The sequence below is a fragment of the Aquarana catesbeiana genome, linkage group LG10, assembly GCF_042186555.1.
Source record: "Aquarana catesbeiana isolate 2022-GZ linkage group LG10, ASM4218655v1, whole genome shotgun sequence".
Lineage (NCBI taxonomy): Eukaryota > Metazoa > Chordata > Amphibia > Anura > Ranidae > Aquarana > Aquarana catesbeiana.
In genome coordinates this window covers 29742876-29814964 of record NC_133333.1, presented here as the reverse complement: position 1 = coordinate 29814964, position 72089 = coordinate 29742876, and the positions used below count along the sequence as shown (strand labels likewise).

The window sequence follows — 72089 nt, the reverse complement described above, 5'->3', positions numbered from 1 at the left end:
CTCTCAGCACACCGGAACACACACTACACAGGGCCGCCGTGCAGGCGGCCTTATATAGTGTGGGGTGTGTACTAAATGCCCTGAGCCGTAATTGGCCAAAGCCACCCTGGCTTTGGCCAATTACAGCTCTCTCTACTGACAGCGCTGTGATTGGCCAAGCATGCGGGTCATAGTGCATGCTTGGCCAATCATCAGCCAGCAATGCACTGCGATGCCGCAGTGAATTATGGGCCGTGACGCGCCACACGAATTTAGCGCGAACGGCCCATAACGTTCGCAATTCGGCGAACGATCGAACAGCCGATGTTCGAGTCGAACATGGGTTCGACTCGAACACGAAGCTCATCCCTAGTGGCCACGTGTCTTGTTGAACTCCATTCCACACAAAAGCTTTATCCCTATTGTGGGGTCACCAGTATGGCATTTATAAATTGAAATCATATCCCCTCTCAAGCGTCTCAATGCATACCACTTTTAAAGAAAGCATTTACTTTCAATATACGTTAAAATCTTAAATATGCCATCTGATATTCATAATGCTTATCTAATTTTTGTAGAGAGCAATCTCTTAATTTTCATACGTAAATGTTATATCATTCTAATCCAGCCAATGTACTACAATGTAAAAATAATCCTAGGTGTTTGTCTCCATAGGACTCTTTTTACATCTGTAGACCTATAGTAATCTACAGCTGAATATGTTAGTATCTATGACACACTCTGTCTACAGATTCCTATAGAAACAAGAAACGTTAAATATATTTCCCAATTGATGTAATTTAAAAGTCCAAAAGACTTGCAGCCTCACCATACAATATTCATTTTCGTGCAGCAAATGAAGTCTATCTGATCACTACTTACTAGATATTACTTACCCACCAAATGGAATGTTATAGAAAACATTGCTTTTGCTCAACAGGTTTCCACAAGATTCATTACAATCCCTTCTGTATTCTTCTTATGATATTATTCTCCTTACCTGAAGTTGTGTTGTTTCTGGTAGAAGTTTTCTGTGTGTTTCTCTCCAGCACAGCTCAGTAATGTGTATGCACTCCGTATATTGGGACTCATTTTGGGTCTAAGACTTGACTATGACGTTATCTGATAATAAAGTGATTGGGATTAGAGGTTTAAGTTGCTTGTCTGAAAGAAAACCAAACTTCTGTATGATAAGATAAGATTTAGATATGGCTTCTGCATAGTAAAGAATTTTTCCAGTTACTTATATGACTTTATTTTTAGTGTTGTAGAGCCCCGTGCTGTGTAAAGAAACAAAATGATGGGTAAAGGGAATTGCTCATCACCCCCCTACATGGAATATGTCTTTGGCACACATTATAGCTAAACTTTTCCTTAGTCATCAAAGAGGATAGGATGTGAAAAAAATAGTTGTTGCTGCTTACAGTGGGGTCACTAGAACACTAAATGACAGCTGAGCTTCTCATACAGATATCTTCCACTAATTGGTCTAGCTGTACTGCTTTTGTAGCAGAAAAATCTGTAGAAGCACAAAGAATTGAGAAAGTCTCAACCTGAATCTTAGGCAAACAGCTAAACACACAATTTTTAATCTGTATATAGGTATAATTTTACCAGACAAAAGATTTTTAATTCTGATCACCTTGTCTTGTGAGCTTACTTTAATGCTCCTGCAGGCGGGCTTATAGTGTTAGACTTACTGCCCTATAAAATGTTCAGATGTATTCCTGCCTTGCTGACCCTCAAAGTGTAATTAAAGGTAAATTTAAAAAAAAATAACAAACATGGCATACTTACTGTTCTGAATAGCCCCGATCCTTCTCTTCTTGAGTCCCCCCGTCGGCGCTCCTCCTTTTCTCCGAGTGTCCCCATAGCAAGCTGCATGCTCTGGGGGCACTCGTGTGTGCTCGCTCCCCAGCCCTGCTCTGTGTGTCCAGAAGACACACAGAATGGGGCACAACCCCGCACCCCTGCTCCCTCCTTACTGGCTGTGATTGACAGCAGTGGAAGCCAATGGCTCCTGCTGCTGTCTCTCAGCCAATGAGGAGGGAGAGACCCCGGAGAGCAGCTGCTCTCGTGCACATCGCTGTATTGTGATTGGGCTCAGAAGAGTATTGTGGGGAGGGGTGCGGGGAATTGCATACTGAAGGTTTTTACCTATACGCATAGAATTCATGAAGGTAAAAAAAACCTTTAGCCTTTGGAACTACTTTAAGGTTCTAAATGTTATGGTTGGTAAGGTCCTTTTAAACTGCATTGAATGGTGTTTATATAATTTCCTGGAATTCAGTTTGCATTTGTTTTTATGCAACTGATACCAAAGGTTACAGAACTTGATAATGAAATATCATATTTAAGGCCAGGGGCATGAAAACGAATTTAGGCAATTTTGAACATTTTGGGGGGAAATCTTTCCATGGTGGACTGGATTGAACCCGAATAGTCAATGTAGAGTATCTATAGTCATTATGTTTCACTTTTTGTGCTAAAATGTCAAATTGTTATTGCTGTCTGTGTCTCCTCTGGAGATATTCATCCTCTCTGTTTGTCCTGGGGATCGTTGTAACTAGGACAGAAAGTAATTAGAAATCCAAAATGGTTGTTTTTGGAACTGGGGAAATGAAAACTTCCATTGGGGACTCTTTTTATGGTGAAAACTGTCTTAGAGGGGATTTGCTCTGCCTTCCTGTTAGTGAAGGGAAATCTTCCAAACTGACACACAGTAAAAATGTAAAAAATAAAAGTCGATCCCAAAATAAATTATCAAAATTTAAACATTTGCCTATCAATACACTTTACTGTTGCCAGTGGTGTACCTCGTACATCTGGCACCCAGGGCTAATCTTTTTTTTTTTTACATCCCCCATACCTAGAAAAATGATCTAAAGAAATAAAATGCCACATTGTGGGTGTGGTCATATTGCTCTGGTAATGGGTGGGTGGGGCTTAAAAGGGCATAGTTAAATAAAAAACCCCACTCAGCATGCATATGTCACAGGTGTTTTGCCCACAAAATATGGTTTACTGATGAGGCCCTACAAGTTCAGGTTGTTCAAGATATGTCGCAGGAAGGACCAATTAAATAACTACCTATATGACTACCATTTAGTTATTTATATAAAATTAAAAAAATTAAAATTAATTTTTGAACTAATAGAGTTTAAATATATTTGTAACCCTTCGCTGCTACAATTGCCATTACAGTATATATACTACAGTCACTATAGCATGATATTAAAAAAATTACCTACCAATATTTATACCATCATTTGTAGATATACATACCGTATATACTCGAGTATAAGTCGAATTTTTCAGCACATTTTTTTGTGCTGAAAGTGCCCCCCTCGACTTATACTCGAGTCAAGCACTTTTCTGCAGCAAAAAATTTCATTTTCCGAACCGACTTTGGGGCCCCGTATCTCAGGGCCACTTGGTGCTAGAAACCCCAAATTTGGTATGCAAACCCAGTGGATCTGGTACCACAACATACCCAAAGCTGCAGTTCCTAGCTCTAAGTGGCCCCGAGATACGGGGCCCCAAAATCGGTTCGGAAAATGTCATTCTCTGCTGCAGAAAAGTGCTTGACATTTTCTGAACCGAATTTGGGTCCCCATATCTCAGGGCCACTTAGTGCTAGGAACCTCAAATTTGGTGTGCAAACCCAGTGGAACTGGTACCATAACATATCCAAAGCTGGGGTTCCTGGCACCAAGTGGCCCTGAGATACGGGGCCCCAAAACTGGTTCAGAAAATGTCATTCTCTGCTGCATAAAAGTGCTTGACATTTTCTGAACTGATTTTTGGGGCCCTGTATCTCGGGGCCACTTGGTGCTAGAAACCCCAGCTTTGGAGATTTTATGGAGCTAGTTCCACTGGGTTTGCACATCAAATTTGGGGTTCTTAGCACTAAAAGGCCCCGAGATACGGGGCCCCAAATTCGGTCAACTGTGTCTATCTGCAGCAATGTCATTTCGGGACCCTTTGGGTTCAGAGACCCCAAATTTTGGCTGCAGCTAGGGGGCATCTAGGAACCCTTAACTACCGAATTTGAAGTTCAGGGGACCTATGGCTGCAAATGGGCACAGTGAGGCATGCAAATGGGCATTGTTGACCCTCTTTTCCACTTAAAGTAGCTGTGCATTTCTCACCCTCGTCTTATACTCGGGTCAATAAGTTTTTCCCATTTTTTTGTGGTAAATTAGGGCATCGACTTATACTCGGAATGACTTATACTCGAGTATATACGGTATATATCAACTTGTATCTAATATAAAAATCACTTAATCACCTGACAGATCATTATTATATATTCTGTGTTGCTGTTACCTCTGCCAATCTTTTGCGGCTTTCCTGCCCTGACTGTGTGCATTGGCCATACTCAGGTACACCATACCAATTTATTTGTGGTAATATTCTTATGAACAAATGTATATATTAATATATTCTCGCTCCTGTTCGGAGTTACAATCCAATACCATTCTTCATTTCAGGGTTTTCCATTTTGGGCCCCAGTATATCCTTTTGGCCACTCCCTTGCCGTGGAATGTTAGAGAGGTTCTCCTTTCAGGGATAGTAGAGAAAAATGAGAAGAAGACACACTACCAATGCCACATCTGAAAATATGTAGGCAAAAAAGAGGAAACTATAAAAGTAGCCAAAAACCCGGACTTTGTAGGCATGGAAACAATGGAGAGGTGAAAAAATTAGATTCAAAATATTTATTGAAAAAAGTACAATAATAAACACTATGTTCAAAAAGAGATAAAAAACATGAAAGTTGATACAATTAGTACAGTGAGCCCTTGTGCGTCTACGTGTTTTGCCGTGTTTTGCTTCAGGACACAATCAAGTTTCAAAGGCATAACAAAAGAGAAACAGAGAACAAGTCTCACTGTCTTTGATTTGGTAGGCTTCGTATAGAAATCCCTGTGGTGCAAAATATGTAAATCGTTTTGTGTCTTTTATATCCACAAGCAGGGGCCCACATATGACTTCTACTAGAAGGAGGAGAGACCATCAGAACAATGGTGCTGAGGTATCCAGCATCACAAAAAAGCAGTAAGCCTTAGTGAGGTTGAAAATAACACAATCAAGGTCAACTGTGTCTGTGATTTCGCGCAAAATCTCTAAATGAGCTAAGTAATTAACCACTTGACGACCGCCTCACGCCGATGTACGACGGCAAGGTGGCACGGACAGGCAAAATCACGTACATGTACGTGATTTTCCTTCCGCGGGTGGGGGGTCCAATCGGACCCCCCCCGGTGCCCGAGGCGGTCGTCTTTTGTCCCACGGCGATCGGAGGTGAGGGGGAGGCCATCCGTTCGTGGCCCCCCCCTCCCGATCGCCGCCGGCCAATCGATTCATTCCTTTGCTGCTGTATGCTAAACAGCAGCAAAGGAAATGATGTCATCTCTCCTCGGCTCGGTAATTTCCGTTCCGGCCCGAGGAGAGAAGACAGGTATGTGAGTGCACAACACTACACACACACAGTAGAACATGCCAGGCACACAAAACACCCCGATCCCCCACCCGATCGCCCCCGATCCCCCCCAATCACCCCCCCCTGTCACTTTTTTTTTTCTGATTACTGCATTGGTGTCAGTTTGTGACAGTTACAGTGTTGGGACAGTTAGTATTATCCCCCTGTAGGTCTAGGATACCCCCCTAACCCCCTCTAATAAAGTTTTAACCCCTTGATCACCCCCTGTCACCAGTGTCGCTAAGCAATCATTTTTCTGATCGCTGTATTAGTGTCGCTGGTGACGCTAGTTAGGGACGTAAATATTGAGGTTCGCCGTCAGCGTTTTATAGCGACAGGGACCCCCGTATACTACCTAATAAATGTTTTAACCCCTTGATGGCCCCCTAGTTAACCCTTTCACCACTGATCACCGTATAAGTGTTACGGGTGATGCTGGTTAGTTTGTTTATTTTTTATCGTGTCAGGGCACCCGCCGTTCATTACCGAATAAAGGTTTAGCCCCCTGATCGCCCGGCGGTGATATGCGTCGCCCCAGGCAGCGTCAGATTAGTGCCAGTACCGCTAACACCCACGCACGCAGCATACGCCTCCCTTAGTGGTATAGTATCTGAACGGATCAATATCTGATCCGATCAGATCTATACTAGCGTCCCCAGCAGTTTAGGGTTCCCAAAAACGCAGTGTTAGCGGGATCAGCCCAGATACCTGCTAGCACCTGCGTTTTGCCCCTCTGCCCAGCCCACCCAAGTGCAGTATCGATCGATCACTGTCACTTACAAAACACTAAACGCATAACTGCAGCATTCGCAGAGTCAGGCCTGATCCCTGCGATCGCTAACAGTTTTTTTGGTAGTATTTTGGTGAACTGGCAAGCACCAGCCCCAGGCAGCGTCAGGTTAGCACCAGTACCGCTAACAGCCACGCACGCACCGTACACCTCCCTTAGTAGTATAGTATCTGATCGGATCAATATCTGATCCGATCAGATCTATACTAGCATCCCCAGCAGTTTAGGGTTCCCAAAAACGCAGTGTTAGCGAGATCAGCCCAGATACCTGCTAGCACCTGCATTTTGCCCCTCTGCCCGGCCCAGCCCACCCAAGTGCAGTATCGATCGATCACTGACACTTACAAAACACTAAATGCATAACTGCAGCATTTGCAGAGTCAGGCCTGATCCCTGCGATCGCTAACAGTTTTTTTGGTAGTATTTTGGTGAACCGGCAAGCACCAGCCCCAGGCAGCGTCAGGTTAGCACCAGTACCGCTAACACCCACTCACGCACCGTACACCTACCTTAGTGGTATAGTATCTGAACGGATCAATATCTGATCTGATCAGATCTATACTAGCGTCCCCAGCAGTTTAGGGTTCCCAAAAATGCAGTGTTAGCGGGATCAGCACAGATACCTGAAAGCACCTGCGTTTTGCCCCTCCGCCTGGCCCAGCACACCCAAGTGCAGTATCGATCGATCACTGTCACTTACAAAAGACTAAACACATAACTGCAGCGTTCGCAGAGTCAGGCCTGATCCCTGCGATCGCTAACAGTTTTTTTATAGCGTTTTGGTGAACTGGCAAGCACCAGTGGCCTAGTACACCCCGGTCGTAGTCAAACCAGCACTGCAGTAACACGTGGTGACGTGGCGAGTCCCATGAGTGCAGTTCAAGCTGGTGAGGTGGCAAGCACAAGTAGTGTCCCGCTGCCACCAAAAAGACAAACACAGGCCCGTCGTGCCCATAATGCCCTTCCTGCTGCATTCGCCAATCCTAACTGGGAACCCACCACTTCTGCAGCGCCCGTAGTTCCCCCATTCACATCCCCAACCAAATGCAGTCGGCTGCATGAGAGACATTTTTTTATGTCCTCCCGAGTACCCCTACCCAACAAACCCCCCCAAAAAAGATGTTGTGTCTGCAGCAAGCGTGGATATAGGTGTGACACCCGCTATTATTGTCCCCCCTGTCCTGACAATCCTGGTCTTTGCATTGGTGAATGTTTTGAACGCTACCATGCACTAGTTGAGTATTAGCGTAGCGTACAGCATTCCACAGACTAGGCACACTTTCACAGGGTCTCCCAAGATGCCATCGCATTTTGAGAGACCCGAACCTGGAACCGGTTACAGTTATAAAAGTTAGTTACAAAAAAAGTGTAAAAAAAAAAATATATATATATATATATATATAAAATTTTAAAAAATAGTTGTCGTTTTATTGTTCTCTCCCTCTCTCTATTCTCTCTATTGTTCTGCTCTTTTTTACTGTATTCTATTCTGCAATGTGTTATTGTTATTATGTTTTATCATGTTTGCTTTTCAGGTATGCAATTTTTTATACTTTACCGTTTACTGTGCTTTATTGTTAACCATTTTTTTGTCTTCAGGTACGCCATTCACAACTTTGAGTGGTTATACCAGAATGATGCCTGCAGGTTTAGGTATCATCTTGGTATCATTCTTTTCAGCCAGCGGTCGGCTATCATGTAAAAGCAATCCTAGCGGCTAATTAGCCTCTAGACTGCTTTTACAAGCCGTGGGAGGGAATGCCCCCCCCACCGTCTTCCGTGTTTTTCTCTGGCTCTCCTGTCTCAACAGGGAACCTGAAAATGCAGCCGGTGATTCAGCCAGCTGACCATAGAGCTGATCAGAGACCAGAGTGGCTCCAAAAATCTCTATGGCCTAAGAAACCAGAAGCTACGAGCATTTTATGACTTAGATTTTGCCGGATGTAAATAGCGCCATTGGGAAATTGGGGAAGCATTTTATCACACCGATCTTGGTGTGGTCAGATGCTTTGAGGGCAGAGGAGAGATCTAGGGTCTAATAGACTCCAATTTTTTCAAAAAAGAGTACCTGTCACTACCTATTGCTATCATAGGGGATATTTACATTCCCCGAGATAACAATAAAAATGATTAAAAAAAAAAAATGAAAGGAACAGTTTAAAAATAAGATAAAAAAGCAAAAAAATAATAAAGAAAAAAAAAAAAAAAAAAAAAAGCACCCCTGTCGCCCCCTGCTCTCACGCTAAGGCGAACGCAAGCGGCGGTCTGTCGTCAAACGTAAACAGCAATTGCACCATGCATGTGAGGTATCACCGCGAAGGTCAGATCGAGGGCAGTAATTTTTGCAGTAGACCTCCTCTGTAAATCTAAAGTGGTAACCTGTAAAGGCTTTTAAAGGCTTTTAAAAATGTATTTATTTTGTTGCCACTGCATGTTTGTGCGCAATTGTAAAGCATGTCATGTTTGGTCTCCATGTACTCGGCCTAAGATCATCTTTTTTATTTCATCAAACATTTGGGCAATATAGTGTGTTTTAGTGCATTAAAATTTAAAAAAGTGTGTTTTTTCCCCAAAAAATGCGTTTGAAAAATCGCTGCGCAAATACTGTGTGAAAAAAAAAAAATGAAACACCCACCATTTTAATCTGTAGGGCATTTGCTTTAAAAAAATATATAATGTTTGGGGGTTCAAAGTAATTTTCTTGCAAAAAAAAAAAAAACTTTTTCATGTAAACAATAAGTGTCAGAAAGGGCTTTGTTTTCAAGTGCTTAGAAGAGTGGGTGATGTGCGACATAAGCTTCTAAATGTTGTGCATAAAATGTCAGGACAGTTCAAACCCCCCCCAAATGACCCCATTTTGGAAAGTAGACACCCCAAGCTATTTGCTGAGAGGCATGTCGAGTCCATGGAATATTTTATATTGCGACACAAGTTGCGGGAAAGAGACAATTTTTTTTTTTTTTTGCACAAAATTGTCACTAAATGATATATTGCTCAAACATGCCATGGGAATATGTGAAATTACACCTCAAAATACATTCTGTTTGCTGAGCGGTATAGTGAGTATTTTGCAGACCTCACTTTCTGTCACAAAGTTTTGAAAATTGAAAAAAGAAAAAAAAAAAGTTTTTTCTTGTCTTTCTTCATTTTCAAAAACAAATGAGAGCTGCAAAATACTCACCATGCCTCTCAGCAAATAGCTTGGGGTGTCTACTTTCCAAAATGGGGTCATTTGGGGGGGGTTTGTGCCACCTGGGCATTCCATGGCCTCCGAAACTGTGATAGGCAGTGAAGAGTGAAATCCAAAATTTTCACCCTTAGAAATCCTGAAGGCGGTGATTGGTTTTCGGGGTCCCGTGCACGGCTAGGCTCCCAAAAAGTCCCACACATGTGGTATCCCCATACTCAGGAGAAGCAGCTAAATGTATTTTGGGGTGCAATTCCACATATGCCCATGGCCTGTGTGAGCAATATATCATTTAGTGACAACTTTGTGCAAAAAAAAAAAAATGTGTCACTTTCCCGCAACTTGTGTCAAAATATAAAATATTCCATGGACTCAATATGCCTCTCAGCAAATAGATTGGGGTGTCTAATTTCCAAAATGGGGTCATTTGGGGGGGTTTTGTGCCACCTGGGCATTCCATGGCCTCCGAAACTGTGATAGGCAGTGAAGAGTGAAATCATAAATTTACACCCTTAGAAATCCTGAAGGCGGTGATTGGTTTTCGGGGCCCCGTACGCGGCTAGGCTCCCAAAAAGTCCCACACATGTGGTATCCCCATACTCAGGAGAAGCAGCAGAATGTATTTTGGGGTGCAATTCTACATAGGCCCATGGCCTGTGTGAGCAATATATCATTTAGTGACAACTTTTTGTAAATTTTTTTTTTTTGTCATTATTCAATCACTTGGGACAAAAAAAATAAATATTCAATGGGTTCAACATGCCTCTCAGCAATTTCCTTGGGGTGACTACTTTCCAAAATGGGGTCATTTGGGGGGGGGTTTGTACTGCCCTGCCATTTTAGCACCTCAAGAAATGACATAGGCAGTCATAAACTAAAAGCTATGTAAATTACAGAAAATGTACCCTAGTTTGTAGACGCTATAACTTTTGCGCAAACCAATAAATATACGCTTATTGACATTTTTTTGACATGTGGCCGAATACATTTTGGCCTAAATGTATGACTAAAATTGAGTTTATTGGATTTTTTTTATAACAAAAAGTAGAAAATATCATTTTTTTTCAAAATTTTCGGTCTTTTTCCGTTTATAGAGCAAAAAATAAAAACCGCAGAGGTGATCAAATCCCATCAAAAGAAAGCTCTATTTGTGGGAAGAAAAGGACGCAAGTTTCGTTTGGGTACAGCATTGCATGACCGCGCAATTAGCAGTTAAAGCGACGCAGTGCCACATTGGAAAAAGACCTCTGGTCCTTAGGCAGCATAATGGTCCGGGGCTCAAGTGGTTAATAGAAAATGAGAAAATAAATACATTTGGCGATAATATACCAAAATTATAGGTCCACCATTAACAACAATGATCTTATATATAGTTGTCCATAGGTGAATGAAATGTGACTTCAGTGCTGATCAATCAAGTGAAGTAATTAACTAAGTAATATAAATATAAGTGAAATGTGACATCAAAAGTGCAAGTGCGTTGATAGGAGATCTGGTGACTTTTGTGGTGTTGGATACCCACTAGGGGCTCCCAGAACTCTCACCTTGTTGACACAATAAAAGTGCCTTTATGACTCCATTGAGAACTGTGCTCGTTCCAGTCCGATCGATGTTGTTGTTCTGATGCGTCTATGGGGAGGAGGCACTCCCTCCGGTATATGGACTCCACATATGGGGGATAATCAAAAGGAGGGCACTCCAATAGGGTAATAACGTTATAGCCAAAGACTTTTATTAAAATTGTTTGCTTACATAAAAGTAGATGAAGTAGCGTTGAAACAGCGGTCTAAACAGCGTAATTTCAATCCCCGCTACGTCACCTCCGGTCCGCGCTAGTGTGTATCTGGTTACGTCCTACGCGTTACGTCATATCACATGACTTCCTCAGGGCACCATCGTATCATTTACATAAAGTGCTCATATAAAGATTGAAGCTTACAGCCCAAAGGAGGGTCAGAGTCCCCTGCATACAGGATGTCACAGCAGATGCAGGAGGAGTACAGCCAGGGTCCACACACACAGCATGAGAGTACAGCCTATAAGTTCACTTATATTTATATTACTTAGTTAATTACTTCACGTGATTGATCAGCACTGAAGTCACGTTTCATTCACCTATGGACAACTATATATAAGATCATTGTTATTAATGGTGGATCTATAATTTTGGTATATTATCACCAAATGTATTTATTTTCTCATTTTCTATTAATTACTTAGCTCATTTAGAGGTTTTGCGCGAAATCACAGACACAGTTGACCTTGATTGTGTTATTTTCACTTCATAGGTAGTGAGTGGTGTTCACTAAGGTTTGATTTTGCAGCATTACATACATAATTGTTACACGGTTTTCACTTTAATAGCGCAGAAGTCTCTTAGGATATTTCACACTTAGTGAGGTTGAGCGCTGCTGGCAGGCATAAAGTACAGCCTTAAACAGTATGCGATGCGTAAAAGTGACAGTATACACGTATGCCCCTGGGAGACGGCCGGGTGCTGTACTCCTGAGGGCATACGTGTATACTGTCACTTTCACGCATTGCATACACCAGATTTTTCACACTCCAGTCTTAGTAAATAAACCCCAGTTAGGGGATTTTACCAAAACTGGAAAAGACAGAATCTGGAGTGGCTGTGCATGGCAAATGATCAGCATTTCTCCTCAACTTGTTCAGTTAAGCTTTGTAAATGAAAGCTAGACGCTAACGACCTGCCATGCAGAGCTGCTCCAGATTCAGATTCTTCTCCAGTCTTGAAAGATTCTAATCAAGAAGTATGGGACTTCTGAGGTGTCATTAAGCACTTGCCCTCTGGAAGGTGTACCCATAGGTGTACCCATAAGGCACACAGAATGTGGCTCAGCCTTGCCCCCCTGCACCCTCCCCACTGGCTGTGATTGACAGCAGCGGAAGCCAATGGTTCCCGCTGCTGTCTCCCAGCGAATGAGAAAGGAGAGACCCAGGAGAGCAGCTGCTCTTGTGCACATCACTGGATTGTGATTGGGCTCGAATGAATATTGAGGGGGCTGCGGCGGGATTTGCATAATGAAGGTTTTTTTACCTTCAAGCATAGAATTCAAGAAGGTAAAAAACCTTCAGCTTTTGGAACCACTTTAAGGTTCTAAATGTTATGGTTGTTAAGCTCCTTTTCAACTGCACTGAATGATGTTTACAGTATCTCACAAAAGTGAGTACACCCCTCACATTTTTGTAAAACCTCCAAGACGACCACTGCCTTGCTAAAGAAGCTGAGGGTAAAGGTGATGGACTGGCCAAACATGTCTCCAGACCTAAACCCTATTGAGCATCTGTGGGGCATCCTCAAACGGAAGGTGGAGGAGCGCAAGGTCTCTAACATCCACCAGCTCCATGATGTCATCATGGAGGAGTGGAAGAGGGCTCCAGTGGTAGCCTGTGAAGCTCTGGTGAACTCCATGCCCAAGAGGGTTAAGGCAGTGCTGGAAAATAATGGTGGCCGCACAAAATATTGACACTTTGGGCCCATTTTTGTTGCCTGCAGTTTAGACATTAATGGCTGTGTGTTGAGTTATTTTGAGGGGACAGCAAATTTACACTGTTATACAAGCTGTACACTCACTACATTACATTGTATAAAAATAAAATTAAGAGTAATATGGCGCTACCTATATAAAATAAACAAACAACAGACCATATCATTAATGTGGTGTGAAATACCACTAGGTGATAAGAGCAACTAATGAATGTGATAAAAGTGGTGATCAGTGACAAGCCTAAATCGCTAGAATTGCTATGCAGTAAAAATGCGACAAGCCTAAATCGCCTATGTAGTGAAAAGAAAAAATGTGCAACTAATAAATGTGATAACAAATAGTAACCAATACTAAACGGTGATCAGTGACAAGCCTAAATCGCTAAAATCGCTATGCAGTAAAAAGGCGACAAGCCTAAATCACCTATATAGTGAAATGTGCTACTGTGGTAATATATACCACTACTAATATCATAGAAAAAGCATGTGACAGAAGTGTAATACACTTACCATAAGTGATAATGGCAGTGATAAATACAAGTAACTATATCCAGAAAGAGTGATACTCAAAAACATATACAAATATTCAAAATAAACACAAAAAACACAAAAACAAAAAGGAATCCAGTCCCAATATATGTGAAAAATAGATGTGAGATATAAATAGATAGACCAAGTCCAAGCTGTAACATCCAAAGAGAGAATATTAGGGGAAGGAAACTACAACATGAGTGATGTCCAATTCTCAGATGAGGAGATGAAAGTTTTGGACTGAGGATTAAAATTTGCGCCAGATAAACCACTGGATAAATTTTAGGTTTTTATTGACCTGCAAAAATTTATGAGGAAGCTCAATTTGAAGAAGCACTTTGCACTTAATAAAGATACCAGAATTATGGAAGATGTAGCATATATACAGACTAATCTCAAAAACAACTAAATTTTCAACCCCAAAACCCCAGGGAATCAATGCATAGGGGCATTTAAAAAGATGGTGGAAGATGATCTGGGTAAACTGGTAAAGAAGAACACCGGAACCAAAAATATCTGGAACACCATTAAACAAATAAGGAAGAAAATGGAGTATGAATACGACCAGCAGATAAAGGAGGGGGTGTAGTCATACTTAATAAGAAGGACTACAAAGAAGAAATGGAGAAGTTATTGAAAGTGGAAAATAAATATAAGATGCTCAAAGGCCATCCTAAGAAAAAATATGAAAAGAAGCTGAAGTATTTTGTGAATAAAGGGAAGGTATTGGGCATCTTGAATGACAAAGAAGCTGAATACTTGGTATCAAATTCCATTAAGACCCCGGTGATCTATTACACACCCAAGATCCACAAAAGGTTGGAGAAACCACCCGGGAGACCTATCATTAGTGGAATCAATTCAGTCTTCTCGAAACTAGGAGAATATTTGGCCAAATTTCTCAAACCGATGGTAAAGAAGGGGAAAACATATCTAAGGGATAGTTCACAACTTATTCAAGATCTGAAAAATATCGAAGGAGTAGAGAACTACATACTAGCTACAATTGATGTGAATTCATTGTATACAAGTATAATACAACAAGATGGGCTGAAGGGAGTAGAAAAAGCATTACACGAAACAACGGGAATGAAACAACAACAGATACATCTTGGAAGGTTTGCAATTATCCATGGAATGCAATTATTTCTGCTACAATAAAAATTATTATGTACAAACCAAGGGGGTAGCCATGGGGGCACGCTACGCACCAAGCGTGGCAAAATTTTTCATGGATATGTGGGAAGAAGAATATGTGTATAACAGGCAGATACCCCAGATAAAATTGTACCAGAGATATATAGACGATTTGATCATATTATGGAATGGCACTGCTGAATCCTTTGAAGATTTTCTCTACAATCTGAATACGAATAAATATGGCATTTCGGTTTCGGGGCGGCACCGCGGTGCAGTGGGTAGCACTCTTGCCTAGCATTAAGAAGGGTTGCTGGTTCGAATCCCAACCACGACACTACCTGCCTGGAGTTTGCATGTTCTCCCTGTGTCTGCGTGGGTTTCCTCCGGGTACTCCGGTTTCCTTCCACACTCCAAAGACATGCTGGTAGGTTAATTGGATCCTGTCTAAATTGTCCCTAGTATGTATGAATGTGAGTTAGGGACCTTAGATTGTAAGCTCCTTGAGGGTAGGGACTGATGTGAATGTATAATGTATATGTAAAGCGCTGCGTAAATTGATGGCGCTATATAAGTACCTGAAATAAATAAATAAATAAAAAATACAGGCAAATGGAATTATCAAAAAATAGATTATTTAGACCTGGAGATCTTCAAAGAAGGCGATCGTTTATGCACTAGAACGTTCTTTAAAGCAACGGATTGTAACGGATATATCAATACATCAAGCTGCCACCACCCTAGGTGGAAAGGGATTATCCCTAAGGGTCAATTACTATGATTGTGCAAAAACTGTGACTCCTTGGAAGACTTCGAAGTGCAATCCAACATCGTGATGAAACGGTTTAAGGAGAAGAGCTATCTACAGGAGAATCTAGACAAAGTAAAGCTAGAAATAATGGAGATGGATAGAGACAGCCTTTTCCATAAAAAAAAAAAAAAAACAGAAAAAAGGAGAATTATAACGATCTTGCCTTCATTACAGGGTTTAACAATCAATATAAATCTTTTGAGAATATTCTGAAGAAATACTGGCCCATCCTAAAGGAGGATCGGGTACTGTCTGGAATTTTGCCTCCAAAACCAAAATTCATATATAGAAGAGCATCTACCCTTTGGAACCTACTTGTTCACAATGTGATTGACCCCCCAAACCAGTCAATATTTGTACAGAACTGAAAGGCTTCTACAAGTGCCAAAGGTGCTTACCTTGTAGAGTTAGTAAAAAACACACAAGGAAAATGGAAACATTCAAGTCTAAGACTGATCACAAAGAGTACAAGATAAAAGATCCAATTACATGCCATAGTACTCATGTCACCTATGTGATCGAATGCCCATGCCACCTTCAGTATGTGGGTAGAACCACCCACCCCCTTTATGTTCACATAAGGGAGCATATTAACAACATAAAAAATGGATTCCCGAAACACAACCTCTCCCAACACTTTGATCTGGTGCACCATGGAGACCCTTCAGGTCTCACATTTTATGGGATTGATATAGTTAAAGACCATTGGAGAGATGGCAATAAAGCAACCCTTATTTCACAAAATGAAACAAGCTGTATTTATCTTTTAGGCTCCCTTGCCCCTAGGGGCCTGAATTTAGATATAGATTTAAACAGCTTCAAAGCCAATCCCTGAAAGGTCTACTCAGAGTAGAGGCACTTATGGGTGCTCTATTAGATTTTTTTAAGTAATTGTTAGATCAAATAACATTATCTGCATGGACTGGATGGTATATATGGGAGGGTACAGCTGATTGATGCAGATTTTGATGCAGAAATTATTATTGTATTTTTGCACATACCATTTTTTTTTAATGATCTTCCTTTTTATGGAGTCTGTCTTAAACTGACCACTAGACCACAGTGTGTGGTCACACACCAGATATATTTATTTGGTGCATTTTTCTGGTATATCTTCAAATTGAGCAACTGAGTGTTTTACCAGGTAATATCAGGGTTTGTCCATTTTTTTTCTCTCTTATTTACGCTCTTTTTTCTCTTATTCATGTTCTTGTTTCCCTTCACCACCAGGGGGGTTTTAGGCTTGTCGCTGATCACTGTTTAGTAGTGGTTACTATTTGTTATCACATTTATTAGTTGCACATTTTTATCTTTTCACTACATAGGCGATTTAGGCTTGTCGCCTTTTTACTGCATAGCGATTCTAGCAGTTTAGGCTTGTCGCTGATCACCACTTTTATCACATTCATTAGTTGCACATTGTTATCTTATCACCTAGTGGTATTTCACACCACATTAATGATATGGGTCTGTTGTTTGTTAATTTTATATAGGTAGCGCCATATTACTCTTAATTGTATTTTTATTCACACTCTAGTCTCCTTTTGGGGACCTAGCAGGATAGGCTGCACACCTATTGCCCTTTTTCATCTTATTTTACATTGCATTGTAGCAAAGTGTCATTTCTTCAGTGTTGTCATATGAAAAGATATAATAAAATATTTACAAAAATGTGAGGAGTGTACTCACTTTTGTGAGATACTATACCTAAGCCCATCTTGATCCAGCAATATTGCAGGAGAGACTCAGCTGTCTGGGACTCTCCCTCCTCATTGGCTGGGACAGCAGTGAAGCGCCATTGGCTCTCGCTGCAGTCAATCAAAGTCAGTGAGCCAATGAAAAGAGAGAGAAGGCAGGGCCGGGCTGCAGCTGCAGCTCAGCTCGGGGGCCCCCATAGCAAGCTGCTTACTGTGGGGGCTCTCAACAGGAAGGAGGGTCCAGGAGTGCAGAAGAGGGACTCGGGAAAAGGAGGATTGGGGCTGCTCTGTGCAAAACAACTGCACAGAGCAGGTAAGTATGACATGTTTTACCACAAAAAAAACTAGACTTTGTACACTTTAACTTTGTGGTCTACCCTTCTGTAAGCAAGTTTATTATGTTAGTGTCAGAAATCAGCAGCAGAGATTGCCAGATCTGCTTGGCTACACTTAGAAACCGAGACCAAACCATACATACGTGAATTTATTAACCACGTCGGTAACATAGCACGTGCCCCCCGCTCGCGCTCCGAGCCAATGCGAGTGCCCGGTGGTCTCGATCACTGCCAGGCTCCTGCGATCGCTCGGGCACACGGAGAACCCGGAACTGTTTGTGTAAACACACAGTTTCCGGTTCTCTGAGCAGAGAACTGACAGATCGCTGTTCATACAGAGTATGAACAGCAATCTGTTAGTTTCCCTGCACAGTTCCCATCCCCCTTCAGTTAGAACACAAACTAGGACACACATTAACCCCTTCACTGCCCCCTAGTTTTAACCCCTTCACTGACAGTGACATTTTTACAGTAATCAGTGCATTTTTAATCGCACTGATCGCTGTATTAATACCAATGGTTCCAAAAATGTGTCAAAATTGTCCGAAGTGACCGCCATAATAATATGATAAAAATCGCTGATCGCCGTCATTACTAGTAAAAACAAAAAAATTATTAATAAAAATGCCATAAAACTATCCCCTATTTTGTAGACGCTATAACTAATAAACCAATTAATATACAGTAGGTGACCGCGATATTGTGTCAATCTCGCCGCACTTCTCGGCGAGATTTGACACCTACGAGCCCCGTCGCAGGAGCCAGCGCCGAGATGGCTCACTCATCGGGAAAGGAAAACTTTGTTTTCCTTCCGCGATGAGTGACAGGCAGTGCTGACAGCTGTCTAGTATGAATCCTGAGGCGGGAACACCGCGCCAAATTTTAAATGAAAAAACCGGCGTGGGTTCCCCCCTCGGAGGCATACCAGGCCCTTAGGTCTGGCATGGATTGCAAGGGGAACCCCCTATGCCGAAAAATCGGCGTGGGGGTCCCCCCCAAATCCATACCAGACCCTTATCCGAGCACGCAGCCCGGCCGGCCAGGAAAGGGGGTGGGGACGAGGGAGCGTGACCCCAGAGTCCCTGCGCATGCTGGGACCATGACATCGTAAGGGGGTGGGGTTACCGCCTATATAAATGGCTCCGCAGCTCGCACACAGCATTCGAGCCGGAGAGAGCGTCGTGTCAACATCGGGGAAGAAGAAAAGAAGAGAAGAAGCGGCGAGACAGCGGCGACAAGACAGCGGCAGCAGCTCGGGCCCCTCGCTGGCAATAGAGCTGGAAGAAGATAGCGGCGGGGCCCGGGAGAAGAGGCCGAACACCGGGAGAAGAGGCCGAACACCGGGAGAAGTCGGAAGGAGACCCCCCGAAGTCGGAAGAAGACCCCGGAGCTGACTAATAAATTACTCTTAAAACCTGTGTACTGTGTTTTTTTTATATTGACACTTTTCCTTAGGTGAATGGGTAGGGGTACCATGTACCCCAAACTCATTCACACAGGGTGGGGGGCCGGGATCTGGGGGCCCCCTTATTAAGGGGGGCTCCCGGATTCCGATAAGCCCCCCACCCGCAGACCCCGACAACCAACGGCCAGGGTTGTCGGGAAGAGGCCCTTGTCCTCATCAACATGGGGACAAGGTGCTTTGGGGTGGGGGGGCCGCAGGGCGCCCCCCTCCCCCAAGGCACCCACCCCCCCATGTTGAGGGCATGCGGCCTGGTACGGCTCGGGGGGGGGGCGCTCGCTCGTCCCCACCCCCTTTCCTGGCTGGCCGGGCTGCGTGCTCGGATAAGGGTCTGGTATGGATTTGGGGGGGACCCCCACGCCGATTTTTCGGCATAGGGGGTTCCCCTTACGATCCATGCCAGACCTAAGGGCCTGGTATGCCTCCGTGGGGGGAACCCACGCCGGTTTTTTCATTTAAAATTTGGCGCGGTGTTCCCGCCGCAGGATTCATACTAGACAGCTGTCAGCACTGCCTGTCACTCATCGCGGAAGGAAAACAAAGTTTTCCTTTCCCGATGAGCGAGCCAGCGCGACATTCACAGTACCCTGTCGCTGAGAACCAGCGCGATGGTATCGCGCTGGAAACACAATCTCGCGGTCAGGTACTGTACTCTTACTGCAATTTTTTATACCAAAAATATGTAGAAGAATATGTATCGGCCTAAACTGAGGAAAAAAAAATTTTTTTATATATTTTTGGGGGATATTTATTATAGGAAAAAGTAAAAAATAATGCGTTTTTTCCAAAATTTACACTCTTTTTTTGTTTATAGCGTACAAAAATAAAAACCGCAGAGGTGATCAAATACCACCAAAAGAAAGCTCTATTTGTGGGAAAAAAAGGACATCAATTTTGTTTTGGAGCCACATCGCACGACCGCGCAAATGTCAGTTAAAGCGACACAGTGCCGAATCGCAAAAAGTGCTCTGGTCTTTGGCCAGCCAAATGGTCCGGGGCTGAAGTGGTTAATAGTAAAACCAAAGACATCGAAACACCAGTAAACAGCAAACATAAAGATATAAGTGATCGATTAACTTTATGACAAAATACCTAACCACCTTTCTATAATACAATATATACAATAGATACAAGATGAGGAGTAAGGCAGCAGGATGCAGGGTACAGGATAAAGAGCAAGAACAGGGGGAGGATAAATGGCAAGCAGCATCTGACTTAGCACATCAAAGCAAAACACTGATGCAAAGTGTACTAGCAGAGGAGAGACTAAATATTGATTGCTAGAAACTGCTGGCTGCTGGGAGACACCCGCTGGTGAACACTGGAACTACAACTCTCAGCTCTGGGAAGCACAGTGCCATCAGCAGGTGACCAAGATCCTGAAAGTTAGACTGACAGACCTGTGTAATGATGTGAAGATTACCTGATTAGATAATACTGCTCTCTGAACTATTTTAAATTAATATGCAAATATCCATTACTGCATTAAATCATGTTTGCTTGCTTTCCTGGGGTTCCATATTGATTTTATCTGTCTGCAATAGAAAGTTAAAGTGGAGGTCCGCCCACCGACAGGAGAATTAAAAGCCAGCAGCTACACATACTGGAGCTGCTGACTTTTAATAATAGGACACTTACCTGTCCTGGAATCAAGCGATTTTGGCACCGCAGCTGATGTTTCCATCAGCTGTTGAGTGCTGCCACCGCCATTGCCGGTAAAAGAACCCGATAGTAAAGCATTACGGCTTCACGCCGGGTCCCTAGTGCGCATGCACAAGGCAACTGTGCGCTCTTCTACTGGCCCGGCGGTGGGGGAAGGAGGAGGAGTGAGCCGAGCTGTGGACGTAATTCGCCGTGGCCCGGTCTCCCGGAAGTGGGGACAGGGTACCTGTCAAAGAGAAGTATCCGCTTCCCCCTCCCCCCCGAAATGTGCCAAATGTGGCACTGGAGGGGGGGATGGGGACAAATGAATGGGGTGGAACTCCACTTTAAGGTTTGATGTATAAAAAAGAAACTTAGGAATCTTTGAATAATTTTCCTAAAAGATTAGTCTAAATAGTCAACCTAATGAATCTTTGTCAAATCTTTTTAATTTGACATGAAATGTTAAAGTGTTAGAACCCCTATCAACTTTTTATTCCTGTCTGTGTTTTCCTAGGGAGGGTCAACTTTTTCTGTTTGTCCCAGTGACCATTGTCCATGGGAAAGAAAGTGAGAAGAAATCCAAAATGTGGTATGGTTGTCATTGGAGCAATAGGATAGAAGACATCTTCTGGTGGGGACACCTGTTTTGATGACAACTGTCTTAGAAGGGATTTCCCCTCACTTTGGATATATTTCCCCTCACTTCCTATTAGTGATGGGAAATCTTCCAGACTGAAACACAGCAAAATAAAAAAATAAAAAAACAAATGACAGGGATTGTAACTATTTCCTACTCTGTCTAAAGCAATTAAAAATTAAAAAATAAAAAAGGTTTTTGCTGTCAAAACATTTTATTAAGGTCCTTAGAGTACTCAACCAATTTTTTTTTTATAGCTAAAGCGCATTAATTTGTAAATATTGACAACTAATTCCTTAATATGTCTTATAACAACGTCATTACTGTTGGTTTATTGCATGATTAGGTAAAAATCTGTGTTTATTTGGATCTGTCAGGTTGGTATCCTCGATGAAAGTGCTTTCAAACGCAGATTTAATGGCGCTCCAGAATTTTTGCTTGAAGTCTTGCCCAATGAAGACATAAAGAAGAGGGTTAATACAGCTGTTTGAAAACGCCAACAAAGATGACATACGTACGCCTTTAAGAATCACAAGCAAGAAATTATGATGCCATCTGTTTCTTCCGTATGAATACATGATGGAAAATACATGGTAAGGAAACCAACAAATAAAGAAGGAAATGATGACAGCAGCAATAACTTTGAAAGGTTTGGTGGATGTTGGTCTGTGGTTTCTTCGAATACGCAAAAAGATCACAATGTAACAGAAGATAATGATAGTAAAAGGTATAAGAAATAGAACAATAAATCTTGTTATGACTTGTGCGTCGTACATTGACCAATCTTCCAAACAAGATACAAATGTATCATCTATATCATATGTGTGTGTATTTATGAGATAGGATACATTGAGTAGAAGAGATACAATCCAAATAACAACAACGACTTTCACAGCCAGTCTCACGGTGCGATGGTTCCGACACCAAACCGGGAGGACTACGGAGATGCAGCGATCAATGCTGATGATGGTGAGTTGTAGAATACTGGCAGCCATATTTAGATATAGTGCAAGAGTGCTTAGCTTGCACATGAAGGCTCCAAATGGCCAGTGATCGTCAAGAGCCATGGAAGTGACAGCTAAGGGTTGGAGAAGGCTAAAGATAAAATCGGCAAAAGCTAAACTTAAGAACCAAACAGAATTGACCGTCTTCTTTATCCTGAAGGCAACAAACCAGATGACCAGACCATTTCCAGTTATTCCCAGGAAACATATTCCAGATAAAATCACCATGTGTGAAACCTTAAGTTTTGTAAGCGTAGTGTTATAGTGGTTTTCATTTGTATATGTTTCCTCAGTGGTGTCGATCTCCATACTTCCAGACATGTCAAGGGACAGATATGAAGTTTTGATGCTCTGAAAAAAAAACAGGTAAATGTAATTTACATAGTTACATAGTTAATCTGGTTGAAAAAAGTCCATCAAGTTCAACCAACACAAAAAGCAATATGTAACAAAGGTACCCTGTGACATCTAAAGTAACACCCTGATCAAGCAGACTGGGGGGCAAATTTATATTTATAATTTTATGAATAATTTTCTTTGTTTCACTACAGCAGTAAAAATATTTTGTCAAATGAAATGAAATATATGTCAAATGAAAAAGAAAGCACAGCACAAAATCAACAAAATAATAAAGGCACAATATACATCTTCATTGATTTATTATCAAATAAGATTTTGAAGCTGAATACTCTCACCATAACTCTTAGATACACTCTAAAATTCCCAATACAAGAGTGCCAAAAATCAATGGGTTGATTTACTAAAATTGGAGAGTGCAAAATATGTTGCAGTTCTGCATAAAAATCGCACCTTAGTATATCCAAAATATTCTTGATCTTTTTTTTACTAGAGTAAACGGTGAAATAATAATTATAAACACGGAATTACATATATGAATCACTTACAAAATTGTAATTTTTTAATACAAGTTAGTGAGAGTGGGAAAATAATAGTTATAGTAGAGAATTATATATTTGAAACAAATGTAAAATTGCACCTTTAATAATTCAAGATATCTATGACTTTTCTTTTTGTTGTTGTGTATGTTTACATGTCGTGTAAAATGAAAAAAAAAAATCTAAAATAAAGATTAGATTAAAAAAAAAAAAAACAATAAGCTTCCAGTTTTTTTTTTTTTAATCAAAGCTTAATTAAACAAGCTGATTAGCTACCATGCACAGCTACATCAGATTTTGCACTCTCCAGTTTTTGACAATCAACCTCTATTTGTAGAAAATACTGTATACCCAACATAATGTATCCATTGTGTAATGTCAAATCAGATAAAAACACATAATGTTAAACAGGGGGGTGTAATTACACCCAGAACCAAAAATGTTCTTACAAACTATCAGCATGATCATTGAGGAGGAAGAGGATAATTACTCAGCATAACAGGATAGTCACTCAGCATCAGCATAGGCAGTCTTTGAAGGGATCTGACATTTCAAAAAAATTTATTCGGTTACATCAGCATTAGGTGCTTGGTAGCTGGTGGTGATCCAAGACTCATTCATTTTTATGAAGGTCAGTCGATCGACCGAGTCGGTGGACAAACGCACCCTGTGATCGGTTACAAAGCCTCCAGCAGCACTGAATGTGCCTTCCGAAAGAACGCTGGATGCAGGACAGGCCAGTAGCTCAATTGCATACTGTGCAAGCTCTGGCCAGTCATCCATCCTCACGACCCAGTAACCCAGAGGATTTTCGGTGGGAAAGGTGTCCAAGTCAGATCTTACCCCTAGGTATTCCTGCACCATGTAAAACAGACGCTGGCGATGGTTGCTGGAACCGATCATACCACCGTGGGACTGCGGACTAAAAAATTGTCTGAACGCATCGGTCAGACGGCCACCTTCTCCACCGCTCCTTCTTTGACTGACCGAAGCCTCAGCAACCTCCCAGTCTCTGGGAACGCGTTGCACAGACCTTTCTGCAAGGCCTCCCGAAGATGTTTCATCCTCTGCTCCCTCTGCGATGGCAAGATAAGGTCCGCAACCTTACCCTTGTAACATGGATCAAGGAGGGTTGCCAGCCAGTATTGTTCCTTCTCCTTGATACCACGAATATGAGGATCCTTCCGCAGGCTTTGCAGGATCATGGAAGCCATGTGTCAGACTTCCACGTACCTGACCGATGAGCCCGATGTAGCAGGGGAAGGCCTCCCTTACGTATCTGGTTCCTGGCCCCTGGTAGTATGGACAGGAGGCACGGGAGCACAGAATGGTATGAGGGCCTGGCGGGTCAGCAGCAGGAGGATCCCGGCGAAGGTGGTTTTGGAGATCACCAGACAACTGAAGCACAGGCAGCAGGTGCAGAGCAGGAGTGGAGCAGGCAGGGTTGGCAACGGGCGGGCAGCGTGGTACAGAGGAGCAGGCAGATTCGTAGTCAGGACAGTCCGGGGTGAGTTGTAGGCAGAAGACAAGGATAATCAAAAGGGCAAGCCGGGTAGTCAGGAGATCAGACGTTCAAACAGGTAGCAGGTGCAAGGATACAGGGAGCTGCAGATCGGACAGCACCGAGCCAAATGTACTGACAGCCTAAATAGGCAGATTGGCAACGAATGCCATGCACGCGTGCACGGCGCGCGCGCCTGCGCGTGCCCATGCACACACGCACGCGCCCGCACACCGGCACCCGAAGCGGCGCGCACTGGCACGCGTGCGCGCCCCAACGTGCCCCAACGCACGCCGACGCACACCAGCACCGCATCTGCTCTGGGGGATTCTCTGACAGTGCCCCCCCTCAAGGGCAGCCTCCAGATGTCCAACTGAGCCAATCTGATGGCGTGGGTACTCCTGAAGGCCCTCAGAAGCTCTTCGGCATGTAGATTGCTTTCTGGCTCCCAGGAATTATCTTCCGGTCCATACCCCCTCCTCTTGATTAGGTATTGCATCTGATTGTGCCTTTTCCTGCAGTCCAGAATAGCCTCTACTTCAAACTCTTCCTCGTTATTAATAATTATGGGCTCCGGTGGATCAGTATTTCGGCCAGTAAAGGTGTTAGGTATAACAGGCTTCAACAGCGATATATGAAAGACCGGATGGATCTTCAGGGTACCAGGTAAGTTGAGTTCGTAGGTTACGTTGTTAATTTTCTTTTTAACTGAGAACTGACCCATAAATTTAGGGCCCAGCTTCCTTGAAGGGCAAGCCATTCTTAGATTGGTTGTGGACAACCAAACCTGGTTCCCGGGTTCCAGGATAAGCTCTCCCCGCTTCTTCTTGTCAAACATCTTCTTATTATGCTTTTGGGTCTTAGCCATGGTTTTCTGCAAGAGTTTGTTGTTGGTAAAGAAGAAGTCCATGGTTTCAGAGACCACAGGGATAGCACACTCGGGTAAAGACCTGGGCAGGAAGGACGGATGGAAGCCGTAATTGGCAAAGAATGGCGTTTGCTTAATGGCAGAATGTAAAGAGTTATTGTAAGAAAACTCAGCAATAGGCAGAAGAGAGACCCAGTCGTCCTGTGAGAATGTAGAAAAACAGCGGATAACTGCTCCAAAGTCTGATTCGTTCTCTCCATCTGCCCATTAGTCTGGGGATGGTAAGCAGAAGAGAGTGCCAACTCAATTTCCAGAGAACCACAGAGAGCCTTCCAAAACCTGGAGGTGAACTGAACACCACGGTCAGATATGATATTTGATGGGACTCCGTGTAGTCTAACAATTTCCTTGATGAAGACCCTTGCTGTCTCCATAGCCGAGGGTGTGCCTTTCATAGGCAGAAAATGAGCCATTTTGGATAGCCTGTCTATGACGACGAAGATGGTGGAAAAGCCTTCTGCCTGTGGAAGCTCCACGATGAAATCCATCAAAATCATTTTCCAAGGTCTTTCTGGGACGGGTAATGGTCTTAGCAATCCCCAGGCTCTTGTCCGGCTATTCTTGCTCCATGCACAGGTAGTACAGGATTCTACATAGCTTTTACAGTCATTTGCCAACTGAGGCCACCAGATTGTGCGCTGTATCAACTCTGCCGTTTTTAGCACACCGAAATGTACGGCCATCTTATGATCATGGCAGAGCTCTAACACTGCCACCCTCAGATCCTCAGGGACCAATTTTGCCCTTGTGCCAGAATAAGCCATCTTGGGCCGTCACCAATGAATGGTAAAGCAGGATCCGGGTGTTTCAATATAGAAGCAGAGGTGAATAGCTCTTTGAATTTTTCGAAGGCGGATTGTACCTTAGGAGAAAAATGGAAACAGTTCCCTTGCTTAGTTAATTCGGTGATGGGGCAATTATTGCAGAGAAGCCCCTAATGAACTTTCTATAAAAGTTGGAGAAGCCAATGAACCTTTGAACTCCTTTCTTATCGGAGGGAGCGGGCCACTCCAGAATGGCAGATACCTTTTGGGGGTCCATTTTAATACCTTCGACAGAGATGATTAAGCCTAGATGATGGGAAAGAGAGGAGAAGAGATGGCATCCAAACGCAGGAGTTCTTGGTGGTTGGAGCCCATGGTGGCCAGTAAAGGGATGGTCTCCTGCGTGACAGGACCAGAACGAAGGGAGGAGCCATCAGCGAGATGTACAGCGAGTCCCCTATTTTTAGACTGAAGAGGAATGTGATGGTTGGCAGCGAAGGTCAGGTCAATAAAACAGCTGCAAGCTCCAGAGTCAATTATGACCGTGACAGGAATATTCCTTCCTGGAAGCTGTAAGATGATGGAGAGAGCAAGGTGAGTAGCAGGATTAGGCAAGGCAGATGCACATATTGAAGAAATTGGAAGAGACTTACGTGTCTTGTTAGGGCAAGACCTCACGTAGTGTCCGGACTCCCCGCAATACATGCAGATATTGTTGACTCTTCGGCGCTGGCGTTCTTCTGGGTTGAGAGAAGGACGGAGCAGACCAAGCTGCATTGGTTCGGAGGTATCAAGAACTGGGGTGGTTGGTGCAGGAAAAGACTGTCCGAGAGAGCTGGGAGAACTCGGAACCTTGGGGAGCATCCAGGTAGGGTGAAATTGATTGGTGGCTCTCTCTGAGTGACGCTCCCTGAGACGTCGATCGATCTGGACAGACAGATTGATGAGCTCATCCAAGGTTTGGGGTATTCCGACCCGTGCCAGCTCATCCTTCAATGGATCAGACAACCCCATGCGGAATTGGTAACGCTAGGCCGTGTCATTCCAACCTGTGTCGGAGCTCCACCGCCTAAATTCCACCACCTAGTCCTCTGCGGCTCTACGCCCCTGTTGAAGAGCGTGCAAAGTGGCTTCGGTAGTCGCTGTAACTTGGGGGTCCAAATACAACTGGGACATAGTGACAAAAAAGGCATCGAGGTTATCCAGGACTCCAGACTTTTGCACCAGGAGGCGGTGAGCCCAGGTCTGTGGTTCACCAGATAAGAGGGAAATTACGAAGCCCACCTTGGTTGCCTCCAAAGAAAAGGTGCGTGGCTGCAGGGCGAAGTATAGTTCGCAGGCATTGCGAAAAGCCCGGTATTTACTGCGGTCCCCAGAAAATCTTTCGGGTATAGGTACCCTTGGAGGTAGCATTACTACTGAGGGTGCAGATGACACTCCGGCAGACAAAGCAACTTGAGGGTTGGTAGAAGCAGACAGGACTTGCACTCATTCTTCCAACCTTGTATAGCCTTCCTGAAGGCTCTTCACGGCTTGTGTGAGACCCGCCAGGTGTCTACACAGTTCCTCCATGGGGGAGGTTCCCTGCTCGGGCTTGGACATGGCTGTCCGATACTGTCAGACTTCCACGTACTTGACCGATGAGCCCGATGTAGCAGGGGAAGGCCTCCCTTATGTATCTGGTTCCTGGCCCCTGGTAGTATGGACAGGAGGCACGGGAGCACAGAATGGTATGAGGGCCAGGCGAGTCAGCAGCAGGAGGATCCCGGTGAAGGTGGTTTTGGAGATCACCAGACAACTGAAGCACAGGCAGCAGGTGCAGAGCAGGAGTGGAGCAGGCAGGTCGGGTCACAGGCAGGGTTGGCAACGGGCGGGCAGCGTGGTACAGAGGAGCAGGTAGATTCGTAGTCAGGACAGTCCGGGGTCAGTTGTAGGCAGAAGACAAGGATAATCAAAAGGGCAAGCCGGGTAGTCAGGAGATCAGACGTTCAAACAGGTAGCAGGTGCAAGGATGCAGGGAGCTGCAGATCGGACAGCACCTAGCCAAATGTGCTGACAGCCTAAATAGGCAGATTGGTGCCAAACGCCGTGCGCGCGTGCACGCCGATGCGCGGCGGCACGCGCCCACGCACATATGCACGTGCCCACACGCTGGCACCCGCAGCGGCGCGCACGGGCACGCGTGCACGCCCCAACGCATGCCGACGCACACCAGCACCGCGTCTGCTCTGGGGGATTCTCTGACAGTGCCCCCCCCTCAAGGACAGTGTTTAACTGAACACTGTGAGGAGGACGCACTACACTAACTTGTAGCATTAGTGAAACACTGTGAGGAGGACGCACTACACTAACTTGTAGCTTTAGCTGAACACTGTGCCGAGGTCGCACTACACTAACTTGTAGCTTTAGCTGAACACTGTGCAGAGGTCGCACTACACTAACTTGTAGTTTTAGCTGAACACTGTGAGGAGGACGCACTACACTAACTTGTAGCTTTAGCTGAACACTGTGAGGAGGACGCACTACACTAACTTGTAGCTTTAGCTGAACACTGTGCACTACACTAACTTGTTGCTTTAGCTGAACACTGTTCAGAGGATGCACTACACTAACTTGTAGCTTTAGCTAAACACTGTGCAGAGGTCACACTAAACTAACTTGTAGCTTTAGCTGAACACTGTGAGGAGGACACAGTACACTAACTTGTAGCTTTAGCTGAACACTGTGCAGAGGTCACACTAAACTAACTTGTAGCTTTAGCTGAACACTGTGAGGAGGATGCACTACACTAACTTGTAGCTTTAGCTGAACACTGTGCACTACACTAACTTGTAGCTTTAGCTGAACACTGTTAAGAGGATGCACTACACTAACTTGTAGCTTTAGCTGAACACTGTGCAGAGGTCACACTAAACTAACTTGTAGCTTTAGCTGAACACTGTGAGGAGGACACACTACACTAACTTGTAGCTTTAGCTGAACACTGTGCAGAGGTCACACTAAACTAACTTGTAGCTTTAGCTGAACACTGTGAGGAGGACGCACTACACTAACTGTAAATAGTCTAGCTGCCTGACTGTGGTACAAATAGGATCAAAAGAACACCAGCAATTTTCTTCAGGTAGCTGTAAATACTGTAACAAGACAAGCCTGCCTGTCAGTAGGAAGATAACAGGAACGGATCTAGCTAAACTGAATACAATGTATATATATATATTTATATATATATATATATATATATATAACCTGGGATGCATATATACACAATACACTGTAAGTGCAGCTAACTGACTGACTGTCCTGCCTAATCTATCTAATTTAAATCAAATGACACTGTCTCTCTCTCTGTCTATCTCTCTCTCAAGCCTGAACACACTACATAGGGCCGCCGTGCAGGCGGCCTTATATAGTGTGGGGCGTGTTCTAAACCCCCTGAGCCATAATTGGCCAAAGCCACCCTGGCATTGGCCAATTACAGCTCTCTATATAGACGGCGCTGTGATTGGCCAAGCATGCGGTTCATAGTGCATGCTTGGCCAATCATCAGCCAGCAATGCACTGCGATGCCGCAGTGAGTTATGGGCCATGACGCGCCACACGAATTTGGCACAAACGGCCCATATCGATCGCAATTTGGTGAACGATCGAACAGCTGATGTTCGAGTCGAACATGTGTTTGACTCGAACACGAAGCTCATCCCTACTCAGGAGGCAGCTATCTCTTTAAAAACTTTTTTTCAGCATTGTTTCCATGTGTTGCTTGCAGACTTGATCCCTTTGCATTATAATCCACTGATGATGTATAAATATAATTGTCTTGCTCCACTCCTTCATCGCTATGATTAATCTCAGATGGACGTGGTGAAATGCATTAGGAGCGGGACAAAATGCATCAGTGACAGAGCTCTGGAAGAGCTTGAGGCTGAGGACATCCACATTTCTTTTCACTTGTTGAGCTAGTGGTGTGCTTCTCTCATCCCATCATAACTTTCCTACAGACTAAATACTGTATTTATTGGCGTATAACATGCACTTTTTCACCCTGAAAATCGGGTGCAAATAGCGTGTGCGTGTTATATGCCAATACTTCAGTTTTTGCTGCCTTGGAGGAGACAGGGAGGGGGGCGGGACGAGCGCCGTCAGATTATATACAGAATCTCTTGTTTATTTGGCGGCCTCTGTAATAGTAAGTTCCGTCTGCAGGGCCGCCATTGGACCACTGTTCTGTCTATCATAGGAGATTCTCACTGTATGTAATCTGTCGGTGCTTGTCCCGCCCCCCTCCCTGTCCCCTCTAGGCTGCAGATGGGCATCGATCAGACTGCACTGATGGCAGTGGTGAGGCTCCTGTATTGATGGCAATGGTGAGGCTGCTGCATTCATGGCAATGGTGAGGCTGCATTGATGTGGACTGATGAGGCTTCATTGATGGCACCTGTGAGGCTGGAGATGGGCATTGATCAGGCTGCATTGATGGCAATGGTGAGGCTGCAGATGGGCACTGACCCTTATATTGCTTCAAAGTTCCTTATTTAAAATTTATTTTTTTCACTGAAACTTCCCTCTTAAAATTAATGTGCGTGTTATACACCTGTGCGTGTTATACGCCGATAAATACGGTAATATACACTTATGGGAATTTTTTACCAAAGACATATAGCAAACACAGTGCCTTGAAACAGTATTCTTACTCCTTGAAATTTTCAACATTTTGTCAAGTCACAGCCAAAAATGTAAATGTATTTTTTTGGGATTTTGTGTGATAGACTAACACAAAGTGGCACATAATTGTGAAGTAAAAGGAAAATGGTAAAAGGTTTTCAATGTTTTACAAATAAATATGTGAAAAGTGTGGCGTGCATTTGTATTCAGCCCCCCCCTGAGTCAATACTATGTAGAACCCCCTTTCACTGCAATTACAGCTGCAAGCCTTTTTGGGGATGTCTCTACCAGGTTTGCACATCTAGAGAGTGACATTTTTGCTCAATCTTCTTTGAAAAATAGCTCAAGCTCTGTCAGATTGGATGAAGAGCATCTGTGAGCTGCAATTTTCAAGTCTTGCTACAGATTCTCTATTGGATTTAGGTCTGGACTTTGACTGGGCCATTCTAACACATGAATATGCTTTGAGCTAAATCATTCCATTGTAGCTCTGGCTGTATGTTTAGGGTCGTTGTCTTGCTGAAAGCTGAAACTCCGCCCAATCTCAAGTCTTTTGCAGACTCTAATGCCGCGTACACACGGTCGGACTTTTCGATCGCACTGGTCCGACGGACGCCGACGGACCAAATCCGGCGGACAATCCGATCGTGTGTGGGCTCCACCGGACCTTTAGCGGACTTTTCCAGTCGCAAATCTGACTGACTTTAGATTTGGAACTTAAAAGAGGTGCAGCGCTAAATCAATAAATGACCATAGAGAGAAATATATTAACACAGGGAGCAAAAAGAAATGTCCGATAATAAATGTCCAAATAAGCTGACATAAATCCACCAGGAATGTGATGATAACAGCAAACAATTGTGACTGATACTGGAACCCTTCACCATGAATCGAGTGGCCTCTCACCTGGTCCCAAAGGTAATCAGGCAATCATAAAAGGTCAGCAGGTAGCAGGAGATCTTTATAACAAGGGACTCCTCCGGGTGATCAGGTGGCAGGTGGGTATCATTAGCATGAAATCACAAAAGGGACAGACATAGTGCTCTCCGTATGCAAAAATTTATTGTAAAACGAATAAAATCAGACTTACATAGCAAGCACTTCTCAAGTGCCAGGGAACGAACATGGACACACAGTGCAGTGTGTGAGCGGTGGAGCATGCGCAGTAGCCGCGGATGACGTCACGACGTCACGTTCTAGACGCGTTGCGTCCCAGTGGGCGGGGACTTCCTCAGCAGATGTCGTGACTACGTGGGCACCCGCGCTATAAAGAGGTGAGTTGTTATGGCAACACCAGAAACAACTACAAATGACGTATATCGGAAATGGGCGGGCTCCGGAAGTGTCTCCACACACATCATTCCGAGCCAGTGCAGCCCAATTTAGTATTGAAAAAGCTCAAAAATACATATGAGATAAAATTTTAAATAGGACTATATAAAACAAGTACAATCTGGTGTCAGCACAAGACACATACAAAGTGTAGTCTTAAAAGAACAGTGACAGAACACCATAATACCTAAAATAAATAAATGACTAAAACGATGCACAAAAATGCATGATAACTGTCATCCGCGACCACCGACTGCTCACCAACATGATATAGTAAAATGAGAACATTATTACCATCATAGTACATCTCGTTACATGATATAGTAAAATGAGAACATTATTACCGTCACAATACTTATCGTTACACAGATAATCAAAAAAAAGAAAACTTTATCGATCAGATATAAAGCAATTGGTATCGAATTCTACATTTAACCCATCGGGGTACATGACCCCTGTCTCATAAATCCAGTGGGATTCTCTTTTACTAAGCTGCCGGATAAAGTTACCCCCTCTCCAGTGCTTAGTAACCCTTTCAATGCCCCAGAATTTTAAACACTTAGGGTTTTGCTGGTGGAAGATCTTGAAATGTCTGGACACGTTATGGGTCTTGAGACCTTTCTTAATATTATTAACGTGTTCAGCCAATCTAACATGTAAGGGTCTTGACGTTCTTCCAACATACTGTAGACCACAGCTGCACTCCAGCATGTAGACCACCCCAATAGTGTCACATGTGATGAGCTGTTTAATCTCATACTCCCTGTTAGTAACCGAAGCCAAGAATTTTTTTCTCTTTTTGATATTTCCCTTGGCATGCTTACAGGGGACACATCTACCACAGGCATAAAAACCTCCCAAAAAGGAAAAAAGCTTATCTGAAGTAGGTACTGGGGGGTTAAGAACACTGGGTGCCAAACGATCCCTGAGCGTAGGGGCTTTTTTGTATATAAACTGAGGTTTATCAGGTAGTATAGGGCCTAAGACTCTGTCTTGTTTCAAAATAGCCCAATTTTTTTGAATAATTTTCTCAAATTTCCGGTATTGAATATTGTAATCCAATACCATTTTAAAATTGTGGCTATCACCAGCAGGGGGCTTAAAGGTGTTGGCAATGAGTTCATTCCTCTCTAATAACATGATTTTAGATACCTCTTCATCTAATGAAGCCCTATTGTACCCCTTCTGTTCGAATCTCGAAGTGAGGACCTCAGACTGACTAACGAAATCATCCACAGTGGTGCAATTCCGACGCAGTCTAATATATTGCCCCCTGGGAATGTTGCACAACCAGGAGCTGTGATGGCAGCTCCCCAGGGGAATATAAGAATTGCGGTCGGTGGGCTTAAAATAGTTGGTAAGAGAGAACCTGTCATGCAAGATACTAATAGATAAATCCAAAAACACTACCTTTTCAGAGCTGATGGTCCATGTGAGAGATATATTTCTGGAATTGTTATTTAGTGATTGAATGAAATCATCCAACCTGGATCTCTCACCATTCCAGATTAAGATGAGATCATCAATGAATCTCCTGTAGCACAACAGCTCGGGGGGGCGATGGAGAATATAAAAATATTGGCCACACTGGGAGCAAAGCGGGCCCCCATGGCAACACCCCTGGTCTGCAGATAATATTCTCTGTTATACCAGAAATAGTTCCTCTTGAGGCAGAAGTCCAAGCAACTCAAGAGGAACTCCTGGTGACCACCAGATAGGGAAGACGAAGCTAATGCCCATTCAACTGAGGTCATTGCATCCTCATGGCCAATAATGGTATACAGTGAACCTACGTCCGCTGTTACCAAAAACGTGGAAGGCGAGCATTTCAAAGTTTCAAGAATCTGAATGATATGTTTTGTGTCCTTCAGAAATGCTGGAGTTTGCATAACTAAGGGCTGCAAAAAAAAGTCGATATATTGTCCCAATCTGGCGGATACAGAATCGATCCCATTAACAATGGGTCGTCCAGGGGGGTTGGCCGTGTCCTTATGAATTTTTGGTAAGAAATATATGACGGGTGTTCGACAAAATAAAGGATCTAAGTATAAGGCCTCTTTTTTATTCAGGATCTTACGGTCTTTACCGTCCTCAACAATGCTATGTAGCTCGTCCTTAAAAGATAGCATGGGGTCTTTATTCAGGATATGATAAGTGTCACGGTCAGATAAAAGGCGGGACATTTCATTTTGGTAATATTCTTTACTTAGAATAACCAGCCCCCCTCCTTTATCCGCCGGACGGATCACAATGTCCTTTCGTTCAGTTAAAGATTTTATTCCCCGTTTAATAAACAATGGATCAGAAACTTTATTAATATGTAACTTCTCCAGATCTTTGGAGACCATATTTTTAAAAACATCTAAATGTTTATTATCTGAAATCTGGGGGTTAAATGTAGATCTGTTACGCAGAGTGGAGTAATTCTGTCCAGAGGGCCTGAGCCCTTGAGAAGGATGAGATAGAAAATATTTTTTCATATTCAATGTTCTAATGTATTTTTGAATACTGACATAAACACTGAATTTGTTAAGATTTTTTATGGGTGCGAATTTTAGACCACGATCAAGGACCTTAACTTCATCGTCACTAAGAACAGCATGACTGAGATTATAAATCCCTAAACCTGATGTGGCTTGGATTTTTTGTATTCACTTCCCTCCTCTGCTTCCTCTCTTTGTTTTCGCTTTAGGGGGGGGTTTGGGTTTGATGGTGTGTGTGGTACCCGGTGTCGCCAGGGTTGAGTGTATGGCCTGGAGCTTCCTCCTCTCCTTCTTCCCTTTGTGTTTTTCCCTCTTTTGTTATTGACTTTCCTAAAACCATTGTAATTATGGTAAGGTTGGGGTTCAGTGGGGTAGGGGAGGTCATATTCATAAACAGGATTCACTCTAGGAGTATTGAAAGGAGCAATTTCAGTACTCATTTGAGTGATTTGAGAATTAGGGGCAGTGTCCTCTACTGTGGGAGTATTTTGCCATTTAAAAATCACCCCTCCATTAAAATCATCAAAGTCCCTGATGAATTTTTTCTTTTTCTTATTCTGCGTCTCTAGATCCCATTTTGCAAGTTTATTTTTGAGTTCACCTGATAGTCTCAAAAATTCTTCACTATCCTTTGATGCTTCAATAGTTTGGGTAATCTCCCCAATTTGAGAGTCAAGAGCCGACATTCTTTTCCTTTTACGTATTAGGAGAAATTCCAATAATTCAAAGCCTCTCTTGATAAAAAAATCGCTCCATTCTGACATGGACTGAACGTCCGTGAGTCCATCGTTAGGGGGTAAATCCCACCTTAACCGTCTCGGAATCAGTTTGGCAGCCAAATATTGCTCAAAAGAGGTGATGTCCCACCATGTTTTAATTTTTTTCTCATAAATATAACCTAATTTCCTAAACATTTGGGGGAGATCATTGCAGGACTCAAATGTGGGATTCCTAGAGAATACTTCATTAATCTTAATATCTCTTTGGTCAAAGTACCTAAACACATCCATACTGCAGCTAGATATGTGAACGTTGTGTGAACGTTGTGAATAAGCAAAATATAAAAAAATTTCCATTTCCGATATACGTCATTTGTAGTTGTTTCTGGTGTTGCCATAACAACTCACCTCTTTATAGCGCGGGTGCCCACGTAGTCACGACATCTGCTGAGGAAGTCCCCGCCCACTGGGACGCAACGCGTCTAGAACGTGACGTCGTGACGTCATCCGCGGCTACTGCGCATGCTCCACCGCTCACACACTGCACTGTGTGTCCATGTTCGTTCCCTGGCACTTGAGAAGTGCTTGCTATGTAAGTCTGATTTTATTCGTTTTACAATAAATTTTTGCATACGGAGAGCACTATGTCTGTCCCTTTTGTGATTTCATGCTAATGATACCCACCTGCCACCTGATCACCCGGAGGAGTCCCTTGTTATAAAGATCTCCTGCTACCTGCTGACCTTTTATGATTGCCTGATTACCTTTGGGACCAGGTGAGAGGCCACTCGATTCATGGTGAAGGGTTCCAGTATCAGTCACAATTGTTTGCTGTTATCATCACATTCCTGGTGGATTTATGTCAGCTTATTTGGACATTTATTATCGGACATTTCTTTTTGCTCCCTGTGTTAATATATTTCTCTCTATGGTCATTTATTGATTTAGCGCTGCACCTCTTTTATTTATTTTTCTGGAGGGATTTGATCGTTTACCCTGGTGTTCAGCTGCTTCAGTTATTTTCATTTTTGTGTCATATGTGCGCTGATATATTTTTTTATATTTTTGCTTATTCACAACGTTCACATATCTAGCTGCAGTATGGATGTGTTTAGGTACTTTGACCAAAGAGATATTAAGATTAATGAAGTATTCTCTAGGAATCCCACATTTGAGTCCCGCAATGATCTCCCCCAAACGTTTAGGAAATTAGGTTATATTTATGAGAAAAAAATTAAAACATGGTGGGACATCACCTCTTTTGAGCAATATTTGACTGCCAAACTGATTCCGAGACGGTTAAGGTGGGATTTACCCCCTAACGATGGACTCACGGACGTTCAGTCCATGTCAGAATGGAGCGATTTTTTTATCAAGAGAGGCTTTGAATTATTGGAATTTCTCCTAATACGTAAAAGGAAAAGAATGTCGGCTCTTGACTCTCAAATTGGGGAGATTACCCAAACTATTGAAGCATCAAAGGATAGTGAAGAATTTTTGAGACTATCAGGTGAACTCAAAAATAAACTTGCAAAATGGGATCTAGAGACGCAGAATAAGAAAAAATTCATCAGGGACTTTGATGATTTTAATGGAGGGGTGATTTTTAAATGGCAAAATACTCCCACAGTAGAGGACACTGCCCCTAATTCTCAAATCACTCAAATGAGTACTGAAATTGCTCCTTTCAATACTCCTAGAGTGAATCCTGTTTATGAATATGACCTCCCCTACCCCACTGAACCCCAACCTTACCATAATTACAATGGTTTTAGGAAAGTCAATAACAAAAGAGGGAAAAACACAAAGGGAAGAAGGAGAGGAGGAAGCTCCAGGCCATACACTCAACAACCACAGAATCCGAGGGGTCCACCCCTCCCTGACCCCCCTCCTTACAGGAACAGTTATCCAAATGATAGAAGAGAGGGTCAGTCTAGAAATAGTCCTCATCCTGTGTACGAAAGGCCTATCACCACACAGAATAGGTATGCACCGCTCACAGAATATAATTACCATTACAACGATGATGATTTTTTAGGACAACGGGGGGCACCGAGATACCCCCCATCGCAGTATCCGGCTGCCCAAGGGGAACCCTGGCGACACCGGGTACCACACACACCATCAAACCCAAACCCCCCCCTAAAGCGAAAACAAAGAGAGGAAGCAGAGGAGGGAAGCGAATACAAAAAATCCAAGCCACATCAGGTTTAGGGATTTATAATCTCAGTCATGCTGTTCTTAGTGACGATGAAGTTAAGGTCCTTGATCGTGGTCTAAAATTCGCACCCATAAAAAATCTTAACAAATTCAGTGTTTATGTCAGTATTCAAAAATACATTAGAACATTGAATATGAAAAAATATTTTCTATCTCATCCTTCTCAAGGGCTCAGGCCCTCTGGACAGAATTACTCCACTCTGCGTAACAGATCTACATTTAACCCCCAGATTTCAGATAATAAACATTTAGATGTTTTTAAAAATATGGTCTCCAAAGATCTGGAGAAGTTACATATTAATAAAGTTTCTGATCCATTGTTTATTAAACGGGGAATAAAATCTTTAACTGAACGAAAGGACATTGTGATCCGTCCGGCGGATAAAGGAGGGGGGCTGGTTATTCTAAGTAAAGAATATTACCAAAATGAAATGTCCCGCCTTTTATCTGACCGTGACACTTATCATATCCTGAATAAAGACCCCATGCTATCTTTTAAGGACGAGCTACATAGCATTGTTGAGGACGGTAAAGACCGTAAGATCCTGAATAAAAAAGAGGCCTTATACTTAGATCCTTTATTTTGTCGAACACCCGTCATATATTTCTTACCAAAAATTCATAAGGACACGGCCAACCCCCCTGGACGACCCATTGTTAATGGGATCGATTCTGTATCCGCCAGATTGGGACAATATATCGATTTTTTTTGCAGCCCTTAGTTATGCAAACTCCAGCATTTCTGAAGGACACAAAACATATCATTCAGATTCTTGAAACTTTGAAATGCTCGCCTTCCACGTTTTTGGTAACAGCGGACGTAGGTTCACTGTATACCATTATTGGCCATGAGGATGCAATGACCTCAGTTGAATGGGCATTAGCTTCGTCTTCCCTATCTGGTGGTCACCAGGAGTTCCTCTTGAGTTGCTTGGACTTCTGCCTCAAGAGGAACTATTTCTGGTATAACAGAGAATATTATCTGCAGACCAGGGGTGTTGCCATGGGGGCCCGCTTTGCTCCCAGTGTGGCCAATATTTTTATGGCCCACTGGGAGGATGAAGCGGTCTTTCTCCATCGCCCCCCCGAGCTGTTGTGCTACAGGAGATTCATTGATGATCTCATCTTAATCTGGAATGGTGAGAGATCCAGGTTGGATGATTTCATTCAATCACTAAATAACAATTCCAGAAATATATCTCTCACATGGACCATCAGCTCTGAAAAGGTAGTGTTTTTGGATTTATCTATTAGTATCTTGCATGACAGGTTCTCTCTTACCAACTATTTTAAGCCCACCGACCGCAATTCTTATATTCCCCTGGGGAGCTGCCATCACAGCTCCTGGTTGTGCAACATTCCCAGGGGGCAATATATTAGACTGCGTCGGAATTGCACCACTGTGGATGATTTCGTTAGTCAGTCTGAGGTCCTCACTTCGAGATTCGAACAGAAGGGGTACAATAGGGCTTCATTAGATGAAGAGGTATCTAAAATCATGTTATTAGAGAGGAATGAACTCATTGCCAACACCTTTAAGCCCCCTGCTGGTGATAGCCACAATTTTAAAATGGTATTGGATTACAATATTCAATACCGGAAATTTGAGAAAATTATTCAAAAAAATTGGGCTATTTTGAAACAAGACAGAGTCTTAGGCCCTATACTACCTGATAAACCTCAGTTTATATACAAAAAAGCCCCTACGCTCAGGGATCGTTTGGCACCCAGTGTTCTTAACCCCCCAGTACCTACTTCAGATAAGCTTTTTTCCTTTTTGGGAGGTTTTTATGCCTGTGGTAGATGTGTCCCCTGTAAGCATGCCAAGGGAAATATCAAAAAGAGAAAAAAATTCTTGGCTTCGGTTACTAACAGGGAGTATGTGATTAAACAGCTCATCACATGTGACACTATTGGGGTGGTCTACATGCTGGAGTGCAGCTGTGGTCTACAGTATGTTGGAAGAACGTCAAGACCCTTACATGTTAGATTGGCTGAACACGTTAATAATATTAAGAAAGGTCTCAAGACCCATAACGTGTCCAGACATTTCAAGATCTTCCACCAGCAAAACCCTAAGTGTTTAAAATTCTGGGGCATTGAAAGGGTTACTAAGCACTGGAGAGGGGGTAACTTTATCCGGCAGCTTAGTAAAAGAGAATCCCACTGGATTTATGAGACAGGGGTCATGTACCCCGATGGGTTAAATGTAGAATTCGATACCAATTGCTTTATATCTGATCGATAAAGTTTTCTTTTTTTTGATTATCTGTGTAACGATAAGTATTGTGACGGTAATAATGTTCTCATTTTACTATATCATGTAACGAGATGTACTATGATGGTAATAATGTTCTCATTTTACTATATCATGTTGGTGAGCAGTCGGTGGTCGCGGATGACAGTTATCATGCATTTTTGTGCATCGTTTTAGTCATTTATTTATTTTAGGTATTATGGTGTTCTGTCACTGTTCTTTTAAGACTACACTTTGTATGTGTCTTGTGCTGACACCAGATTGTACTTGTTTTATATAGTCCTATTTAAAATTTTATCTCATATGTATTTTTGAGCTTTTTCAATACTAAATTGGGCTGCACTGGCTCGGAATGATGTGTGTGGAGACACTTCCGGAGCCCGCCCATTTCCGATATACGTCATTTGTAGTTGTTTCTGGTGTTGCCATAACAACTCACCTCTTTATAGCGCGGGTGCCCACGTAGTCACGACATCTGCTGAGGAAGTCCCCGCCCACTGGGACGCAACGCGTCTAGAACGTGACGTCGTGACGTCATCCGCGGCTACTGCGCATGCTCCACCGCTCACACACTCCACTGTGTGTCCATGTTCGTTCCCTGGCACTTGAGAAGTGCTTGCTATGTAAGTCTGATTTTATTCGTTTTACAATAAATTTTTGCATACGGAGAGCACTATGTCTGTCCCTTTTGTGATTTCATGCTAATGATACCCACCTGCCACCTGATCACCCGGAGGAGTCCCTTGTTATAAAGATCTCCTGCTACCTGCTGACCTTTTATGATTGCCCGATTACCTTTGGGACCAGGTGAGAGGCCACTCGATTCATGGTGAAGGGTTCCAGTATCAGTCACAATTGTTTGCTGTTATCATCACATTCCTGGTGGATTTATGTCAGCTTATTTGGACATTTATTATCGGACATTTCTTTTTGCTCCCTGTGTTAATATATCTCTCTCTATGGTCATTTATTGATTTAGCGCTGCACCTCTTTTATTTATTTTTCTGGAGGGATTTGATTGTTTACCCTGGTGTTCAGCTGCTTCAGTTATTTTCATTTTTGTGTCATATGTGCGCTGATATATTTTTTTATATTTTAGATTTGGAACTTGCTTCAAATCTTTACATCATAACTCCGCCGGACCCAGAAATCCACTCGTCTGTATGCTAGTCCGACGGACAAAAACCGATGCTAGGGCAGCTATTGGCTACTGGCTATCAACTTCCTTATTTTAGTCCGGTGTACGTCATCACGTACGAATCCGTTGGACTTTTGTGTGATCGTATGTAGTTAAGTCCGTTCGTTAGAAAGTCCGCCGCAAGTCCACCAAAAGTCAGTCGAAAGTCTGTCGAAAGTCTGTCGGACAGGCTGTCGGACTTTTTTAGCCGAAAAGTCCGACCGTGTGTACGCGGCATAACAAGTTTTCTTCTATGATTTTCCTGTATTTGGCTCCATCCATCTTCCCATCAACTCTGACCGGTTTCCATCCCTGCTGAAGAAAAGCATCCCCGCAACATGATGCTGCCACCACCATGTTTCACGGTGGGGATGGTGTGTTCAGGGTGATGTGCAGTGTTAGTTTTCCGCCACACATAACGTTTTGCTTTTAGGCGAAAAAGTTAAATTTTGGTCTCATCTGACCAGAGCACCTTCTTCCACATGTTTGCTGGATCCCCCACATGGCTTCTCGCAAACTGCAAACGGGACTTCTTATGGCTTTTTTTCAACAATGGCTTTCTTCTTGCCACTCTTCCATAAAGTCCAGATTTGTGGAGTGCACGACTAATAGTTGTCCTGTGGACAGATTCCCCCACCTGAGCTGTGGATCTCTACAGCTCCTCCAGAGTTACCATGGGCCTCTTGGCTGCTTCTGTGATTAATGCTCTCCTTGTCCGGCCTGTCAGTTTAGGTGGACGGCCATGTCTTGGTAGGTTTGAAGTTGTGCCATACTCTTTCCATTTTCGGATGATGGATTGAACAGTGCTCCATCAGATGTTCAAAGCTTGGGATATTTTTTATAACCTAACCCAGCTTTAAACTTCTCCACAACTTTATCCCTGACCTGTCTGGTGTGTTCCTTGGCCATCATGATGCTGTTTGTTCACTAAGGTTCTCTAACAAACTTCTGAGGGCTTCATAGAACAGCTGTATTTATAGGGAGATTAAATTACATACAGGTGGACTCAATTTACTAATCAGGTGACTTCTGAAGGCAATTGGTTCCACTAGATTTTAGTTAGGGGTATCAGAGTAAACTGGGCTGAATTAAAATGCACGGCACGTTTTTCACATATCTATTTGTAAAAATATCTGAAAACCATTTATCATTTTCCTTCCACTTTACAAATACGTGCCACTTTGTGTTGGTTTATCACATAAAATCCCGAAAAAATAAATTTATGTTTTTGGTTGTAACATGACAAAATGTGGAAAATTTCAAGGGGTATGAATACTTTTTCAAGGCACTGTACATTTTGGGCCAAATGTATGACACAAATTGATTTTATTAGATATGTTTGATCATTATGACAGGAAGTAGAAAACATTGGGTTTTTTCTTTTTGTTTTCTTTTAAATATTTAGTCTTTTTTCATTTATATTGCAAACAATAGAAAAATCAGTGGTGACTAAATACTCCCAGAAGAATTCTCTGTGCAAAAAAAATGATAAAAATTTCATATGGGTACAGTATTGTATGACCACGCAATTGCCAATTTAAGTAGCTGAATTTAAAAAACATGTCCTGGTTATAAAGGGGCTAAAACCTTTTATAGCTTAAGTGGATTTACAGTATTGTAAAAAAGTGTTTGCCCGCTTCCTGATTTTTTTTGATTTTTTGATTTTTTTTGCATATTTGTCACACTTAAAGTGTATGTAAACCCAGCTTTTAATATTCCTGATATGTGCCTGCTGTACATGGTACTTGTATGAGAAAGTACCCTGTTCTTTTTGTATTGCTTACTTTGTGTGAAATCTCTGGTGATCTTGCCAGTCCCTCTGCTTTATTATTAATAACTAACCAAACTAAGCAGGAGAGCACAGCGTAGTCAGTACTCTAGCTCTGCTGGAAACTCAGTGTATTCTCCTCCAATGATCAGACTTGTCCTGACACGCCCCCCTGCAAGCCTTTCACTGGGAAGATTAGTTTGCTGCTGCTTCTCCTCCCCCAGCTCTTATGCAGCTGAGCACAGAGGGAATGTGATCACTTATAAAAAAGGAGGAAAAAAGGTATTTATAATGTTTTTTTTTTATTTCTAAGCACAGATGTTGTGCCTTTCATTTATAATTTAAACTGAATACATTGCTTTACAAAGTGATCATTTACAATCACTTTAAAAGACTCAGATCATCAAACAAATGTTAATATTACACTTTACACATTACTATACATTATTCATGCCCCTAGAGTTCTTAACCACTTTTATTTTTATAGATAAAGCACATTAATGTGCATTTGTTGGCAAATCATCCTGTAATAAGTCTCGAAACAGTTCTATCAAATACCTTTTCACAGTACTGTATTTTCTCTCACTTCCTGTTAATGAAATTATATTTTCCAAAGTGGCATATAGAAAATGAAAAAAATTAAATTAAGGGGATTTTAACTATTCCCCACTCTAGTCAAAACAACTAAAAATAAATAAATAATAATAAAAAAACAAAAAAGTTTTTGCTATCCATACACTTTATTCATGTCCTTAGAGTACTCAACCACATTTATTTTTGTAGCTAAAGCACATTAATGTATACATGTTGGCAAATCATCCCATAATAAGTCTCAAAACAGTTCTATCACATTTGGCTTACGGCATGATCAGGTAAAACTCTATGTCTATTTGGATCTGTCAGGTTGGCGTCCTCGGTGAAAGTTCTTTCAAACGCAGATTTAACGGAGCTCCAGAATTTTTCCTTGAAGTTTTGGCCAATGAAGACATAGAGAAGAGGGTTAACACAGCTGTTTGAAAATGCCAACAAAGAACAAAGATGATATGTCTTTGCCTATAAGTAACTTCACAAGCGTTGGATTAATATACACGGTGTCGCTTCTATATGAGAACATGATGGAAAATACATGGTATGGAAACCAGCAAATAAAGAAGGAAATGATGACAGCAGCAATCACTTTGAAAGGTTTAGTAGATGTTACTCTGTGGTTTCTTCGAATGCGCAAAAAGATAACAGCGTAACAGAAGAAAATGATGGTAAAAGGTATTACAAACAGAACAATAAATCTTATTATGACTTGTACATGTTGCATTGACCAACCTACAGAACACTGATTCAGTGTGTGTGAATGCGCTACCCCTATAGTAACCACCACTTGTTCTCTTCCTACTAATCCGAAAGAATCACTTACATAAAATAGAATACAAAATCATATGCATAATCTTATAACAAACAAAAAAATAACCATATATTGTCCAGTACATAAAAAATCCTTCAAGCGTGCTGCCAAAAAAAGTCCTTTAGTAATTAATTGTGACTGGCGTGCTCCTATGTTCCTTCAGTGATCATATGTGACTGAGTGAAAAACCTCCACCATTCAGATTGGCCACTCACCAGATGTTTAATAAAGATGAGCCTTTGGTTCATTCAAGGGATAACCACTCCACCTATGTAACTCTCCTCACCGGCTAAACTCGGACTCCAATGTTCCTCATTGGAGAGCATAAGGGATAAAAAACGATCATAGCGCAATATGCTTGAACTATTTATTTAAAATTACAGGAAAAGTATCAACTCACATTTAAAAGTGCCCTCGAGCTGGCACAAAGCTTATCCAGCAGTTATGGACGGGTACTGGGCTGTTTGCATGGTCCGCCTGGTGTTGTATTGCGGCCTCCACGCTCGGCTTGCGCTCCAAGCCTCGTTCCCGTTCACGTCCGGTCACCTGATGTGAAAAAACTCCCAGCAGCCTCTACGCGTTTCGCATCATAGAATGCGTCATCAGGAAGGATGCGAAATGCGTAGGTGACCGGACGTGAACGGGAACGAGGCTTGGAGCGCAAGCCGAGCGTGGAGGCCGCAATACAACACCAGGCGGACCATGCAAACAGCCCAGTACCCGTCCATAACTGCTGGATAAGCTTTGTGCCAGCTCGAGGGCACTTTTAAATGTGAGTTGATACTTTTCCTGTAATTTTAAATAAATAGTTCAAGCATATTGCGCTATGATCGTTTTTTATCCCTTATGCTCTCCAATGAGGAACATTGGAGTCCGAGTTTAGCCGGTGAGGAGAGTTACATAGGTGGAGTGGTTATCCCTTGAATGAACCAAAGGCTCATCTTTATTAAACATCTGGTGAGTGGCCAATCTGAATGGTGGAGGTTTTTCACTCAGTCACATATGATCACTGAAGGAACATAGGAGCACGCCAGTCACAATTAATTACTAAAGGACTTTTTTTGGCAGCACGCTTGAAGGATTTTTTATGTACTGGACAATATATGGTTATTTTTTTGTTTGTTATAAGATTATGCATATGATTTTGTATTCTATTTTATGTAAGTGATTCTTTCGGATTAGTAGGAAGAGAACAAGTGGTGGTTACTATAGGGGTAGCGCATTCACACACACTGAATCAGTATTTTTAGCCCATCTTAATGAAAGGTTTTTTTTGAAAGCAGCAACCCTTACACATATGGTTAATATAGAAGTGGTTTTTGCGCCGGTGACACACATACACTAAACCTACAGAACAAGCCACTTTGTTATCATCTACATCATCAATGTGTGTATTTGTAAAGTAATGTACATTGAGTAGAAGAGATACAATCCAAAGTGCAAGAATGACTTTCACAGCCAGTCTTACTGTTCGATGGTTCTGACACCAAACAGGGAAGACTATGGAGATGAAGCGATCAGTGCTGATGACGGTGAGTTGTAGGACACTGGCAGACTGATTGAGATATAATACAAAAATGTTAAGCTTGCACATGAAGGTTCCAAATGTCCAGGTATAGTTAAGGGCGATAGAAATGACAGTTAAGGGTAGGAAAAAGCTAAATGTTAAATCAGAAAAAGCTAAACTTGAGAACCAGAGTTGACCGTCTTCTTCATCCTGAAGGCAACAAACCAGATGACCAGACCATTTCCAGTGATTCCCAGCAAATATATCCCAGATAAAACCACCATGTATGAAACACTGAGCATATTATACATAGTGGTATAGTCTCCATTTATGTAAGTTTCCTCAGTGGTGTTGGTCTCCATATTTCCAGACATGTCAGGGGTCAGATAAAATTTTGATACTCTGCAAAATCAAAACGAAAACATAACAAAAGTACACTATGACCACTGAAGAAACACTCTGACTAAGCAAACGGGGATAAGCTATTCTGAATAAGTTTTATTGTTAGGTTTATATCAGATGAAAAAAAAAAGCACAGCACTAAATCAATAAAATAATAAAGCATACATGCATCTTTATTGATTTATTATCAAGGGGGATTTTAAGGAGAAATAATTGTATTGTAACTCCTCCTAAATGCATTCTAAAATCCCCAAAACAAGAATGCCAGCAGGAAATGCAGCATACCCAACATAAAAACTGTATCAATGGTGCAATAGTAAGTACTGTAATATGGGGGATGTCTAGTTCAGTGGTAGATGCATTTTTCAGTGAGTTTACAGCAAACGGGAACTTTAGGTTTTAGGGCGTGGTAGCCCACATTTATTAAAAGTAATAAAATGAAAGTTCATACATGCATGGGTTGCCCACACAGGGGTTCTTCTCCAGAAAAAATACAACAAATGAAAACAAATGAAAATGCCAAGCCACCTGGCTCTCAAGGCTCATTTAGCCTTGGTCACAGAACCATGCTGTGCAGGCCCACTCCTGACCTCTAGGGAGGGGCTCTCCTGACACTCCAGGCTCTCACACTCATCCGAGACTCACGGTACCCTCTGGTCCCCAGGACTCTCTCTTCCAGTTGTCTCAGCTATGGTCCCCCAGACTCTCTCAGCTGGCCCAACTCTCAGTCCACTGACCTGGAACCTCTCCAACATGAAGTGCCATCTCAAGGATATTTCCTGGGTTCCTAAACAGGAACACACCTCCCTCATGGCTGCAGCAACTGCTCCAACACCAACCCCTACTCGACCTATCTGAGCTATGCTCAGATCTGCCTTATAATGAATGTGTGCACCTGGACACACACACAGCCTGCAGAATTTCTGGAAAACCTAGACACAAGACTGAAGACTTCATACAACCCAATGCTTTTTGGAGTCTTCAAGTCTCCAGCCCCGATCCAGACTTACCAAATCCAGAGAAATTGTAAAACATAATTTTCTCTGCTCACAAAGCTTCTGCTGGAGCTTCTCAAACTGACTCTTTGAGAGTCCTGTGTCCATCTTAAACTCATTTTCCCTGAGACAGGGGCTCTCAGTCTCACAGTATGTTTGTAAAAAATACAGATGTAAAGAGCAAATAAGAGGCAATGGTAATGAGTTGTGGTAAGTGATTGCATAGCTGATCATGTAACAGCTCCCCGTATACTCTTAAATAATTGGATGCATACTGCATCTGATATTAATAAAGCATATCCCATTATTGTAAATTGCACTGTTCAAATTATGAACCTAGAAAAAAAGGGGGGGGGGGGGAGGGGAATAGTGGGACTTTATATGAAGCACAACACCAAAACCAAATGAATCAATGGTAGATACTATTTAATATTTAATGGTGCACATGGATGCATGTGGGATTGTAAATAACAAGTAGCAAATAACATAATATAGTAATATAATAAATACATAGAAATGTACACACACACATATAAGTGTTGGAAATGCATACATATACATAAATATTCCTACATAGTAAATATTTTTAAATGTATTAAATGTAGCCCAAACTTGCATATAAACATGATTAATTACACACATGATAATATAAAATTTTATATAATTAATTATCATGTGTGCAATTAATCATGTTTACATGCACGTTTGGGCTACATTTAATGCATTTAAAAATATTTACTATTTACTATGTAGGAATATTAATGTTTATGTATACATTTCCAACACTTATATGTGTGTGTGTACATTTCTATGTATTTATTATATTACTATATTATGTTATTTGCTACATGTTATTTACGGGCCCACATGCATCCATGTGCACCATTAAATATTAAATAGTATCTACCATTGATTCATTTGGTTTTGGCATTGTGCTTCATATAAAGTCTCACCATTCCCCTTCCCCCTTTTTCCCCCCTTTTTTCTAGGATTCAGGGATGGAGACATACAAACTCTGTAGCAGTCGTTGTCTCATACAAAGTCCCAACAATTTTATTTATTAATGAACAAATTATGAACCTGTGGAAGTGCAGAAATTAGATTTGCGCTAACGTTGTAAAGCACTTCGCAAACTGTTGGCACTATATAAATCCTCTATAATTATAATAATAATTCATAATAATTGTTAACAAAGATGCATAATATAAGATTTCAAACATGTAGAAATCAATATCATAAACACATTATTCTAATCCAGTTAATGTGCTACAATGTAAAGAATGTGCTAGGTGTTTGTCTCTATATAAATCTTTCTACAGTTACAGACTTATATTAACCTACCGCTTCATAAAAATATTAGTATAGATGGCACACTCTGTTTACAGATTCTCATAGGAACAAGGAACTTAAAAACATTTTTTCCTAATAGATGTCCTAAAAAGTCGGAAATTGCTGCCCCATTTTGCAATATTAATTTTAGTGCAGAAGGCACTTCATCTTCACCATGCTTCACTGTTCACTACTTACTGGTATCAGTTACCCATCTATTGGAATGATATAAAAAACATTCCTTTGCCCAACAGATTTTGTAAAAACATTTTTTTTTAATTGATTACCTTTTGTAATCTTCTTATGAAATTTTTGTCCTTACTTGAAGTGTTTCTGGTAGACGTTTTCTTTTTCGTGTGTTTAGCTCCAGCACTGCTCAGTACTGTGTATGCACTCCGTATATTGTGACTCTTTTTTTGGGTCTAAGACTTGGCTTTGACTTCATCTGACAATAAAAAATTGATCAAGTGGAAGATCTAAGTTTTCTGTCTGAAAGAAAACGGAACTTCTGTATAAGATAAGATTTAGATACGGATTCTGTCGAATAAAGAATATTTTCAGTTACTCATGTGACTTTATTCTTAATGTTAACCACTTGCTTACTGGGCACTTATACCCCCTTCCTGCCCAGGCCAATTTTCAGCTTTCAGCGCTGTCACTCTTTGAATGACAATTGCGTGGTCATGCTACAGTGTATCCAAATGAAATTTTTATCATTTTTTTCACACAGATAGAGCTTTCTTTTGGTGGTTTTTAATTACTGATGGGTTTTTTTATTTTTTGCTAAATAAAACAAAAAAAAGACCGAAAATTTTGAAAAAAAAAACCAAAGCTGTTTCATACTTTGTTATAAAATTTTGAAAACAGGTAATTTTTCTCCTTCATTGATGTGCGCTGATGAGGCTGCACTGATGGGCACTGATAGGTGGCACTGATAAGCACTGTTGAGGCAACACTGATAGATGGCACTGAGAAGTGGCACTGAGAAGTGGCATTGATGGGCACTGATGGTTGGCCATGATGGGTGGCACTGAAGGGCACTGATAGGTGGCACTGATAAGCGGTACTGATCAGTGGCACTGATGATCACTGATGGGTGACACTGATGGGCACTTGAAGGTGACACTGATAGGCAGCACTGATCTATGGCGCTGATTATGAGGCACTGATGGGCATTGATTGGCAGCACAGGTGGTCATTGATGGGTGGCACTGTGGGCACTGGTAGGTGGCACTGTGGGCACTGGTAGGTGGCACTGGGGGGTGGCACAGTGGTTGCTGGCAGCTGACACTGGTGGGCACAGAAAATGCAGCTGCAGCTTTCTGTGTGAGGGACCGATGTCCCTCTGACAGAAGCCGGCGATCTGCTTTTTTTTCCCCTTATGCTGACAGCGTGAGGGAAAGAAAATACTGATTACCGAGCTTTGGCTGACAGCTGATCATGTAGTAAGGGGCCAGGATTGACCCCTTACTCTGATCTGTTATCAGCTGAGTCTCATAGACTCGGTGATCACAGAGTGCGCCTTGTGCGACCCGCAGGGATGCGCAGACAGCGCTTGCTCGTGAGGACGTCCATGGACGCATTTAAGACCGTCTTTTGGCTATAGCCCGGGTAGCAAGTAGAGCCCCGTACTGTGTAAACAAACAATATGCTGGGGAAAGGGAATGAAGGGATGTTTAGCATTGCTCATTGCTCCCCTTATCAATACAGATTATCTCCTGTCCATTAGGATGTCAAAACACATTAATCAGGCCTTTATGCCTCATACACAAACGATCAGATTATTGACCAACAAAACCGTGGAATTTTGTCCGAAGGGCGTTGGCCCAAACTTGTCTTGCATACACACGGCCACACAATTGTTGGCCAACAATTACGAACGTAGTGACGTACTAGATGTACTATGTGGTTTTTCAGCTCTTTAGCGCCACCCTTTGGGCTCCTTCTGCTAATCTCATGTTAGTAGAAGTTTGGTGAGTGTTGATTCGCGCTTTTCATTTCACACTTTTCATTTCGCACTTTTCATTTAGCGCTTTTCATTTCGTGCTTTTCAGTTTGCGCTTTTCATTTTGTGCTTTTCAGTTCGTTCCTGAATGGCAGTTTGTCAACCAGACATGTTGCGGATTCGGAGGAGATAATGTGTTATTTATTATTGGCCTTGAAGTTATTGCTTTGACATTATTTTTTTGGTTGAATAATAATGATTTGATTTGGTATATTTTCTATATTTTTGGATGCATAGAATGCACTTTTTGGTTAAGTTCTATTGGCAGATAGCATGTCTAATTTTATTTGTTTCCTTTTTTTAATTCATAATTTAAAAAAATGTGTAGAATAATACTTGGCTATGTGTTTTACTTCAAATGATAGTTTGGGAGTAGGCAGTTACATTTTTAAAAAAATACAATGTAAAATTAACAAGGGACACCAACATAGTTGTATCTTTGATCTTAAAAACTACAGGATAATAATGTTGTGGTAACTTGCCCAAATATAAAAAAAAAGTATAATAATATTATTCTTGATATCACTAGAAAAAAAAAGCCTTTGAAAATTCATTTGCAATAACTCCATCAGTATCACCAGCAAAGCAGCTTCATTATTATCCCATTAAAGAAGAAGAGAATTGTGCGCTGCATTTCGAGATTTCATAATTTGCCACGTCACGAATGTTAAGTCTCCATTACGAGCGCTAGTTTACAAGACCAACCGCTTCTGCTTCCGAGCATGCGTGTTTGTACTTTGGACTTTTGTCCGACGGATTTGTGTACACATGCTCGGAAAATCCGACAACACACATTTGTCCGCGGAAAATTTGAAAACCTGATAGCCAACATCTGTTGGTGGAAAGTCTGACAACAATTGTCCGATGGAGCATACACACAGTCGGATTTACCGCCAACAGCCTGTCATCGAACATTTCCCATCGGAAAGTCTGATCGTGTGTACGGGGAGTATTCAACTACATTCATTTTTATAAATAAATTCACTTTCATTTGCAATTGTTGACAAACCATCACTAAATAATTTTTGAAATAGCTCTGTCATGCTCCTTTAGCTTTTTAAATTGTAAGAAATCCTGCGCTATGGTGTGATATGACTTCTGCATAATATAGAATAGGACGCAATCTTGAGAACTTTTTGCTGTTTGCGTCCTAGTGTATTGCTTTTAGGTGTTCTTATCTGTGTACTAAGCTTATGATTATGTGTATTTAAATAAGATTTGTACTTTTTTACCTTATTATACCTTTTTCAAGATCTGGTCTATTTCCTATGCCCGTATAATCCCTAGGTCACTTCCCTTTGCAAACTTGCATACCCTACATCATCTCCACAGGCTTACTTACCTCCACTGTGCAGCTCGTTTTCCTCAGAGTGGCCCTGAACCTCGTCTTCTGGGGTCCCCCAGCGGCTCTTGCGGCTCCTCCCCACATCAGATAACCCCCTAGGAGAAGCGCTCTCCTGAGGGGGTTACCTTCCGGGCACGCTCCTGAGTCCAGCATTTGCGTCCACAGACACGAATGCCAGACTCGGCCCCACCCCCCGGCACCCTTGCGCTCTTGATTGGATTTGATTGACAGCAGCGTGAGCCAATGGGCTGCTATCAAGAGAAGAGATGAAGGGGCTCAAGTAAGTAAAATGGGGGGCTGGGGGGCCAGTGACTGCCAGGTGTTTTTTCACCTTAATGCATAGGATATATTAAGGTTAAAAAACATGAGGGTTTACTTCCTCTTTAAGTGAAGCATAGCAATGGGGCCTGGTCAAGGACTCAACCTGTGATTGGAGAATCACACAGATGAGCTTACTCCGATGCTCCTGCAGGCAGGATTATAGTGTTAAGGCGATACAAAAATCGGAAGTAAAACTTCATCCGACGAAAGATCTGCCAATTTTCTTTGGTATGGTGCTTTTGTGACAGCCAATTCCGATTTTTCAGACGATTTTTCGTACGACAAAATCTGGATGTGCAGACTATAACATTTTTGGCGAATGTGAACACAACGTCTGAATTTCGTTTGATAAATACGGTTTTCGTCCCCAACAAAAAAATGGTAAAAGCAAGACTACACATGCTCAGAAACTGAAGAATACTATTTAACACATTAAGTCATTACTGAAGTTGAATTCTGTCATTTGAGAATTTTCGTGTGGTGAGTAACATCTTCACTTTCTACAACAGATTGGCATGCAACAAAAAAATGTATGAACGTTTGTCCAAAAATCTGATCGTGTGTTCGAGGCTTTAGACTTACTGCCCTGTGAAATTATCTGATGTAATTCTTACTTGCTAATAATGGAGCAGGGATTAGCAGTGTGTGTACCACAAATGGTCCCTCTCATCCAATGTAGCATACAGTATAACCTTGGTTAACGAGTAACGTGGTTAACTAGCATTTTGAAAGACGAACAGATTTTTTTTTTTAAATCCTGACTCGGTTTGCGAGTCTTGTCTCGCAAAACGAGCAGAATTCAAGCTAACGGGGTGTGCAGTACTGCATTTGGGCAGAGGTGCGGGGGCGCTGGTGACACTTGGAATTGTTCAGAGCCGTTCGTAAATACTCGGAACCACTCGGAAATACTCGGGAACAATCTTAAATACTCTGTTCCCGAGTGTTTCTGAGCCTTTCTGAAGGTTTCCGAGTTCAGCAGAGTTGTCCCTGAGTATTTCCGAGGCTCTCTGGCACCCCCAACCTCTGGCCACATGTGGTATTGCATGCAATAGAAGTCAATGCGAAAGGAATTATCTTCGTTTCCATCAACTTCTATGGGGAAACTCACTTTGATATGCGAGTGCTTTGGATTCCAAACATTCTCCTGGTACAGATTATGCTCGTAATCCAAGGTTCCACTATACAAGAGAAAAAACCTGGTGCTCAAGGCACTGTGTGACCCCTCTGGATTTTAAAAGGTGGACCAGTTGTTGATATAAAATGTATTGTATTGTACAGTGTGCGCAGTGCTTTACATCTCAAGGGCAGACAGTACAGTTACAATACAATTTAATACAGAAAGAAAAAACACAGTCACTTCCACCACGAAAAGGTCTTCTGAAGTAGAGGGCAACAGGTATAGTAGTAGTAAAATGGTATCCCAAGACTGGGTGGATGCTGCCTTCTTCAGATGGGGTAATCCAGAGGAAACTACAAGAAAAACAAAATGGAAGGCGTGCTCACCTATTGCATTACCAATGATAATTTAATAGTCATTTATTTATTTTTATAAAAGCTAGGCTCTAAGGAAGAGGGTGCGCCCCCCGAAACATTGCAGCTGTACCCCGTGTTGTGTTCCTGTGCATGTCCATACACTTTGTATTTTTATGGCTCATTGCCTTTGTCAGTATCCACTTTTATGAATTGGTAATGCACTAGGTGGGCGCGCCTTCCATTTTGTTTTTTTTAATGCAGAATGAATCTTAAGGCCCAAATAGAGTGAACTGGCTAAAAATATGCACTGTCACTGTATTAATGACACTGGCTATTAAGGGGTTAACAGTGATAAGTGATAAATGTGAGCCTTAGACCCCTTTCACACTGGGGCGGTGCGCTTGCAGGACATTAGAAAAAGTCCTGCAAGCAGCATCTTTGGGGCAGTGGAGGAGCGCTCCTCCACCGCTCCTGCTCATTGAAATGAATGGGCACCGCTGCCAAAGCACCTGCAAAGCGCTTTGGCAGCAGCGCTTTTTGGACGCATCTAACCTCTTCTTTGGCCACTAGCGGGGGGTTAAAAGCGTCCCGCTAGTGTCCAAAAAATGCTAAAACTAGCGGCGTTTTAACGCTAACCACGGCGGTGCTGTGAATGTGAAAGGGGTCTAACAGCGCTTGGTGTGTTTACCGTGAGGTGCTTTTACTAAGGCATGTGCTGTTTTTTTTTTTCCACTGACAGGACAGAGTTCTGTATTGTATACAATGACAGAGCTCTGTCCTGTCCTTCTCCTCACCGATCAGCGGGTGCTGGTGGTCAATCACTGGCCCCAGCTGATCAGTTTGTGCTGTGAATAATCACAGCCCATCTGGCATGGCAGCGGCAGTGGCGCTCGTGCACCCCCTACCCAGATGTGTTGGATTGCGTACTAGGTAAGCGATTCAGCCCAGAAGAGCCGCTCTGCAGCTGTACTCATATGTGAGGCGATCGGCAAGAGGTTATACACATTTATACAAATTAGACATGTGTAATTTTTGTTGCGAATTAGTTTTTTAATGAATTTCGACAAATTTGTTAATTCAGGAAATATCCAAATTTCCGAAAACCCATTTAACAAATTTTTCCGAATATTCATAAATTTGAATATTCAAAAAATCGTAAATTCTTAAAATCAAAAATTCCTTAATTTGTTAATTCCTAAATTTGTAAATTCGAAAATTCGGAAAATTGTAAATTTGAAAATCTGTAAACCTGAAAATTAGAAAATCTGAAATAATAACTAACTAATAATAATTTAACTATTACTAACTATTAAATTATAGGTATTGGAATTTTCTTTCAAATTTGTCTGTTAGTGAATGTAAAGAGTACGAATTTATCCGAAGTTGAGAATCCGAAATAACGAATGCTGTATCTAAAGGATTTGAAAGTAACAAATTAATAATAATAAATAACAATAATAATAAAAACTTTTTATTATTAATATTATTTATTATTATTTTGTTCTTTTCCATTTGTTTAGATGTGGCGTTTGTATTTTCAGATAATTCGCAACTTCGGATAAATTTGTGTTCGTTACGTTCACTAACAGACAAATTTGAAAGGAAATTCCAAAACCTATAATTTCATAGTTAGTTGTTATTAGTTAGTTAGTTAGTTAGTTAGTTAGTTAGTTAGTTAGTTAGTTAGTTAGTTTAGTTATTCTTTTGAATTTTCAGATTTTCCTATTCTCAAATTTTCAAATTTACAAATTCACGAATTTATGAATTTTCGATTTTACGAATTCACGAATTTATGAATTGCGATCATAACGAATGACCCGAAAAACTAAAAAAAAACCCCAAAAAACAAATTATACAGAAACAAACAAATTTTTCGGCAGTGCACATGTCTAATATAAATTGTTACAATGAAATCTGTTTTATTACACAAAACTAATTCAAAAATGTATATCCAAATTTAAAACAGTGATAATGGACACTGAACTAATAATACACTTATCTATAAAAAGACTCCAAGTGCCATAAGAAAGTTCCACTTATCCATTATAAGCAAATAACGAGTTTCAATGTTTAATAGAAACACTGCACAAAAAAAAAAAATCATTAAAAACCATAAAATACATTTTATAAGCATCCATATTACCACCAATGCTTTGTATGTACGTTAATAAGAGGGGAGAAAGACCTACCCTGTCTACTTATACTCATATACACCTATAAAGATTATACATTTATAGTTAATGTTAAAATGGTGTTTGTATACCCTCCTGGAATTCTTTGATTTTATTTTTCTGCAATTGATAGTTGAGGATTGATATATAAATATAAATGTAAGGATTTTAACTTCATTCTCCAAAAATGTTTGCTTAGTGACCAAGATGAACCCAAATAGTCAGCCTAGTGTCACAAAGTCTAATCTATGACATATCTTGTTAATTTTAAATAAAATAATTTAAAATAGTTTTCGAATTCGAAAAATTTTCGAAATTCAAACAGTTTTCAAGTTCGAATAGTTTTCCAATTTCCAAAGAGAATAAAATAGAATAGAAAATAATGTAATAGCATAGAAAAAATATAATTGAGGAAAAAAATATAACAGAAAATAAAATAATAGAAATTAATAGAGTAAAACAGAAAAAATAGAACAGAGAATAAAAGAACAGAATAGAATGGAATAGAATAGAAACAAATAGAGTAGAATTAAAAAAGAATAGAATAAAACAGAAAGAATATAACCATCTTCTGAAATTCAAATGGAATAGAAAAGATTATAATTAAAAAAACAATAGAATAGAATATAACTTTGAGTTTGAATAGAATAGAAAATAAGAGAATAGTATAGAAAAAGCAACAGAATAGATTAGAATAGAAAGAAAATACCTATCATCCTATTTTAATCTATTTTTTTCTATTCTATTCAAAATTCTATTTAATTCTATTTGGGAAATGGTTATATTCTTTCTATTTTATTCTATTTTATTGTTTTTTTAATTCTATTCTTTTCTATTCTATTATAGTCTATTCTATCAATTTTTTTTCTATTCTTTTCTTTTCTATTTTATTCAGTTTTACTCTAATATAGTCTATTATTTTAATTTCTGTTATATCCTTTTCTATTCTATTAATTTTTTTCAATTATATTTTATTCTCTTTGGAAATTGGGAAAACTATTTGAATTCGAAAACTATTCAAAATTGATTAGAAAACAATTTGAATCAATTCGAATTCTGTACAATTTTTTTCTCCATTATTTCCGATTAGTTTAAATTCGGTACTATTCAAATTCGTAACGAAACAAACTTCACATGTCTATCAGGCTCCTAGAGTATTTAACCACAATTATTTTTATAAATAAAGCATATACATTTGCAAACATTGCCACATCATCTATTAATAAGTGTTGAAATATCTCTATCACATTTGGCTTATGGCATGATCAGGTGAAAATCCGTGTCTATTTGGATCTGTCAGGTTGGTGTCCTCGGTGAAAGCTCTCTCAAAACCAGATTTAATGGCGCTCCAGAATTTTTGTTGGAAGTTTTGGCCAATGAAGACATAGAGAAGAGGGTTCACACAGCTGTTTGAGTATGCCAATGAGCGTGTTATGACAAAGCCTATCAAAAGCACAAGCCAGAGATCATTAAGCATTCCGTATGAAATCATGATAGAAAATACATGGTAAGGAAACCAGCAAATAAAGAAGGAAATGATGACGGCTGCAATCACTTTGTAAGGTTTGGTAGATGTTACTCTGCGATTTCTTTGAATACGCAAAAAGATGACAGTGTAACAGATTATAATGATGGTAAAAGGTATAACAAACAGAAGGATAAATCTTATTATAACTTGTGTATTGTGCATTAACTTATCTACATAACAAAACACAATGGTATCATTGACATCATATGTATTTGTATATATGAAGTAAGATGCATTGAGTAGAAGAGATATAATCCAAAGTGCAAGAACGACTTTCACAGCCAGTCTCACGGTGCGATGGTTCCGACACCAAACAGGGAAGACTACAGAGATGCAGCGATCAATGCTGATGACGGTGAGTTGTAGGACACTGGCAGACAGATTCAGATATAATGCAAAATGGCTAAGCTTGCACATGAAGGTTCCAAATGGCCAGTGAAAGTCAAGTGCAATGTAAGTGACAGTTAAGGGTAGGAAAAGGCAGAAGGTAAAATCAGCAAAAGCTAAACTTAGGAGCCAAACAGAGTTGACCGTCTTTTTCAATTTGAAGGCAACAAACCAGATGACCAGACCATTTCCAGTTATTCCCAGCAAACATATTCCTGATAAACCCACCATGGCTGAAACACTGAGTATTTTAAGCAAAGTTGTATAAAATTTTTGATCTGTGTGAATTTCCTCGGTGGTGTTGGTCTCCATACTTCCAGACATGTCAGGGCTCAGATATTAAGTTTGATGCTCTGCAAAATGAACACGATTTAAGAAATATGTAACAAAGGTACACTGAGATTTGTGAAGAAACATTCTAACCAACCGGGGGGAAAATTCCCCTGGAAATGTGTTTTTATGAACAATTTTTATGTCAGATAAGAAAGAAAGCAAAGCACAAAGTCAACAAAATAATAAAGGCATATATACATCTTTACTTATTTATCATTAAGGGGGATTTTAAAGGGAAATAATCTCACCATAACCCCTAAATACACTCTAGAATCCCCAATACAAGAGTGCTAACTCAATTTATGGAAAATACAGTAAACCCAACATAAAAATGTATCAATGGTGTAATGTCAAATCATTTTGTAAAATCACACAATAAGCAAATAAAAGGCAATGGTAATGAATTATGGCAATTGATTTCACAGCTGATCAAGTAAGAACTAAACCTATAAAATTAATCAATGTTCATAATAGTTACATAGCTACATAGTAGGTGAGGTTGAAAAAAGACACAAGTCTATCAAGTCCAACCTATGTGTGTGATTATATGTCAGTATTACATTGTATATCCCTGTGTGTTGAGGTCGTTCAGGTGCTTATCTAATAGTTTTTTTAAACTATCGATGCTCCCCACTGAGACCACCACCTGTGGAAGGGAATTCCACATTCTTGCCGCTCTTACAGTAAAGAACCCTCTACGTAGTTTAAAGTTAAACCTCTTCTCTTCTAATTTTAATGAGCGGCCACGTGTCTTGACTCCCTTCCGCAAAAAAGTTTTATCCCTATTGTGGGGTCACCAGTACGGTATTTATAAATTGAAATCATATCCCCTCTCAAGCGTCTCAATGCATACCACTCTTAAAGAAAGCATTTACTTTCAATATACGTTAAAATCTTAAATATGCTATCTGATATTCATAATGCTTATCTAATTTTTGTAGAGAGCAATCTCTTAATTTTCATATGTAAATGATATATCATTCTAATCCAGCCAATGTACTACAATGTAAAAAGAATCCTAGATGTTTGTCTCCATAGGACTCTTTTTACATCTGTAGACCTATAGTAATCTACAGCTAAATATGTTAGTATCGATGACACACTCTGTCTACAGATTCCTAGAGAAACAAGAAACTATAAAAATATTTCCCAATGAATGTAATTTAAAAATTCAAGAGACTTGCAGCCTCACCATACAATATTCATTTTCATGCAGCAAATGAAGTCTATCTGATCACTACTTACTAGGTATTACTTACCCACCTAATGGAATGTTATAGAAAACATTGCCTTTGCTCAACAGATCTCCACAATCTTTTAAAGAACCATTACAATCCCCTCTGTACTCTTCTTATGATATTATTGTCCTTACCTGAAGTTGTGTTGTTTCTGGTAGAAGTTTTCTGTGTGTTTATCTCCAGCACAGCTCAGTAATGTGTATGCACTCAGTATATTGGGACTCTTTTTGGGTCTAAGACGTGACTATGACGTTATCTGATAATAAAGTGATTGGGATGAGAGGTTTAAGTTGTGTGTCTGAAAGAAAACCAAACTTCTGTATGATAAGATAAGATTTAGATATGGCTTCTGCATAATAAAGAATTTTTCAAGTTACTTATATGACTTTATCTTTAGTGTTGTAGAGCCCCGTGTTGTGTAAAGAAACAAAATGATGGGTAAAGGGAATTAAGTGAAGTTTAGCATTGCTCATCACCCCCCGACATGGAATATGTCTTTGGCACACATTATAGCTAAGCTTTTCCTTAGTCATCAAAGAGGATAGGATGTGAAAAAAATAGTTGTTGCTTACAGTGGGATCACTAGAACACTAAATGACAACTGAGCTTCTCATACAGATATCTTCCACAAATTGGTCTAGCTGTACTGCTTTTGTAGCAGAAAAAACTGTAGAAGCACAAAGAATTGAGAGTCTCAACCTGAATCTTAGGCAAACAGCTAAACACACAATTTTGAATCTGTATATAGGAATAATTTTGCCAGACAAAAGATTTTTAATTCTAATCACCTTGTCTTGTGAGCTTACTTTAATGCTCCTGCAGGCGGGCTTATAGTGTTAGACTTACTGCCCTATGAAATGTTCTGATGTATTCCTGCCTTGCTGACCCTCAAAGTTTAATTAAAGGTAAATTTAAAAAAAAATAACAAACATGGCATACTTACTGTGCTGAGTAGCCACGGTCCTTCTCTTCTTGAGTCCCCCGTCGGCGCTCCTCCTTTTTTCCGAGTGCCCCCATAGTAAGCTGCATGCTCTGGGGGCACTGGTGTGTGCTCGCTCCCCAGCCCTGCTCTGTGTGTCCATAAGACACACAGAATGGGGCAAAGCCCCGCCCCCTGCTCCCTCCTTACTGGCTGTGATTGACAGCAGTGGAAGCCAATGGCTCCTGCTGCTGTCTCTCAGCCAATGAGGAGAGAGAGACCCCAGAGAGCAGCTGCTCTCGTGCATGTCGCTGTGTTGTGATTGGGCTCAGAAGAGTATTGGGGGGAGGGGTGCGGGGAATTGCATACTGAAGGTTTTTACCTTTAAGCATAGAACTCATGAAGTTAAATAAAAAACCTTCAGCCTTTGGAACTACTTTAAGGTTCTAAATGTTATGGTTGGTAAGGTCCTTTTAAACTGCATTGAATGGTGTTTATAAAACTTCCTGGAATTCAGTTTGCATTTATTTTTATGCAACTGATATCAAAGGTTACAGTACTTGATAATGAAATATCATATTTAGGGCCAGGGGCATGAAAACTAATTTAGGCAATTTTGAAAATTTGTGGGGGAAATCTTTGCATGGTGGACTGGAGTGAACCCGAATAGTCAATGTAGAGTATCTATAGTCATTATGTTTCACTTTTTGTGCTAAAATGTCAAATGTCAAATTGTTACTGTTGTCTGTGCCCTTCTGGAGATATTCAACCTCTCTGTTTGTCCTGGTGATCGTTGTAACTGGGACAGAAAGTGATTAGAAATCCTAAATGGTTGTTTTTGGAACTGGTGAAATGAAAACTTCCATTGGGGACTCTTTTTATGGTGAAAACTGTCTTAGAGGGGGTTTGCTCTCCCTTCCTGTTAGTGAAGGGAAATCTTCCAAACTGACACACAGTAAAAATGTAAAAATGAAAGTCGATCCCAAAATAAATTATCAAAATTTGCCTATCAATACACTTTACTGTTGCCAGTGGTGTACCTCGTACATCTGGCACCCAGGGCTGATCTTTTTTTTTTACATCCCCCATAAATAGAAAAAAGATCTAAAGAAATAAAATGCCACATTGTGGGTGTGGTCATATTGCTCTGGTAATGGGTGGGTGGGTCTTAAAAGGGCATAGTTAAATAAAAAACCCCACTCAGCATGGATATGTCACATGTCCTTTTGCCCACAAAATATGGTTTACTGATGAGGCCCTACAAGTTCAGGTTGTTCAAGATATGCCGCAGGTAGGACCAATTAAATAACTACCTATATGTCTACCATTTAGTTATTTATATAAAATTTTAAAATTTAAAATTAATTTTTGAACTAATAGAGTTTAAATATATTTTTAATCCTTCGCTACTACAATTGCCATTACAGTATATATACTATGGTCACTATAGCATGATATTAAAAACATTACCTACCTATATTTATACCATCATTTGTAGATATACATATATATCAACTTTTATCTAATATAAAAATCACCTATTAGATATTTCTGATTGACAGATCATAATGATATATTCTGCAGTTGTTGTTACCTCTGCCAATCTTTTGCGGCTTTCCTGCCCTGACTGTGTGCATTGGCCATACTCAGGTACACCATACCAATTTATTTGTGGTAATATTCTTATGAATAAATGTATATATTAATATATTCTCGCTCCTGTTCGGCGTTACAATCTGATACCATTCTTCATTTCAGGGTTTTCCATTTTGGGCCCCAGTATATCCTTTTGGCCACTCCCTTGCCGTGGAATGTGAGAGAGGTCCTCCTCTCAGGGATAGTAGAGAAAAATGAGAAGAAGACGCACTACCAATGCCACATCCGAAAATATGCAGGCAAAAAAGAGGATACTATAAAAGTAGCCAAAAACTGGATTTTGTAGGCATGGAAACAATGGAGAGGTGAAAAAATTAGATTCAAAATATTTATTGAAAAAAGTACAATAATAAACACTATGTTCAAAAAGAGATAAAAAACATGAAAGTTGATACAATTAGTACAGTGAGCCCTTGTGCGTCTACGCGTTTCGCCGTGCTGCTTCTTCAGGACACGATCAATGTTCAAAGGCGTAACAAAAGAGAAACAGAGAACAAGTCTCACTGTTTTTGATTTGGTAGGCCTCATATAGAAATCCCAGTGGTGCAAAATACGTAAATCATTTTGTGTCTTTTATATCCACAAGCAGGGGCCCGCATATGACTTGTAACAGAAGGAGGAGAGACCATCAGAACAATTGTGCTGAGGTATCTGGCATCACAAAAAACAGTAAGCCTTAGTGGGGTTGAGCGCTGCTGGCAGGCAATCTAATTTTTTTCACCTCTCCATTGTTTCCATGCCTACAAAGTCCGTTTTTTGGCTACTTTTATAGTATCCTCTTTTTTGCCTCTCAGGGATAGTATTTACAGCACCAAGTCCTTCAGAGACTGTTTCTTTTGATTCCTATATGCCTTGAAATAGCAACCCTACAGACACAGCTCTTACTGCTATATACCTCTTCTGTTTTTAAACGTTGTATAATGGAATGTTGAAATTCGTCTTGCGATCAAACACTATGTAAGTGTACAAGTTAAATATTTCATATAAGTATGCATTATGACTACAATATTTTATTACTTGAAATTCATTATTGTTTAATTATGTCATAGATACATTTTCCTCTTCATACACCCTTGAAGAAGGAGAAAAATTGTACTCTGAAATGCGTTGGTTGCAAAGAGGATGTCCTATATGTTTTCCAATATGGTGACAATGTTTTATATTGTTTAGACAATCCATTGTTTCATCTCTATATGTACATTTTTTAATGACAATGTTCAATCATTAATAAAAATATTTTTTTCTACTATAAATACCTTGTATACTCCTCCAATATATAATAGATGTGGCACCATACTAGCATAATATTACCATTCATTCTTTTTGCTAATGATGAAACCACACGCAAGAATGAACCAGACATGTACAAACCTCAGCACACTCATTTTAATAAAGGTAAACTGTTCCATACATATGTTTTTCACACAACTTATAGAAGAACTTCAGGAGTAATGTAGTAGTCAGGAGTATGAAATGTAAAACACAGTGAGGGTTATTTACTAAAACTGGAGAGTGCAAAATTTGGTAGAGATGTGCATGGTAGCCAATCAGCTTCTAACTTCAGCTTGTTCAATTAGGCATTGACAAAAAAACTGTTTGGTTTCTATGCAGAGCTGCACCAGATTTTTCACACTCCAGTCTTAGTAAGTAAACCCCAGTTAGGGGATTTTACCAAAACTGGAAAAGACAGAATCTGGAGTGGCTGTGCATGGCAAACGATTAGCATCTCTCCTCAGCTTGTTCAGTTAAGCTTTGTAAATGAAAGCTAGAAGCTAACGGGTTGCCATGCAGAGCTGTTCCAGATTCAGATTCTTCTCCAGTCTTGAAAGATTCTAATCAAGAAGTATGGGACTTTTGAGGTGTCATTAAGCACTTGCCCTATGGAAGGTGTACCCATAGGTGTACCCATAAGGCACACAGAATGTGGCTCAGCCCTGCCCCCCTGCACCCTCCCCACTGGCTGTGATTGACAGCAGCAGAAGCCAATGGCTCCCGCTGCTGTCTCCCAGCCAATGAGAAAGGAGAGACCCAGGAGAGCAGCTGCTCTCTTGCACATCACTGGATTGTGATTGGGCTCGGATGAATATTGAGGGGGCTGCAGCGGGAATTGCATAATGAAGGTTTTTTACCTTCAAGCATAGAATTCAAGAAGGTAAAAAACCTTCAGCTTTCGGAACCACTTTAAGGTTCTAAATGTTATGGTTGTTAAGCTCCTTTTCAACTGCACTGAATGATGTTTACAGTATCTCACAAAAGTGAGTACACCCCTCACATTTTTGTAAAACCTCCAAGACGACCACTGCCTTGCTAAAGAAGCTGAGGGTAAAGGTGATGGACTGGCCAAGCATGTCTCCAGACCTAAACCCTATTGAGCATCTGTGGGGCATCCTCAAACGGAAGGTGGAGGAGCGCAAGGTCTCTAACATCCACCAGCTCCATGATGTCGTCATGGAGGAGTGGAAGAGGACTCCAGTGGTAACCTGTGAAGCTCTGGTGAACTCCATGCCCAAGAGGTTTAAGGCAGTGCTGGAAAATAATGGTGGCCACACAAAATATTGACACTTTGGGCCCACTTTTGTTGCCTGCAGTTTAGACATTAATGGCTGTGTGTTGAGTTATTTTGAGGGGACAGCAAATTTACACTGTTATACAAGCTGTACACTCACTACTTTGCATTGTATAAAAATAAAATTAAGAATAATATGGCGCTACCTATATAAAATAAACAAACAACAGACCCATATCATTAATGTGGTGTGAAATACCACTAGGTGATAAGATAAAATGTGCAACTAATGAATGTGATAAAAGTGGTGATCAGTGACAAGCCTAAATTGCTAGAATTGCTATGCAGTAAAAATGCGACAAGCCTAAATCGCCTATGTAGTGAAAAGAAAAAATGTACAATTAATAAATGTGATAACAAATAGTAACCACTACTAAACAGTGATCAGTGACAAGCCTAAATCGCTAAAATCGCTATGCAGTAAAAAGGCGACAAGCCTAAATCGCCTATGTAGTGAAATGTGCTACTGTGGTAATATATACCACTACTAATATCATAGAAAAAGTATGTGACTGAAGTGTAATACACTAACTATAAATAGCAAAAAGTAAAAAATAATGCGTTTTTTTTCAAAATTGACGCTCTTTTTTTGTTTATAGCGTACAAAAATAAAAACTGCAGAGATGATCAAATACCACCAAAAGAAAGCTCTATTTGTGGGAAAAAAAGGTTGTCAATTTTGTTTTGGAGCCACATCGCATGACCGCGCAATTGTCAGTTAAAGCGACACAGTGCCGAATCGCAAAAAGTGCTCTGGTCTTTGGCCAGCCAAATGGTTCGGGGCTGAAGTGGTTAATAGTAAAACCAAAGACATTCAAACACCAGTAAACAGCAAACACAAAGATATAAGTGAACAATTAACTTAATGACAAAATACCTAACCACCTTTCTATAATACAATATATACAATAGATACAAGATGAGGAGTAAGGCAGCAGGATGCAGGGTACAGGATAAAGAGCAAGAACAGGGGGAGGATAAATGGCAAGCAGCATCTGACTTAGCACATCAAAGCAAAACACTGATGCAAAGTGTACTAGCAGAGGAGAGACTAAATATTGATTGCTAGAAACTGCTGGCTGCTGGGAGACACCCGCTGGTGAACACTGGAACTACAACTCTCAGCTCTGGGAAGCACAGTGCCACCAGCAGGTGACTGAGATCCTGAAAGTCAGACTGACAGACCTGTGTAATGATGTGAAGATTACATGATTAGAACTATTTTAAATTAATATGCAAATATCCATTACTGCATTAAATCATGTTTGCTTGCTTTCCTGGGGTTCCATATTGATTTTATCTGTCTGCAATTGAAAGTTAAAGCGGAGGTCCGCCCACTGACATGAGAATTAAAAGCCAGCAGCTACACATACTGGAGCTGCTGACTTTTAATAATAGGACACTTTCCCGTCCTGGAATCAGAGAACCCGATAGTAAAGCATTACGGCTTCACGCCGGGTCCCTAGTGCGCATGCACAAGGCAACGGTGCGCTCTTCTACTGGCCCGGCGATGGGGGAAGGAGGAGGAGGGAGACGAGCTGCGGACGTAATTCGCCATGGCCTGGTCTCCCAGAAGTGGGGACAGGGTACCTGTCAAAGAGAAGTATCCGCTCCCCCCGAAATGTGCCAAATGTGGCACTGGAGGGGGGGACGGGGACAAATGAATGGGGTAGAACTCCACTTTAAGGTTTGATGTATAAAAAAGAAACTTAGGGATCTTTGAATAATTTTCCAAAAATCTTTGCGTACCGAGTAAGATTAATCTAAATAGTCAACCTAATGAATCTTTGTCAAATCTTTTTAATTTGACATGAAATGTGAAAGTGTTAGAACCCCTATCAACTTTTTATTCCTGTCTGTGTTTTCCTAGGAAGGGTCAACTTTTCTGTTTGTCCCAGTGACCATTGTCCATGGGAAAGACAGTGAGAAGAAATCCAAAATGTGGTATGGTTGTTATTGGAGCAATAGGATAGAAGACATCTTCTGGTGGGGACACCTGTTTTGGTGACAACTGTCTTAGAAGGGATTTCCCCTCACTTTGGATATATTTCCCCTCACTTCCTATTAGTGATGGGAAATCTTCCAAACTGAAACACAGCAAAATAAAAAAATAAAAAAACAAATGACAGGGATTTTAACTATTTCCTACTCTGTCTAAAGCAATTAAAAATTAAAAAATAAAAAGGGTTTTTGCTGTCAAAACATTTTATTAAGGTCCTTAGAGCAGGGGCGGTACAAGGGGTGGGCAGAAGGGGCGGATGCCCTGGGCGGGACCATCTACTGGAGGAAGGGGGCGCAGTAGAGGCCACGCTACAGACCGCTTTGATCTGTGGCTGCAGCGCTCCCCTCCCACCTCCTCCTCTTGTTTGACCCACAGCGCCGGGAGCGCTGTGTGTCACACAGCTGGGTCTGTGTGTGTGTTCAGCGGCGCCGTAAAAAGGACCCGCCCCCTGGACTGGCTCATGTGGTAGCAGATTGAACCAGTGTTCCGCCTATCACACGAGCCAGTCTAGGGGGGCGGGACCTTGTTACGGCGCTGAACACACACACAGACCCAGCTGTGTAACATACAGCGCTGCAGGAGATGTTGGCTGTGTGATCCATCCAGGGCAGGCTATGGTGAGTCTGCATTCATAGGCAAAGTGAGGTTGAAAATATGGTCACAGAGAGAGAGGCTGCGATTATGGTCACATAGGCTGCGATTATGGTCACAGAGAAAGAGGCTGTGATTATGGTCACACAGGCTGCGATTATGGTCACACAGGCTGCGATTATGGTCACAGAGAGAGAGGCTGCGATTATGGTCACAGAGAGAGAGGCTGCGATTATGGTCACAGAGGCTGCGATTATGGTCACAGAGGCTGCAATTATGATCACAGAGAGGCTGCAATTATGGGCACAGAGGCAGCAATTATGGGCACAGAGAGGCTGCAATTATGGTAACAGAGAAAGAGGCTGTGATTATGGTCACACAGGCTGTGATTATGGTCACAGAGGCTGCGATTATGGTCACAGAGAGAGAGGCTGCGATTATGGTCACACAGGCTGTGATTATGGTCACAGAGAGAGAGGCTGCGATTATGGTCACAGAGGCTGTGATTATGGTAACAGAGAGGCTGCAATTATGGTCACAGAGGCTGCGATTATGGTCACAGAGGCTGCGATTATAGTCACAGAGAGGCTGCAATTATGGGCACAGAGGCTGCAATTATGGTCACAGAGAGGCTGCAATTATGGGCACAGAGGCTGCGATTATGGGCACAGAGAGAGAGGCTGAAACTATAGGCACAGAGAGGCTGCGATTATGGGCACAGAGGCTGCGATTATGGGCACAAAGAGAGAGGCTGAAACTATGGGCACAGAGAGGCTGCGATTATGGTCACAGAGGCTGCGATTATGGGCACAAAGAGAGAGGCTGAAACTATGGGCACAGAGAGGCTGCGATTATGGGTACAAAGAGAGGGGCTGAAACTATGGGCACAGAGAGGCTGCGATTATGGTCACAGAGGCTGCGATTATGGGCACAGTGAGGCTGCAATTATGGGCATAGTGAGGCAGCATTGATGGGCACAGTGGTAGGCTGCATTTGATGGGCACTGGTGAGACTGCATTGATCTCTTGTATCATGTCTGCAGTCTCTGAGGGGAGTTTGCTTAATTAGGAATGGTATTGGTAATATGCAGCAGGAAGGGGGTTAATGCACTGTCACTGATGCATTAGTATAGATCCCATCGTCTGTAGGCGCTGTAGCTTTTCACGGGGGGGGGGGGGGGAGCGCAGTTTGTCATCTTTGCCCTGGGCACCGGATGACCTTGTCCCGGCACTGCCTTAGAGTACTCAACCAATTTTTTTTTTTTTTATAGCTAAAGCGCATTAATTTGTAAATATTGGCAACTAATTCCTTAATATGTCTTGAAACAACTTCATTACTGTTGGTTTATTGCATGATCAGGTAAAAATCTGTGTTTATTTGGATCTGTCAGGTTGGTATCCTCGATGAAAGTGCTTTCAAACGCAGATTTAATGGCGCTCCAGAATTTTTGCTTGAAGTCTTGCCCAATAAAGACATAAAGAAGAGGGTTAATACAGCTGTTTGAAAACGCCAACAAAAATGACATACGTACGCCTTTAAGAATCACAAGCAAGAAATTATGATGCCATCTGTTTCTTCCGTATGAATACATGATGGAAAATACATGGTAAGGAAACCAACAAATAAAGAACCAAATGATGACAGCAGCAATAACTTTGAAAGGTTTGGTGGATGTTGGTCTGTGGTTTCTTCGAATATGCAAACAGATCACAATGTAACAGAAGATAATGACAGTAAAAGGTATAAGAAATAGAACAATAAATCTTGTTATGACTTGTGCGTCGTACATTGACCAATCTTCCAAACAAGCTACAAATGTATCATCTATATCATATGTGTGTGTATTTATGAGATAGGATACATTGAGTAGAAGAGATACAATCCAAATAACAACAACGACTTTCACAGCCAGTCTCACGGTGCGATGGTTCCGACACCAAACCGGGAGGACTACGGAGATGCAGCGATCAATGCTGATGATGGTGAGTTGTAGAATACTGGAAGCCATATTTAGATATAGTGCAAGAGTGCTAAGCTTGCACATGAAGGCTCCAAATGGCCAGTGATCGTCAAGAGCCATAGAAGTGACAGCTAAGGGTTGGAGAAGGCTAAAGATAAAATCGGCAAAAGCTAAACTTAAGAACCAAACAGAATTGACCGTCTTCTTCATCCTGAAGGCAACAAACCAGATGACCAGACCATTTCCAGTTATTCCCAGCAAACATATTCCAGATAAAATCACCATGTGTGAAACCTTAAGTTTTGTAAGCGTAGTGTTATAGGGGTTTTCATTTGTATATGTTTCCTCAGTGGTGTCGATCTCCATACTTCCAGACATGTCAAGGGACAGATATGAAGTTTTGATGCTCTGAAAAAAAAACAGGTAAATGTACCTTAATTTACATAGTTACATAGTTAATCTGGTTGAAAAAAGTCCATCAAGTTCAACCAACACAAAAAGCAATATGTAACAAAGGTACACTGTGACATCTAAAGAAACACCCTGATCAAGCAGACTGGGGGGCAAATTTATTTTTATAATTTTATGAATAATTTTCTTTGTTTCACTACAGCAGTAAAAATATTTTGTCAAATGAAATGAAATATATGTCAAATGAAAAAGAAAGCACAGCACAAAATCAACAAAATAATAAAGGCACATATACATCTTTATTGATTTATTATCAAATAAGATTTTAAAGCTAAATAATCTCACCATAACTCTTAGATACACTCTAAAATTCTGAATACAAGAGTGCCAAAAATCAATGGGTTGATTTACTAAAATTGGAGAGTGCAAAATATGTTGCAGTTCTGCATAAAAATCGCACCTTAGTATATCCAAGATATTCTTGATCTTTTTTTTACTAGAGTAAACGGTGAAATAATAATTATAAACACGGAATTACATATATGAATCAATTACAAAATTGTAATTTTTTAATACATTTAAGTTAGTGAGAGTGGGAAATAATAGTTATAGTAGGGAATTATATATTTGAAACAAATGTAAAATTGCACCTTTAATAATTCAAGATATCTATGACTTTTCTTTTTGTTGTTGTTGTATGTCGCGTAAAAAAAAAATTCTAAAATAAAGATTAGATAAAAAAAAAAACAATCAGCTTCCAGTTTTTTTGTTTTTTTTTTGTCAAAGCTTAATTAAACAAGCTGATTGGCTACCATGCACAGCTACATCAGATTTTGCACTCTCCAGTTTTAGACAATCAACCTCTATTTGTAGAAAATACAGTATACCCAACATAATGTATCCATTGTGTAATGTCAAATCAGATAAAAACACATAATAGGCTACCCATGCTACTTTTGAGAAAATGTTTGCATGAATTCAGGAAAATCTTCCATATTTCAATACAACTGGGTGTGCTGGATTAAAGATGACAGGAATATCTTGGGCCTTAAAAAAACAGCTTATATATATATATATATATATATATATATATATATATATATATATATATATATATATAGAGAGAGAGAGAGAGAGAGAGAGAGAGAGAGAGAGAGAGCAGTGGCGTAGCGTGGGGGGTGCGGGGGGTGCCGTGGCCCCGGGCGCGAAATTTAGGGGGGCGCAATTTCGTGCCAGTAGTGTCACTACTGGCTGCCTCCTCCTAATTTCTTTTCCTGTGTCCCCCGCGCTCCGCCGCCATGTCTAGTGTTTTGCGCCCTGTGATTGGGCGTATGGGGGTCATGTGCGGCGTGGGGCTGGCCTATCCGCGATCACAGTCGCTCCTGAAGTCCCGCCTCCGCACATGACCCCCATTCGCCCAATCACAGTGTGCCGGGAAAAATGAATATGGCGGCCGGAGCGCAGGGGAGACGAGAGTGTGAGCGCCGGGGCAGATGTCTTCTCATCCTCCAGACCGATGCAACACAATAAGGTAAGAAATAGATAAACGGGGGGGGGGGGGAGAGAGGAGACAGGCGCCGTATATGTAGTGTCAGTATAGGAAGACTAGGCAGGACAGTATAGTGTATAGTGTAGTGGACAGTGTAGTATAGTGTATAGTGTAGTGGTCAGTATAGTGGTGTGGACAGTGTAGTATTGTGGTCAGTGTAGTGTAGTGTAGTGGACAGTATAGTGTAGTGGACAGTATAGTGTAGTGGACAGTGTAGTGGACAGTGTAGTGGTCAGTGTAGTGTAGTGGACAGTGTAGTGGTCAGTGTAGTGGACAGTGTAGCGTAGTGGTCAGTGTAGTGTAGTGGACAGTGTAGTGGTCAGTGTAGTGGTCAGTGTAGCGTAGTGGTCAGTGTAGTGTAGTGGACAGTGTAGTGTAGTGGTCAGTGTAGTGGTCAGTGTAGTGGACAGTGTAGCGTAGTGGTCAGTGTAGTGTAGTGGACAGTGTAGTGGTCAGTGTAGTGGACAGTGTAGCGTAGTGGTCAGTGTAGTGTAGTGGACAGTGTAGTGTAGTGGTCAGTGTAGCGTAGTGGTCAGTGTAGTGTAGTGGTCAGTACAGTGTAGTGGACAGTGTAGTATTGTGGTCAGTATAGTGTAGTGGACAGTGTAGTGTAGTGGTCAGTGTAGTGTAGTGGTCAGTGTAGTGGTCAGTGTAGTGGACAGTGTAGTGTAGTGGACAGTGTAGTGTAGTGGTCAGTACAGTGTAGTGGACAGTGTAGTATTGTGGTCAGTGTAGTGGTCAGTACAGTGTAGTGAACAGTGTAGTATAGTGGTCAGTACAGTGTAGTGGACAGTGTAGTATTGTGGTCAGTATAGTGTAGTGGACAGTGTAGTGGACAGTGTAGTGTAGTGGTCAGTGTAGTGTAGTGGTCAGTGTAGTGTAGTGGACAATGTAGTGTAGTGGTCAGTACAGTGTAGTGGACAGTGTAGTATTGTGGTCAGTGTAGTGATCAGTACAGTGTAGTTGACAGTGTAGTATAGTGGACAGTGTAGTATAGTGGTCAGTGTAGTGTAGTAGACAGTATAGTGGTCAATGTAGTGTAGTTCTCAGTGTAGTGGTCAGTATAGTATAGTGGACAGTATAGT

At 41.3% G+C, this 72089-nt stretch overlaps 3 protein-coding genes across 3 annotated transcripts; all 3 read right to left on the bottom strand.

The window, feature by feature from the left end:
* Positions 1-21412: 21412 nt before the first annotated feature.
* On the bottom strand, positions 21413-49218 carry LOC141110517 (chemerin-like receptor 1). The gene is made up of 2 exons (XM_073601899.1): positions 48837-49218; positions 21413-22561 (listed from the first exon to the last, which is right to left on the bottom strand). The coding sequence occupies exon 2, from the start codon at positions 22529-22531 to the stop codon at positions 21527-21529; it is 1005 nt and encodes a 334-aa protein (XP_073458000.1). The 5' UTR covers positions 22532-22561; positions 48837-49218; the 3' UTR covers positions 21413-21526.
* A 3089-nt stretch (positions 49219-52307) lies between these two features.
* LOC141109976 (chemerin-like receptor 1) lies at positions 52308-58103 on the bottom strand. Its single transcript, XM_073601224.1, has 2 exons — positions 57173-58103; positions 52308-52525 (listed from the first exon to the last, which is right to left on the bottom strand). Exons 1-2 carry the CDS (start codon positions 58101-58103, stop codon positions 52386-52388), a joined length of 1071 nt encoding a protein of 356 aa, XP_073457325.1. The 3' UTR covers positions 52308-52385.
* Positions 58104-68347: 10244 nt separating this feature from the next.
* LOC141109975 (chemerin-like receptor 1) lies at positions 68348-69448 on the bottom strand. Its single transcript, XM_073601223.1, has one exon. The coding sequence runs from the start codon at positions 69420-69422 to the stop codon at positions 68418-68420; it is 1005 nt and encodes a 334-aa protein (XP_073457324.1). The 5' UTR covers positions 69423-69448; the 3' UTR covers positions 68348-68417.
* Between the last annotated feature and the right edge of the window lie 2641 nt (positions 69449-72089).

Excerpts from the sequence above, each read along its gene's own strand:
- LOC141110517 (XM_073601899.1), bottom strand. The coding sequence starts at position 22,531 with ATGTCTGGAAGTATGGAGATCGACACCACTGAGGAAACATATACAAAT.
- LOC141109976 (XM_073601224.1), bottom strand. The coding sequence starts at position 58,103 with ATGTCTGGAAGTATGGAGACCAACACCACCGAGGAAATTCACACAGAT. Across the intron at positions 52,526-57,172 it reads TGAGAGAGCTTTCACCGAGG|ATAGTCTGCACATCCAGATT; the intron begins ACACCAACCTGA and ends GCCAAAAATGTT.
- LOC141109975 (XM_073601223.1), bottom strand. The coding sequence starts at position 69,422 with ATGTCTGGAAGTATGGAGATCGACACCACTGAGGAAACATATACAAAT.